The sequence below is a fragment of the Zalophus californianus genome, chromosome 4, assembly GCF_009762305.2.
Source record: "Zalophus californianus isolate mZalCal1 chromosome 4, mZalCal1.pri.v2, whole genome shotgun sequence".
Classification (NCBI taxonomy): domain Eukaryota; kingdom Metazoa; phylum Chordata; class Mammalia; order Carnivora; family Otariidae; genus Zalophus; species Zalophus californianus.
In genome coordinates, this window is record NC_045598.1 from 49,147,684 (window position 1) to 49,219,772 (window position 72,089).

At 38.2% G+C, this 72,089-nt stretch overlaps 1 pseudogene; it reads left to right on the top strand.

Moving 5' to 3' along the window:
* Nucleotides 1-13,589: 13,589 nt before the first annotated feature.
* On the top strand, nt 13,590-16,570 carry LOC113926701 (annotated as a pseudogene).
* The last annotated feature ends 55,519 nt before the right edge of the window (nt 16,571-72,089 follow it).

The window sequence follows — 72,089 nt, forward strand, 5'->3', positions numbered from 1 at the left end:
TTTGCCTCTTTGGTTAGATTTATTCCTAGGTATCTAATGGTTTTGGGTGCAATTGTAAATGGGATGGACTCCTTGATTTGTCTCTCTTCTGTCTTGTTGTTGGTGTATAGGAATGCCACTGATTTCTGTGCATTGATTTTATATCCTGCTACTTTACTGAATTCCTGTATGAGTTCTAGCAGTTTTGGGGTGGAGTCTTTTGGGTTTTCCACATACAGTATCATATCATCTGCAAAGAGTGAGAGTTTGACTTCCTCTTTGCCGATTTGGATGCCTTTGATTTCTTTTTGTTGTCTGATTGCTGTGGCTAGGACTTCTAATACTATGTTGAATAGCAGTGGTGAGAGTGGACATCCCTGCCGCGTTCCTGACCTTAGGGGAAAAGCTCTCAGCCTTGCCCCATTGAGAATGATATTGGCTGTAGGTTTTTCATAGATGGCTTTTATGATATTGAGGTGTGTCCCCTCTATCCCTATACTCTGAAGAGTTTTGATCCAGAAAGGATGTTGTACTTTGTCAAATGCTTTTTCTGCATCTATTGAGAGGATCATATGGTTCTTTTTCTTTCTTTTGTTAATGTATTGTATCACGTTGATTGATTTGCGGATGTTGAACCAGCCTTGCAGCCCAGGAATAAATCCCACTTGGTCATGGTGAATAATCCTTTTAATGTACTGTTGGATCCTATTGGCTAGTATTTTGGTGAGAATTTTTGCATCCATGTTCATCAAGGATATTGGTCTGTAATTCTCTTTTTTGATGGGGTCTTTGTCTGGTTTTGGGATTAAGGTAATGCTGGCCTCATAAAATGAATTTGGAAGTTTCCCTTCCATTTCTATTTTTTGGAACAGTTTCAGGAGAATAGGTATTAATTCTTCTTGAAATGTCTGATAGAATTCCCCTGGGAAGCCATCTGGCCCTGGGCTTTTGTTTCTTGGGAGATTTTTGATGACTGTTTCAATTTCCTTAGTGGTTATAGGTCTGTTCAGGTTTTCTATTTCTTCCTGGTTCAATTTTGGTAGTTGATACATCTCTAAGGAATGCACACATTTCTTCCAGGTTATCTAATTTGCTGGCATAGAGTTGCTCCTAATATGTTCTTATAATTGTTTGTATTTCTTTGGTGTAGGTTGTGATCTCTCCTCTTTCATTCATGATTTTGTTGATTTGGGTCATTTCTCTTCTCTTTTTGATCAGTCTGGCCAGGGGTTTATCAATCTTGTTAATTCTTTCAAAGAACCAGCTCCTAGTTTTTTTGATCTGTTCTACTGTTCTTTTGGTTTCTAGTTCATTGATTTCTGCTCTGATCTTTAGGATTTCTCTTCTCCTGCTGGGTTTAGGCTTTATTTGCTCTTCTTTCTCCAGCTCCTTTAGGTGTAGGGTTAGGTTGTGTATTTGAGACCTTTCTTGTTTCTTGAGAAAGGCTTGTATTGCTATATACTTTCCTCTCAGGACTGCCTTTGCTGTATCCCAAAGATTTTGAACAGTTGTGTTTTCATTTTCATTGGTTTCCATGAATTTTTTTAATTCTTCTTTAATTTCTTGGTTGACCCATTCATTCTTTAGTAGGATGCTCTTTAGCCTCCATGTATTTGAGTTCTTTCCGACTTTCCTCTTGTGGTTGAGTTCTAGTTTCAAAGCATTGTGGTCTGAAAATATGCAGGGAATGATCCCAATCTTTTGGTACCGCTTGAGACCTGATTTGTGACCTAGGATGTGATCAATTCTGGAGAATGTTCCATGGGCACTAGAGAAGAATGTGTATTCCTTTGCTTTGGGATGGAATGTTCTGAATATGTCTGTGAAGTCCATTTGGTCCAGTGTGTCATTTAAAGCCTTTATTTCCTTGTTGATCTTTTGCTTAGATGATCTGTCCATTTCAGTCAGGGGGGTCTTAAAGCCCCCACTATTATTGTATTGTTGTCAATGTGTTTCTTTGCTTTTGTTATTAATTGCCTTATATAATTGCCTGCTCCCATGTTCAGGGCATAGATATTTACAATTGTTAGATCTTCTTGTTGGATAGACCCTTTAAGTAGGATATAGTGTCCTTCCTCATCTCTTATTACAGTCTTTGTTTTAAAATCTAGTTTGTGTGATATAAGGATTGCCACCCCAGCTTTCTTTTGGTGTCCATTAGCATGGTAAATGGTTTTCCACCCCCTCACTTTCAATCTGGGGGTGTCTTTGGGTCTAAAATGAGTCTCTTGCAGACAGCATATTGATGGGTCTTGTTTTTTAATCCAATCTGATAGCCTGTGTCTTTTGATTGGGGCATTCAGCCCATTTACATTCAGGGTAACTATTGAAAGGTATGAATTTAGTGCCATTGTATTACCTGTAAGGTGACTGTTAACTGTCTGTTGTCTGTGTTCGTTTCTGCTCTTTGCTGCTTTTAGGTTCTCTCTTTGCTTAGAGGACCCCTCTCAATATTTCTTGGAGGGCTGGTTTCGTGTTTGCAAATTCCTTTAGTTTTTGTTTGTTCTGGAAGCTTTTGATCTCTCCTTCTATTTTCAATGATAGCCTAGCTGGATATAGTATTCTTGGCTGCATATTTTTCTCGTTTAGTGCTCTGAAGATATCTTGCCAGTCCTTTCTGGCCTGCCAGGTCTCTGTGGATAGGTCTGTTGCCAATCTAATATTTCTACCATTGTAGGTTACATATCTCTTCTCCCGAGCTGCTTTCAGGATTTTCTCTTTGTCTCTGAGACTCGTAAGTTTTACTATTAGATGTCGGGGTGTTGACCTATTTTTATTGATTTTGAGAGGGGTTCTCTGTGCCTCCTGGATTTTAATGCCTGTTTCCTTCCTCACATTAGGGAAGTTCTCTGCTATAATTTGCTCCAATATACCTTCTGCCCCTCTCTCTCTCTCTTCTTCTTCTGGGATCCCAATTATTCTAATGTTGTTTCGTCTTATCATATCACTTATCTCTCGAATTCTGCCCTCGTGATCCTGTAGTTGTTTCTCTCTCTTTTTCTCAGCCTCTTTATTTTCCATCATTTGGTCTTCTATATCGCTGATTCTCTCTTCTGCCTCATTTATCCTAGCATTTAGTGCCCCAATTTTTGATTGCACCTCATCAATAGCCTTTTTGATTTCGATTTGGTTAGATTTTAGGTCTTTTATTTCTCCAGAAAGGGTTTCTCTAATAACTTCCACGCTTTTTTCAAGCCCAGCTAGTATCTTTAAAGTCATGATTCTGAACTCTAGGTCCGACATTGTACTAATGTCCGTATTGAGTAGGTCCCTGGCTGACGGTACTACCTCTTGTTCTTTTTGCTGAGGTGATTTCTTTCGTCTTGTCATTTTGTCCAGAGGAGAATAGATGAATGAGAGAACAAAATGCTAACAGGTTTACAACGTCCCCAGCAAATATACTGTATACAAATCAGAAAAGACCTGAAACCAGGGGAAAAGAAAGGGAAAGAAAGAAAAAAGAAAGAGAAAAAGAAAAAAAAAAGAAAAAAAAGATAAAAACAAAAACAAAAGAATACAAAAAAGGCAGAATATGATCAAATATGCTCAGGCTAGTGCATAGATCAGTGCCACACACTAGATTTTGGGCGTATTTTGGTCTGTTAGAAAAAAGTGCCTCCTAAAATTTTAAAGGAAGAAAGACATATATGTACAAAATAAGGGTTGATACAATGAAGGGATGGAAGATGACTGTAAAGATGAAAATTATAAAAGATTTTATAAAAGGACTTGGTGAGATAAGTTGTTTGAAAAAAGAAAGAAGATTTAAGAAAAAAAAAAAAGGAAAAAGGGAGAGAATGTGATCAGGCAGGAGACTAGAACAAAGCCATACACTAGTGATTTAGGGTATATTTTGATCTGTTAGAAGAAACTGTACCTCAAAATTTTAAAGAGAGTACAACTTATATATATATGCCAAAAATAAGGGTAACTACTATGAAGGGATAAAATACGACTCTAAAAATGAAAAATAAAAAATGTTTTTTTTTTTTTAAAAAGGGATTTATAAGATATTGGTTGAAAAAGGGAAAAAGAAAAATAAAATAAAATAAAAAACAGTCAACAAAAATTAACTTTGATGAAATAATGAATCATGGTAAAAAAAAAAAAAAAAAAGCCATGAATCTATGTGCAGTATTCCCCTAGCGGTGGAGTTTTCCTATTCTCCTTGATCGATCAACTTGGTCTTGGCTTGCTGGCTGTTTGTGCTGATCTTCTGGGGGAGGGGCCTGTTGCTGTGGTTTCCAAATGTCTTTGCCGGAGGCGGAATTGCCCCGCCCTTTTCGGTCCGGGCTAAGGAAGCTGCTCGGTTTGCTCTCAGGAGCTTTTGTTCCCTGCAAGCTCTCGGTACAGCTTTGGAGGACAAGGGCAGAAATGGTGGCCTCCCAATCTCCACTCGGAGGAGCTGAGAACTCGGGGCCCCGCTCCTCAGTGTGCCCCCAGAGAAAAGCAGTCACTTCCGTGTCCCCGGTCTCCGGCCGCACTCTGTGCTCACCCGGCCTGTGATCGAGCGTTGCTATCTCTGGCACCCGACCCCGCGCGGAGTCTCCAAACCCAGCAGATCCCTGCAGTGCGTTCCCGCACCGCTCCTCCCCGGGAATGAAGGGGTGTCTCCCCGGCTCTGCTGCTTGTTGGGTCCCTGCTGGGGGAGCCGTGCCCCAACTGGGCCGCAGATCACCGTTTATGGCAACCCCGAGCTGAGAGCCCGCGACTCTGCTCCGTATCTGCAGCCGGCTTCCCCGCTCTGATACCTGGGAGTTCTGGTGCACTCAGGCACCCCCGGTCTCTCTGTGACCCCAAGGGTCCTGAGACCACACTGTCCCGGGAGGATTCCATCCCCCGCTTGGCCACTGCAGCGACGTCCCTCCGCAGAGCCAACTTCTAAAAGGTCCGATTTTGTGCTCCGCGGCTCTAGCACTTGCCAGAAGCGGCCGGCGGAGGCCCCTCCCCCACCGTCTATCCTTCCGAATATCGCCTTGGATTCACTTCTCCGCACGCCCTACCTTCCAGTAAGTGGTCGCTTCTCTGTTCATAGAGTTGTTGCTACTCTCCTGTTCGATCTCCTGTTGAGTTCGTAGGTGTTCAGAATGGTTTGATCCCTATTCAGCTGAATTCCTGAGACCAGACGAAATCTAGGTCTCCTACTCCTCCGCCATCTTGCTCCGCCAACCTCTCTCTGTGGCTTTTAAAAGCATCAGTACAAAGGTAGCTAAGTAGGATGGTCATCAACATCCTTGATTTGCAAGTTAGGAAACCAAGACTCTGAGATGTTAACTAACTTAGCTAGAGTCACTTACCTTCTAAAGGTGGAGATAGAGGCTGTCCTAGATCTTCTAACTCCTGAGTTAAAGCTCCAAGCACTATATTATGGACCAGGATACAGAGCTGCTCTGGTTTCCAACATAACTGAAGGGTGATTTGTAAAAGAGCCCAATATGGGTTTTAAGAAGGAACATGACCAGCACTGTAGCATCAAATCACCCCCAAAGTTCTGAAAAATTCGTGCTACTTTCCTGACAGTCACACATACCAAAAAGAGAATCCATTCTCTGAATGCCTCTGTGAAATACGTGTGTTTTTAACATATATTTTAAATACGTTTTAAAAAAGAGAACTCATTTTCTGATTGCCTCTCTGATATTCATGATTTAGAAAGTCATCCTGAGAAACAGATATTTCTATCTCCCTCATTTCTAGGACTTTCCCACAAGCAGGACCAGCAGGAAGGGAACCTGGTACCATTTGCTTCTAGGCAAGTCATAACATTGACCTACTTCTGCTTCCCTTTTCTCTTTAAGAAGCCAAGCTCAGAATTACCATCATAGATGCCTCTAATTTCAATAATAGATACCTCTTAGTTAAGAGGTTATTTGGTCTCTAGGTAGCAGGGAGCATGCTGTTTTCTTTTTCACTCTTGGCATTTGTTCAGGTTCCCAGGGGCTAGTGACCAAAAAATCCAATAAAAACAGAAATTGTTACCTAATAAAACACCAAGAAACTTTCCAGGCCTCAAGGGCAAGTAACACCCCTGCCCTTTCTAATTCTCAGACCACATTCCAAGTGCAAAATGGAATCATTTTTGTTTTCAAAGTGATGCTAATTTATTAGCCATGGTGCAAATGTTGACTGTGGTAATAGGACTTCAAAAAGAATGTATGCAGTCCAGAAAGCTTGAGGGGGAAAGGGAAATCAATTGAAAGGTGAACAGAATCCAGTAAAGTTCTTCAATCCAAACTGACTATACTCAGCAATTCCTTTACTCATCCACTCACATTCCTCATTACTTTTTTCATTACTGATCGAGATTAAAGCCACTCCCTAGGTACAAAGGGTATACATATGTGTATATATATATCTTTTCTCATGGAAACCTCAGTTGAGTCAGGAACACAGATGAGTCAACAAAGCATTGAAGATAAGTTTGTTACTTAACCAAGAAGAGTGTGGGAGATGTCAGAAAAGCATTACAGTAGTGGGAAATGTCAAGGAAAGCATGAGAGTATGACAATTTTGAAAGGTGATGAATCTTGAGGGATGATTTACACAGACCTTATTTCAATAAAACCTCAGATCTTCCAAGGAATAATTAAAAGTGTGTATTTAGAGGAAATCTCTATGTGGGATGAGATAACGTCACAAGGTCCCTACATCTCATTTTGGATGCTTTTCCCCTCTTAGGATCTCTCCTTGAAGACTTGTTTAAATAGAAATCTTTATTACTCAGGGGTTTTGGTTACATGCAAGAGAAATAGACTGGCTATTTTAAGCAGAGAAATAATTTACTGGAAAGTTATTAGGGACCCATCCCACTGACAGAAGTTTAAAAGAGCAGACATGGAAAAACCAAAGAGACACCAGAAAAACTGCACAGGGTCAGGTAGCAGAAACAGAACAATGGTTGGCCAAGAGCAATCTGATCCTACTCTGTGTCTCAGAGAGGGAAAGTGATTCTTCTAAGACCCCACAGCAGCAAAGCCTCCAGAGTTGAAAGTGATTTCTTAGCTCTTCTCTTAGGCCCTGTTATGGACACTTACCATTTTTTTGATTGTCAATATCCTCTTTCATAGTTGCAGGTTTTTAATTATCTTAAAAAAATTTTAAATATGCATAACATAAAATTTATCCTCAAGCATTTTTAAATGTACAGTTCAGTGGCATTACACACTGTTGTGCAACTATCACCACCAGTATCTCCAGAATTCTTTTCATCTTGCAAAGCTCAAACTCTCTACCCATTAAACAATAACTTCCTATATTCCTTTCTCTTAGCCACTGGCAACCACATCTATTTGGATTTTTATCTCCCTTTTGCAGAATCCCCTAAGATGTGTTGTCCTGGAGGAAATGGCTGTCTCTTACTACAGATCTTCCTCTCCTTGCTCAATTAGCTAGAAGTCGCCAGAGGATTTAAATTCAGTCCATTCAATGGTCTCTCCCACAAAGCTATTAGAGAGCTACATTATAGCCATTGTTGAACAGAAAATTTGATGAGTTCCTTTAGATATTAGGTTACAGGAATACAAAAATGTATAAACAGGGTTCCTGCCCTAAAGCAGTACTATTAAGTGAGGACATATATACTAGCAATTACAGTGCAGTTTGATGGTCATTTCTACAAGATGTAATTGGAATACATAGAAAGAAAAGCCCAAATTGGCCCAGAATGTGGGAAAAGATTTCAAAGTACTTAGTGCTTGAGCCAGGTCTGAAAAGTTGGTTGTAAGTATTCATTGTGGGCAAACCCTGGAGAGCTCGGAACATGCATGAGAAGCCACAAGGTTCCATGAACAATCAAAAGGCTCAGAAACTGCTGGGACATTAAGAGAAGGATGAGACGTGGCCAGAAAGGACTCAGGACACATGGTTAGGGCATAGACTGGGAAGGGGAATGGACCTCTTACATCATGCAAGGGAATCTTTCTTATTCCTTCAAGACTATGATTATAAATAACAAGTCCTTGCATCCCCGGTAGTTCATGAAACATCTCACTGAAATCATGTAAAATATTGTCGGAGGATATTTTTCTTAAGGAGAAATCCAGAGTTTATGTTAGCTTTTCATTATGGTGGATAAAACCTGGGACATTTGGTAAAGACAATGGAGAACCCTAGAGGTATTCCTGTTTTCAAGGTTTTTGTATCCTACCAAAAATGTATCCTTCCCTTTGGTAATTTATAATGTAGTTCCCACCTTACCAGGGCTATCATCTCTAGTACCTACGCTGTGATAAAGGAAGAGCTTGCATGAGGACAGGATGGGGAACAGGGTAGTGTGAAATGGAAGGAGACTGTGATTTTTTTCCCCCTAGAGTAAGCATGCTGATTGCCAAAACAATGAGCTCATCCTGAGTGTTAATGCAGTAAATGCCAGGTGAATAAGGTGTCTATTATTAGACTTTACCATGCAGTGTTTTTGTCCCCTCCTTTCTTGGGTAACGCCTGCTGTAGCAATGCATATCAACTTTGGGAACACTGGTCCCCATTAACATAGAAGGAATAGAAAATATGTGGGAAATGCTTGCACAGAGAGTGATTAATTGGAAAAGGAGGTTTGCTTTTTTTTTAACTCCATCTATACTGGTGGGGTGGTAGTAACATCTGTCTCCCTTTTCAGTTTCATTATAAACTTTAAGTCAGGAAACACTGGGGTGTAATTTTTCTTCTCTCTCCTCCTTGGCAACTCAAACAGTGTAAGGCATATAGAAAGTTCTTTTAAATGGCATACCTCCCTAACCTGGATTAAAGTGTATCAAATTTGGCAAATTGCTTGGCAAAGTAGTAGTGAACACCTTGCTAAGTGCAGAGACTATGGGAGCTCTCTTTCAAGGAACTTCAAGTCTAGTGGGAGATAGATATTTAATGACTATTAAGGGTACAGAGGAGATTAAAATTGGGCTCCATAGGAAAGATAACAGAATTTGGTACTTAACATTTAACTTAACATTTGAGTCAGATAAGTCTGAAATAAAATTCTTGCTCTGCAGCATGACAACTCCATGATTTTGGGCAAGTTACATAATCCCCATGGGTCTTAGTTCTATCTATGAAATGGAAATAGTAACACTACCTCTAGGTTTTTTGTTTTACTGTTTTCTGTCTTGTGGATTAAGAGACACACTGTGTGCAAAGTATGCAACACAGCATATCCATAATATGCTCTCAGGTTGGTGAAAATAGCTAAAAATGACACTAGAGTCAAGGGAAGTGGGCCGTTAGCTCCAAGTAGTGGTATAGAAAAACCCTTAATGAAGATAATAGTATTTCACCTGAGTTCCAAAGGATGTTTACAAATAAAACCCAGGGAAATGCATAGAGGAGTGAAAGTTCATGCCAAAGATGTGGAGAACAGAAGACTGTTCAGTGTGGACAGAACCAAAAAATCACTGTGGAGGAAGAGGAGGTTCATGGAGGGAGATGAGATGACTGGAAAATTAGATTCAACTAAGATCATGAACAACCTTCATGCTTTGATAAGAAGCATAACTGAATGAGTGAATGAATGTTTTTATTAATTCTATAGTCAATGATAGAACATTGAATTCTTTGTTCAAAACAATTTTTAGGAAGATCACTCTGGTGGAAGATGATTAAGCCAGCAAAACTGAAGGTATAAAGACTTTCACTGTATTCTATATGTTACCTCACAGACTGACTGAACTAAAGCAATAGTAATAAGAATGAGAGGTGAGAGGAGAAAAGACAACTGGGAGGGGGCGTAAAATCAACTAATAGTACCAAGTAACTCCCCCAAATTTGTGCCTGGGTTTTAATTGCATATAGTAAGCATTGCCAATTCTTTTCTTTTCATCTGCCATGTATTAATATGTATATAAGCATGTATTTTATTCATTTTCAAAAGGAGGCCTGCCCTGTGTCCAACTAACTGCCCAAAGATAAGACTGTTAAAAAAAAATGTGAGGAGCTACCGTGTTTCTATTATTCACTACTGTGTAACAACCCCACCCCCAATACTTAACTGCATAAAACAACCACCATTATATTATATATGATGGCTCTGTGGGTTGACTGAACTCAGCTCAGCCTGGCAGTTCTATAGCATGTGAGGTCAGCTGGGGCTACAGTCGCCTGGGCCTTGACTGGTCTGGAACATCTGAAATGGGTCATTTACATGGCTGACGTTGGTGCTGGCTGTCAGCTGGGTACTCAGCTATTTATAATGACAGTCGTGCCTCAGTTCTCTTCCACATGTCCTCTCCATGCTGTTTAGACTTTTGAGAAAAAGGAATAAGACACTCATCCTTTTTGTAAAGTTTTATGTATTTAGGTAACCTCTACAGCCAACATGGGTCTTGAACCCATGGCTCCAAGGTCAAGAGTCGCTCGCTCTTCCTACTGAGTCAGCTAGGTATCTCATGATGCTCTTTCTCTTAAAGCCTGGGTTTAGAAGTCCTTGGATGTAACTTTTTATACCTTCTTGTTGGTAAAGCCAGTCTCAAGGGAAGTACAGTTTCAAGGAGAAGGTAAATAAGGCCCATCTCTTGATGTGAATAGTAGCATAAATATAAGGAGGGAGGATTGTTTGAGGCCACCTTTGCAGATGAGCTACCAAATGATTCAAACTGAAGAAATGGACTTGCAAATGCCCTATCTTTCCAATGATTAAGAATCTGATATCAGTATCATAAGGTAATTGGTTGCAGGCTGCCTACATTCTTAGGCAATATACTCTAATCTCATAATTTTCATTATTTCCTATGTTCTGATGGTTGCTGAAATGATCCATCATGAGCTCTCGGGTACTATATATAATGGGTTTTTCAGTCTGATTTCCATAGACAGATCAAACTCTTCAATGTGTCTAAACTGAAATCATCCCCTCCGTCCAACTCCGAACAACTTAGCTGCGAAAAGAACCTTCGGTGTTTTCTTCTGGAGCTTTGTGCTTCTGTGTAGGGCATTCCAGTCCAATCTTTTGTTTGAGAGAGTGCTTCTCAAACTTTAATATATAAAAGCACCACCCGGGGATCCAGTTAAAATGCAGATTCTGACTCAGTAGGTCTAGAGTGAGAGTTTGCATTTTTAACAAACTCCCTGATGAAGCCAATACTTTGTGCCCTGCCATTCCTGCAGCTCTCCACTTTCAGCTTCCTCCTTCTGTCATCCCCAACACACATGCACACAGTCTATGCTCCAGAACAGATTTTTCTCAATATTTTGACCTTTGTACATGCTATCTCCCTGCCTACAAAGCAACTTATTCTTTAAATATCAATTAAAATATTACCTACTCATAATACCTTGTTTATCCCTCAAGACTGATTTAGGGACTCCTTTTATTAAGTACTCACTGCACTTTGTAGGTGCCCTCATTGAGTCAATCTTTCTTTGTGTGGTAATTATTCGTTGCCATGTTTCTTTGCCCACTAAACTATAATATCATAGAGATCAAAGACTGTAGCTTTCCAACACTATAGCCCAGTGCCTATTCCCTGCTCAGAAATGGTTATGACTATGCATATTGAGATAAATAAGTGAATAAGTGAATTATCAATATTAGAAAGTATTAGTAAAATCAGATTTTAGGACAAGACAAAAAGAATTTTATTGCAACAAAACCTCTTGTGTAGGTGTTTTGTACATTAGTGAGCTCGCTGTCACCGGAGAGAAAAATAGGCAGGGATAATATAAAAGGAAGTTCTATTTTAGGTGTATTTTAGTCATGTAATATTTCAAGTCCCTTCCAGTTATGAGATTCTATGATGTAAGATGACTTTGAGAAGGTTATTAGTTTTTGAAAGATTTCCAGAACATATAATACTTTCCTCCCAAACTATATAGGAAAGGACTAAAGGAAATTCCTAATTTGTGGCACGTAGAGAGATAGCAGCTCTATCTTCCACATGTTCAACTATGTTACTTAAGCCCTGAAATGAATTGTGATCATCAGCATCTCCTTGACATATCTTCCACTATCACCAAAAGTCTTCCAGCTCAGCAGAAAGACCCACATTCCTATAGCTTCAAGAGGCAGAGTAATAATGTAGACACCTGATTTTGACTCTTTTTTAATGCTATTTGTAACTTCTGTAAAATCCTTGTACTTCAAAACAGTAAAAGAATTTGTTGTCAGAAGAAAAATTAGAATTTACTAAATCATAGTCTCAAAGAACAAAAGCTACTCCCAAGAAGCACTTTTCATTTGGAAATATTGCATTAAATCAATAATGGCTCTATTTGGTCCATCTTACAAAAAAACTGCTAATTTCCTTCCAACGTGATATTTGAATGATATTCTTTTATCAGTCATAAGGTTCAAGAATATCATACCTAACTGAGCTGTATAAATTCATTTATTCAATAATCACACAAAAATTATTATTTAGAAGTGCTATATATTGTTTAATGTCATGTGAATATATAAACAAGACACAATTCCTGCCCCCCCAAAAAGATCAAAGTCAATTTGTTAAATGCCAATACAGGAGCAACAAAAAAAAGTCTCCTATCAATTCGATGAAAGGCTATTTCACCAAATGAAAACAAAAATTTTTATTTTACCTTTGCACTTACTTCTTGCACCTGTCATTATTTAGGTAATTGGATGCCCTTTCCTTTTAATAAGTGTGTGTGTGTGTGTGTGTGTGTGTTATTTAAACTCTCTCTAGTGGTGGATATATGCCTTAGCCACAGAGACTGACAAGTACAGAATCTAGGTGAGTTTGCCATGGCCATATTTTTTTCAGGGCCAACGCTAAGACAGAAACATGGGCAGAACAGAAATAGGGCAAGAACAAACCAAATATACCAAGAACAAATCTGCAATGAGTTGGAGAGCTAATCTTTGGTGAAATAACTTTCAGAAAATTGTATTTTGGGAAGTCAACACTAGTGTCACCATTCAAGATCTCACCATGTAGTCAAAGGAGTAAAGTGACAGAGTAGAAGCAAAGTCCGCAAAGTGTGGCCCCTGGACTAACAGCATCAACCTCACATAGAAGCATGCTAGAATGAAAATTCTCATGGTCTGCCCCAGATCTGCTGAATCAGAATCCCTGAGAGTGGGGCCCAGCAATCTCTGATTTAACAAGCCCTCCAAATTTTTCTGGTGATGGCCCATGTTTGAGAACCTTGGTGACATAGCAACATTTCTGAGCACTGTTGGGGCTCAGAAGGGAACACAGACAGGCCTAATTAACCCAGTACAGAACTCAAGGCAGACTTTCCAAGCAAGTTAGCACCTGACATTTTTTTAATCACTTAATTCAGCTTCTCCTATTTCCTTAAATTCTGTTAAGGCTACTAAGAATATTGTATGATTTGAATTTCTCTACATCTTCCTTCTCTCAATTACTGTCCAATCACTGTTAAAAATAATGAGAAACACAGGAAATCAGAATTTATGAGAAAAAATGATGTTGACAGTATAGAAATAACCCGTTCTCCTTTAATGGGCCAATGGACAGAGCATGACCTTTAGGACAAATTAACCTTGAGTTGGGGTTATCAGATTTAGGAAACAAAATTATAACATGTCTATTTACATTGGAATATCAAAAAAAAAAAAAAAGAAAAATCAATGATTTTGAACCCAGTCCATGACACAAACAGGACGGCAGCCTTGGTGCCAGCCCACGGGGTCACAAGTCACCATGCTGGGGACAGCATGGAGGGCACTGAAGTTGCTTCAGACCCAAGCAGTGGTTCAGGTCCCAGTCCTTGGGCTGCTGGGCAGAGCATACACCAGGGCTCCCTCCCATTCAGTGGAGCCTTCCGTGTCCTCTTGGCAGTGTTATCCTCCTTGCCCTTTGAGGATGTGCCACCCAGAAACCAGTCCAGCCCAGTCAAGAAGATGACCTGGCCCCTTCCATGTTGCTCAAAGACTACCAGAACATTCCTGCAATTGAGAAGGTTGACGATGTTGTGAGAAGACTCATTCTTGTCTCTGGAAACGGCCAAACCAGAAGGAGAAGTTAAAAATCAAGCAAGAGCAGTTGATGAACAAAATTGTGGCAAACGCTGGGGATACCAGCTACCTGGAGGCTGGACTTGTTGCCTTGACTGTCAAGATTCACAATTAAGAACACATGCAAAAACATCGAAAGGAAAAAGCCCACAAGTGCTATCTGCTGATGAGCATCAACTAGAGGAAAAAGATGCCCAAAGCCCTCCATAAGACCAACTATAGTGTCTTCCAGAAGACCTGCGAGGAGCTGGGGATTAAGTACACCTTTACCCCCCTGTGCTACTGGAAAGCCCACAGCGCTAGAAAGCCTGCAGTGGAAGGCTCCGTGCATTCAGGTTTTCCAGGAGGTACAAAAGCTGAAGAAAACAAAACAAAACAAAACAAAAACAACACGTATATGCACGTGCAACTGCTTACACACACAACCAAAAAACAAAAACAAAAAAACAAAAAAACAAAACCCCACTAATGGAGCCTGGGTGGCTCAGTTGGTTAAACGACTGCCTTCGGCTCAGGTCATGATCCTCGAGTCCCGGGATCCAGTTCCACTTTGGGCTCCCTGCTCAGCAGGGAGTCTGCTCCTCCCTCTGACTCCCCCCTCTCGTGCTCTCTCCATCTCATTCTCTCTCTCAAATAAATAAATAAATAAATAAATAAAAACCACCAAGCCCCGCCCCCCCAAACTCCCAAAACAAGCAAACAAAAAACAGCCTTAAAAAGTGCAGCAAGCATCTGGGAAACAAGACCGGAAGAACCCTGAGAGCCTTTCCAAAGGTGAACCAGAGTCAATCAAAGAAAGCCAACACATTTTATTAGAGTTCTATCTTTTAAAAAATGATTTTTAGCATAAGGATATCCCATACAATATTTGGAATTTATTTAAGGTAAAAAATGAATAATTTCTTTAAGTTCAGTCTAACTGCATGTTCTGTATTTTATCTGGTAATCCTGATAGTCATGGATTCACTCACTTTTTACTTTAAATTGGGATTAATAACAGTGGCCATTTATTGGGCAATAACTATTAGACATTATTCAAAGCATCTGGAAGCATACTTATTGAATCCTCCTATTTTTATAAAGTAGGTATTATTATTCTCCTTATACATGTAAGAAACAGGCTTAGCAATTGAATCATCAAAGCTAGAAGGTAGAGCCAGAATTTAAATCCATATCCAGCCTGATTCCAGAACCAAAGCTTTTAATGACCACATTCTACTGCTTAACCTATACTGCAGATTGCTTAATCCCCATGGAACAGTTTTGTTTCTTTGGGTTACTGTGAAAACTGATTACATATCTTACCTAACATAGTTTGTGGTAATTGGTAGACACATAGAAAAACTTCTTGATTTCAAGTGTAAATGTTAGTACTATGAAAACCGACCTCAAAATGTATTTGGATTCAGAAAAATACTTTTACTCTACTGTAACTACAAGGAATGAGTCTTGGGGAAAGAACTGTGGTTTTTCAGGGGTGGTATAGATTTATGTTTTGGCCTGAGCTCATTAAGGACAGAGCTAAAGTTAAATAGTGTATATCCTCACAGAGAGTAGACTCTCTCATCTCTGTGTATGCTGACAAGGAGTATCCCTCAACAGAATGCCAGTCAGTAAAGAAAAAAAAATAGTGCCTTGAAGTTTTATCTTGAATCCTGGATTGCTCTGAGATCCCAAGGGCCACAGTTCTACAATGACCATGTGGATAAGGTGTGGAATGACCAAAAGGCCTAGAGCAAGATGAAAAGAAACACTAGCGATGGTTGTTTAAAGCAGGAGACTTTGTGTCCTACGTCACTGATTTTTCTGAGGATTAAAAGTGATGTCTGTAAAATGCTTTGCATGGTACTAGGGAAGTAATTAAAATACTTACCTACTGAGCATGAATTATCAAAATTACTGAAATAGGCAATCCCTCTACCAAAGGAACTTTTTAAAGCAAGCATCATGAACTCTTCCAAGTCACAGTTGTTTCAGTGAGACTCAAATAGACCTGTATATAGTTTAGTATTTGCCATCCTGAACCAAGAGAACAAAAACTCTTGTTCCTACATCTTTATTAGCTACTATTATGAACTTCAAAGGGTCTAAAATTAAACCTTATTTGCAAACTACCACATTAGCCTGTCATAATTTCATGGATACTGTCAGAAGACATGAGACAAAGGACATTTTATTACTCACAGTGACATCAGCAACCAGAGCATCCACAATTTTTGCATTGCTCCTCAAGCCCCAATTCCGACGGAATGACAGGAAGAGGGACAAACGTTACCAACACATTTGGATTCACATAGTGGACTGTGTTACAGGAAAGGAAGCCTGAGCCTAGGGATCCCAAATCTTTTTTTTTGTTGTTGTTTTTTTTTTTTAAGATTTATTTATTTGACAGAGAGAGAGAGAGAGCAGCAGAGGGAGAAGGAGAAGCAGACTCCCAGCTGAGCAGAGATTCCCAGGACCTTGGGTTCATGACCTGAGCCAAAAGCAGACGCTTAACCGACTGAGCCACCCAGGCACCCCGAGCCCAAAGCTTTTTAAATGAGCATTAAATGTGCCTCCCCTTTCTCCAAAGAGTGGAAGAACATTATGTTTATTATACTGGACATAAATATCCCTGTTTTTACTTCAGGGCGAGATACTGTATCTTCCAAGGCTATGAACAAATAAGCCCTTTGCTCTGGAAGGAAACACTTTCTATCATTCAAGACTTTTCACTATTCCAACACATTTGAAAATATAGTCCAGAATAAAAGGCACCAAAATAAAGCAGGGAACCATGTGGATGCTCCATGTTTTGCCATGGAGAGGTCAAGCATGATTTTAGGTGGCTTTTATTAGGACATAATTTACTGCTTGCATGCATTGTTTCAAGATATAAACGATGCTATAAAGGGTGCTTTATAAATCGTAGCCCTGTGTTCTCATTCTTTCTAAAACAAATATGTGAGAGAAATATGCTCCCTCAGAATATCTAAAAGAATTTTTAATAAAAGCCAGAAAACCATATACCTGGCCTAGATAGCCAAAATCTATTATAAGCACTCAATTACAGGCTGTGTTTCTCCCATAGCTTTTTATCACAATTATAATTAGGCATTTGTTTACTTTTCATTTGTCTATACCCCTAGATTATAAGTGGCCTTTCACTGAGGAGTCTTTGTGTCTCTTTTGTATACTTTTATTTGAGTCATCTAGCATATCATCTGACATATAGTACCTAATAAATATATGCAACACATATTTTTTGAATGTTACCTAAGTTGAATTGTACTTCACTTATAAATGATGGAATCAAATCTTGTGTCACCAAATATTCATATATCATATACCTTATCTTTACCGAGACTTTCCAGAATGGAGTGTCCTAGAAGCCTGCATGGGGAAATGACCAAAGAGATAATCTAGGATTTCCATTTTATTGCATAAATTTGGAAACTAAGTGCCAGTGGTAGCAAATAAGTTATCCAAAGTCACACAGCAAGTATCATCCAGACCTAGACTAGAAGTCCTTCCCAGACTCTTGGCTTCATGCTCTTTGACCTATAATATTCCTTCACCTATCCCTTCAACCTGTTCTGGCAATATTTTAAAGCACTTCTGTGTTAATCCTGCAGCAATGTGCTGTCAGGGCAAGAGTGGAGAGATGGGAATGTCTGCAGGTCCATGCTAATACCCCCTAACTGTCATCATATGGGTCAGAGAGACTGTGTTCCCAAACAAAAATATTCTGCAACGTGTTTTCAAAGTTTTGAACTTTGCCTGTTGGGTTTTTGGAGTGTGCTGGGAAAAGGAGGTATGACAAGGTTTGGAAAGAGATATATCTACAAATCAAAGTGTCTGCAAATCTGCCAAAACCCAATTCCGAAGACCCAGAGATGTTTCTACTTTTTTCTGTTCCTATCTTGTTTAAATTGGCAAATAAGAAACTTTTCCTACTTTGTTATAGAACTGTTACAAGTTAGTAACAAAGGCATTACTGTTTAGGGCTGCAAGTATTATATAATAAGGAACTCAAAAGATTTCACTTCTTTCCAAGATTTTAGAAATTTCCTACAGTAATCATGCTTTTAAAAAGTGAAACAAGTGTCTTAACGTTAAAGATCCTGGGAACTCATTTCTGTTTCCAATAACAAAGGAGTGTTTGATATTCTGCTTAACCTGCCAACTCCACAACATCCCTGTGATCAATTGTTCCACCAAGAGGCAGGTCTGACAAAGACTTTGCTTTGGAGGAAAGGTGCTCTCTAAATGCAAAAAATAAATGGATGGACTGGGCAGAACCCTACAGGCTCTGGATTAAATAGAGGCAAGAATTTGGTTTTCAAATTTGAAAGAAACATGGGACTGGTCTTAGTCTTCCGCCTTGGGAAAAACTACCAGATTTATTTTTGTGAACATAACACAATTCTCATTCTTATGCAGTTGTAGCTATTGGAGTACCTGAGGTGAGATTGCTTTATGGCCTAACAAGAGCAAATACAGGTCTCTCTTGCCTTATAGACTAAGTGGTTTTATACTCATTTCTGAGCAATGAATCTAAGTTTTTAGTGAATTCCATGAAAAGACCTTTAGAATTGTAATGCCACAGAGCAAAAGTTTCTACCACAGACTGAATGGAAAACTTTTAGAAAGGCCAGCCATCAATTTTCTGAGGCATGCTGGACAAGCAATACTCCTGCAATAAGTTTCAGAATCTGGTATCCTATTCTGTAATTTCTCACACAGATATTGCTTTCATGCATTGAAGAGGACTTCTGTCTCTATCTTTACAGATTCACAGCTTAACTCATCTCCTTTTATGGAAGTAAGATTTTTACTATATATAGGGTTACACTGTATTAGAACATTTTGCTGGCCAGTTTCACCATTAAGCTTGTCAGGGGTGAAATGGACTTTTTTTTTTTTAAGGTATGGAAGTATGAGGGTTTGATTCATAGAATCACAATATTCTTTTGTTTTGTTTTGTTTTTTGTTTCCCTTTGTCCATAGAGAAGAGAACTAATTGCCTTATTTTGTGTGTCTGAACTTTGGGAGTGTTTAGAAGCCAATATAAAAAAAAAAAATCAAGCTTGGTTTGTGGACCACACCAAAATCAATTTCCCGGTTTGACAGTGAGCAAAAAGTGCATGGGACCCCTTTGTTCTATCTTTGAAACTCCTTGTAAGCCTATAATTATTTTAAAATAAAAAGTGAAAGAAAAAAAAACCTACAAAAAGATATAGAAGTAAGAAACAGATAGTAGAGCGATAGACCTGATCTCACCCACTGGACAAACTCTACACGTATGTTTTAAACTACAAAATGGAGATAACATCTAGCAGTAATAATAACTAAATGAGTTTAAGTTTAATGGCTTGTTTATGCACAGACAATATCGCAAAATTAAGATCATGTCCTTTAAAGCCAACCACCTGCATTCAAATACCAGGTCATATGATTTCTGTGTGGGACCTTGGCCCAGAAATTTAATCTTGCCTCATTAACTCGATGTGGAAATTTGAATGATGATAAGATCACTTACTCTATAAGATAGTTGTGATGATTAAGTGAATTAATATATGTAAGGTACTTACAACAATGCCCGGTCCTTAGCAATACTACATGACTGGCAGCCACATTGTGAAGAAATCACTTGGCATATAGTTCTACAAATATTAGTTTTCTTTCCTTGTCTGATTATGACTTAAATCTTATAAAGCAGCCCATTTAAATTTAGCCTAAAAGAATTATGATATATTTATATAATTCTATAAAGTAATGAGTGAACAGTCTTCCACTACACACAAAATATGGATGAACCTCAAAGGCAATACTAAGCGAAAGAAGCAACCCACCAAGAAGTGTTTATTGTATGATTGTGGGTATGTAAAATGAGTAGAACTAATAAATAGCAAAAAAAAATTATAAGCTTAACTTTGATAAAATATAATCTCAAATTCCCTCATATCATAGTATATCAATAAGTAAAATGTAAATATGTTAATTTTATAATACATATTAAGTCTCAACTTTCCAATCCTGGGTAAGACATCAAGTTTCAAAATACAAATGCTGATAATTTAACTCCAAGTAGTATTTTTTCGAAGTATAATTGACATTCAATATCCTATTAATTTCAGGTATACATCATGATTTAATATTTTTATATGTTATGAAATGACCCCCATGTTAAGTTTAGTTACCTTCTGTCACCATATAAAATTACAGTATTATTGTTTATATTCCTTATGCTGTACATTACACTCACATAACATACTTTATAACCGGAAGTCTATAGCTCTTGATCACCCTTACCCATTTAACCCATCTCCCAAACCCTCCCTCAATCTGACAACCAACAGTTTTATTCCTGTATGTATCAATCTCTTTTATTTGTTGTTTTTTTAGATTCCACCTGTAAGCAAAATCATACAGTATTTGTCTTTCTCTTTCTGACTTATTTCACTTTGTATATTACCCTCTAGTTTCATCCATGTTGGAACAAATGGCAGAATTTCATTCTTCATTATGGTGGAATAGTAGTTCATTTAGGTTCATACCTAAAATAAAAAATATCACTGGATGGCCTTGACAGAAATCAGACATTGGAAAATGAAATATCAGTAAATTTTAATTCAGGGCAATAGAAACTATTTAAAATGAATGTGCACACATACAGCTAAAAGAAATGAACAAAACTGCTGTGAAATGTGGAATAATATAAATGGTCTAATATATATATATAACTGGTGTTTAGAATAGAAGAGGCAGAAAAATTATTAAAGAGGTAATGGTCAAAATATTTCCAAGTTTGATATTATTTACATCTCATATCCAAAAGGTTAAATAAACCTTAGGGGTGAATACAAAGCAAAATATAAAAATGCATCTAATAAAATTGTTCACTATCAGTAAGAGAATCTTAAAATAAACTTGAGAGAAAAAAATACAAAGAAACAAGGAATCAATATTGACTCCACATCAGAAATAATGGAAGCCACAAGACAATGGAACAATATTTTTAAAGTGCTAAAACACAATTAAAGAGAAACTATTAACTTAGAATTCTATGCCCAGCAAAAATTATCCTCCAAAAATAAAGGCAAAATAAATACAATTTCAGACTATCGAAAACAGAATTCATCAGCAGTGTACCTGCAACACAAAATATACTAAAAGAGATTCTTCAAGCTGCAGGAAAAAGAATAGAAAATGGAAATCTGAATCTCTACAAAGAAATGAAGATACCTAGAAAGGTTAAGTAGGAGATAAATCCCAGAGATGTTTTCTCGTTAAATTTCTATAAAATATTGTCTACAAAATATAATAATGATGTATTTGAGACCTTAAAACCTATTTATAGATAAGAATTCTAAAAACAGCATCATGAAGGACAGAAGGAAAAAAATCCAAGTATATAGCAGTAAGGTTTTAATATTATAATGAAATGGTATGTAATTTAAACATAGACTAAGATAAAGATAAAGATGCATATTGCAAACTTCAGAGCAAGCATTAAGAAATTTATCAAAGATTTTGGGGACTACTGTGAAGATGGCAGAGTAGGAAGATCCTAAGCCCACCTTGTTCCATGGACATACTGAGAAAACAGCTACATCTTATGCAACTAAATCAGAAAACTATCTGAAGACTGGCAGAACAGACTTCCACAGTTAATCATTAGAGAAGGGGCCACATTGAAAAGGGAAGGAGGGGAATACACACGGTTGGGAACCAAACCTGGGGCAAGACTAACAACAAAGAGGAGGGACACCACAAATGAGAAGAGGATCAGACTCCATATCAGCCACCCCTGGCAATGGGGACCCACACAGGGAAGACAAGTCCCCATAACAACTGGTTCTGAAAAACAGCAGGGCTTAACTTCAGGAGAGCCAGGGTATAATAGGAAATGGAGTCCCCATCCTTAAAGAACAAGCATAATAAATAACTTGGCTCAAGACACAGCACAGAAGCAGCAATTTGAAAAGTGCCTGAGGTATACATGAAGGAGATTTGTTGGCTAATCTTAGGACATGTGCTGAAGGAGCAGGGATTTTCAGGAGATTTCTTCAGGAACAAAAATGCTGGTGGATACCATTTCTCTTCCACTTCCCCAGCCTAGATATCTATCCAAACACTTGTGGGAGTCAGGTCTAACACTTTCTATCTACATTGCTAGTACCACTACTCCCCGCAACCTTGTTACCCTTAGACGCACCCATTCAACCTAACTGCCTTTGTAGGCATCCCTCCAAATCAGCTCCTGCAGGAATATGTGGCAGGAACTGGTACCACTCCAAAGGATTCTTGAGCTGGGGAGAAGGGGAGATAACCTTATATACCAGTATGCCTACAGTTTCAGCAGCCCAGCCTTTTAGTTAGCTGTGCAGGGAGCAAGTCCTGCCCACCAAAAAGCCTATGGCAGCCTGAAACAGGTCTCTCAACAGCACAGGGCCAAACCCTGCCCATTGCACCCACAGCAGGTAAAGCAGGTCACCACAGCCAGTTGCGCTGAAGGCAATCATGGCTTACACAAACCATTAGGGCACAAGTAGCCCACACTACTTGTGTGGGACACTAGGGCACACTTCTGGAGCACATATTCTTGTGACCAGGGGGGGAATTGGAGTACATGGCACCACAGGACCTCTTCTATCCAAGGTCACTGCTTTCAAGACCAGGAGATATAGCTGACCTACCTAATGCATAGAAACAAACACAGTCAGTTTGACAAAATGAGGAGACAAAAGTTAAGCAAGTTCATCATTAGTAAACCAGACTTACAAGAAATGTTAAAGGGAATTCTTTAACGGGAAACAAAAGGCCATAACTAGAAGAAAATTATGAAATGAGGGTGCCTGGGTGGCTGAGATGGTTAAGCGTCTGCCTTTGGCTCAGGTCATGATCCCAGGGTCCTGGGATCGAGTCCCGCATCGGGCTCCCTGCTCCTTGGGAGCCTGCTTCTTCCTCTGCTTCTCTCTCTCTCTCTCTCTCTCTCTCTCTCCCTCTGTCTCTCATGAATAAATAAATAAAATCTTAAAAAAAAAAGAAAATTATGAAATGAGAAATTTCCAGGTAAAAGCTAATCTAATACAGGTAGTAATCACTTCTAAAGCCAGTGTGCAGGCCAAAATGCAAAAATAAAATCAGCTACATCTACAAAAATATTTTTAAAAGGGATATACAAAGTAAGAATTAAAATATGACATGGGGGGGTGGAGCAAGATGGCGGAGGAGTAGGAAACCTGGATAAGGTCTGGTCTCAGGAATTCAGCTGGATACCATTCTGAACACCTACAAACTCAACAGGAGATCAAAGAAAAGAATAGCAACAACTCTCTGAAGAGAAAAGCGACCACTTTCTGGAAGGTAGGATGTGCGGAGAAGTGAATACGAGGTGCTATTCGAGAGGATATATGGCAGGGGAGGGGGCCTCCATTGGCCGCTTCTGGCAAGTGATAGAGCTGCAGAGCAGAAAATCGGAACTTTTAGAAGTCGGCTCCGCTGAGGGACGTCGCTCCAGTGGCTAAGCGGGGGGTGGAACCCTCACAGGACAGTGTGGTCTCAGGACCCTCAGGGTCACAGAAAGACTGGGGGTGCCTGAGTGCGGCAGAGCTCCCAGGTATCGGAGCGGGGAAGCCGGCTGCAGAGACGGCGCCAAGGCGCGGGCTCTCAGCTCGGGGTTGCCATAAACTGTGATCCGCGGCCCAGTCAGGCCCCTGCTCCTCCAGCAGGGACCCAACAAGCGGCAGAGCGGGGGAGACTCCCCTTCCTCCCCTGGGAGGAGCGGTGCGGGAGCGCACCACAGGGATCTGCTGGGTTTGGAGACTCCACACGGGGTCGGGTGCCAGACATAGAAATGCTCGGTCACAGGCCTCGTGAGCACCGAGTGTGGCCGGAGACCGGGGAGAGGGGAGCGACTGACTGCTTTTCTCTGGGGGCGCACTGGGGAGTGAGGCCCTGAGTTCGGTTCCTCTGGCACGGAGATTGGGAGGCCACCATTTCACTCTCGTCTTCCAAATACGTACGGACAGTTTACAGGGAACAAAAGCTCCCGAGAGGAAACCCGAGTAGATTCCTTAGCCCAGACCTGCAAGGGCGGGGCAATTCTGCCTCCACAAAGACATTTGGGGACCATGCCACAGGCCCCTTTCCCAGAAGATCAGCACGAACAGCCAGCCAAGACCAAGTTTACCCATCAATGAGAACAGCAGAACTCCAGAGCTAGGGGAATACTGCACATAGAATTCATGGTTTTACCATGATTCTTTAGTCTTTCAAAGTTAATTTTTTTAACTGTCTTTTTTTTTTTGAATTTTTCTTTTTACCTTTTTCAACCAACATCTTATCAATTCCTTTTTTAAAGAACTTTTTTTTTTCATTTTTAGAGTCATATTCTATCCCTTCATAGTAGTTACCCTTATTTTTGGCATATATATATATATATATATATATATATATATATATATATATATAAGTTGTTCTCTCTTTAAAATTGTGAGATACAGTTTCCTCTAACAGATCAAAATATACCCTAAATCTCTAGAGTATGGCTTTGTTCTAGTCTCCTGCCTGATCACATTCTCTTTTTCTTTTTTAAACCTCCTCTTTCTTTTTTCAAACTTCTTATCTTACAAATTCCTTTTATAAAATCTTTTATAATTTTCATCTTTACAGTCATATTCCATCCCTTCATTGTATCAACCCTTATTTTTGTACATATATAAGTCTTTTCTTTCTTTAAAATTTTGAGAAGCACTTTCTTCTAACAGACCAAAATACACCGAAAATCTAGTGTGTGGCACTGATCTATGCACCACTCTGATCATATTTGATCATATTCTGGGTTTTTTTGTTTTGTTCTGTTTTTGTTTGTTTTTATCTTTTTCTTTTTCTTTTTTCTTTCTTTCCCTTTCTTTTACCCCAGCTTCAGGTCTTTTCTGATTTGTTTAGAGTTTATTTTTGGGGACGTTGTTACCCTGTAAGCATTTTGTTCTCTCATTCATCTATTCTCCTCTGGACAAAATGACAAGACGGAAAAAATCACCTCAACAAAAAGAACAAGAGGTAGTACCAACAGCCAGGGACCTACTCAATACGGACATTAGTACGATGTCAGACCTAGAGTTCAGAATCATGATTTTAAAGATCCTAGCTGGGCTTGAAAAAGGCATGGAAGTTATTAGAGAAACCCTTTCTGGAGAAATGAAAGAACTGAAAACTAACCAAGTTGAAATTCAAAAGGCTATTAATGAGGTGCAATTAAAAATGGGGGCACTAACTGCTAGGATAAATGAGGCAAAAGAGAGAATCAGTGATATAGATGACCAAATGATGGAAAACAAAGAAGCTGAGAAAAGGAGAGATAAACAACTACTGGATCACGAGGGCAGAATTCAAGAGATAAGCAATACCATAAGAAGAAACAACATTAGAATAATTGGGATCCCAGAAGAAGAAGAAAGAGAGAGGGGCAGAAAGTATATTGGAGAAAATTATAGCAGAGAACTTCCCTAATTTGGGGAAGGAAACAGGCAAAAATCCAGGAGGCACAGAGAAACCCTCCCAAAGGCAATAAAAATAGGTCAACATCCCAACATCTAATAGTAAAGCTTACAAGTCTCAGAGACAAAAAGAAAATCCTGAAAGCAGCTCAGGAGAAGAGATATGTAACCTATAATGGTAGAAATATTAGATTGGCAACAGACCTATTACAGAGACCTAGCAGGCCAGAAAGGACTGGCATAATATACTCAGAGCACTAAATGAGAAAAATATGCAGCCAAGGATACTATATCCAGCTAGGCTCTCATTGAAAATAGGAGGAGAGATAAAGAGCTTGCAGGACAAACAAAAACTTAAGGAATTTGAAAACACGAAACCAGCCCTACAAGAAATATTGAGGGGGTCCTCTAAGCAAAGAGAGAGCCTAAAAGCAACATAGGCCAGAAAGGAACACAGACAATATACAGTAAGAGTCACCTTACAGGCATTACAGTGTCACTAAATTCATATCTTTCAATAGTTACCCTGAATGTAAATGGGCTAAATGCTCCAATCAAAAGACACAGGCTATCAGATTGGATTAAAAAACAAAACCCATTGATATGCTGTCTGCAAGAGACTCATTTTAGACCCAAAGACACCCTCACTTTGAAAGTGAGGGGGTGGAAAACCATTTACCATGCTAATGGACACCAAAAGAAAGCTGGGGTGGCAATTCTTATATCAGACAAATTAGATTTTAAAACAAAGAGTGTAATAAGAGATGAAGAAGGACACCATATCTTACTTAAAGGGTCTATCCAACAAGAAGATCTAACAATTGTAAATATTACTCTAACATGGGAGCAGCCAATATTAAAGGCAATAAATAACAAAAGCAAAGAAACACACTGAAAACAATACAATATAGTGGGGGACTTTAACACCCCCCTCACTGAAATGGACAGATCATCTAAGGAAAAGATCAACAAGGAAATAAAGACTTTAAATGACACACTGGACCAAATGGACTTCACAGACATATTCAGAACATTCCATCCCAAAGCAACGGAATACACATTCTTCTCTAGTGCCCATGGAACATTCTCCAGAATTGATCACATCCTAGCTCACAAATCAGGTCTCAAGCGGTACCAAAAGATTGGGATCATTCCCTGCATATTTTCAGACCACAATGCTTTGAAACTAGAACTCAATCACAAGAGGAAAGGTGGAAAGAACTCAAATACATGGAGGCTAAAGAGCATCCTACTAAAGAATGAATGGGTCAACCAGGAAATTAAAGAAGAATTAAAAAAATTCATGGAAACCAATGAAAATGAAAACACAACTGTTCAAAATCTTTGGGATACAGCAAAGGCAGTCCTAAGAGAAAAGTATATAGCAATACAGGCCTTTCTCAAGAAACAAGAAAGGTCTCAAATATACAACCTAACCCTACACCTAAAGGAGCTAGAGAAAAAACAGCAAATAAAGCCTAAACCCAGCAGAAGAAGAGACATAATAAAGATCAGAGCAGAAATCAATGAAATAGAAACCAAAAGAACAGTAGAACAGATCAACAAAACTAGGAGCTGGTTCTTTGAAAGAATTAACAAGATTGATAAACCCCTGGCCAGACTTATCAAAAAGAAAAATGACCCCAATCAACAAAATCATGACTGAAAGAGGAGAGATCACAACCAACACCAAAGAAATACAAACAATTATAAGAACATATTAGGAGCAACTCTATGCCAGCAAATTAGATAACCTGGAAGAAATGGAAGCATTCCTACAGATGTATCAACTACCAAAACTGAACCAGGAAGAAATAGAAAACCTGAACAGACCTATAACCACTAAGGAAATTGAAGCAGTCATCAAAATTCTCCCAACAAAAAAAAGGGCCAGATGGCTTCCCAGGGGAATTCTATCAGACATTTAAGGAAGAATTAATACCCATTCTTCTGAAACCGTCCCAAAAAATAGAAATGGAAGGAAAACTTCCAAACTCATTTCATGAGGCCACCATTACCTTGATCCCAAAACCAGACAAAGACCCCATCAAAAAGGAGAATTACAAACCAATATCCTTGATGAACATGGATGCAAAAATTCTCACCAAAATACAAGCCAATAGGATCCAACAGTACATTAAAAGGATTATTCACCATGACCAAGTGGGATTTATCCCTGGGCTGCAAGTTTGGTTCAACAACCACAAATCAACATGATACAATACATTAACAAAAGAAACAACAAGAATCATATGATCCTCTCAATAGATGCAGAAAAAGCATTTGACAAAGTACAGCATCCTTTCCTGATCAAATCTCTTCAGAGTATAAGGATAGAGGGTACATAGGTCAATATCATAAAAGCCATCTATGAAAAACGTACAGCGAATATCATTCTCAATGGGGAAAACTGAGGGCTTTGCCCCTAAGGTCAGGAACACAGCAGGGATGTCCACTATCACCACTGCTATTCAACAGTGTATTAGAAGTCCTAGCCACAGCAATCAGACCACAAAAAGAAATCAAAGGCATCCAAATCGGCAAAGAAGTCAAATTCTCACTGTTGGCAGATGATATGATACTTTATGTGGAAAACCCAAAGGACTCCACCCCAAAACTGCTAGAACTCATACAGGAATTCAGTACAGTGGCTGGATAGAAAATTAATGTACAGAAATCAGGGGCATTCTTATACACCAACAACAAGACAGAAGAAAGAGAAATTAAGGAGTTGATCCCATTTACAATTGCACCCAAAACCATAAGATACCTAGGAATAAATTTAACCAAAGAGGCAAAGGATCTGTACTCAGAAAACTATAAAATACTCAGGAAAGAAATTGAGGAAGACACAAAGAAATGGAAAAACGTTCCATGCTCATAGATTGGAAGAACAAATACTGTGAAGATGTCAATGCTACCTAGAGCAATCTACACATTCAATGCAATCCCCATCAAAATACCATCTGCTTTGTTCAAAGAAATGGAACAAATTATCCTAAAATTTGTATGGAACCAGAAAAGAACTCGAATAGCCAGAGGGATGTTGAAAAGGAAAAGCAAACCTGGCAGCATCACAATTCCGGACATCCAGCTCTATTACAAAGCTGTCATCAAGACAGTATGGTACTGGCACAAAAACAGACACATTGATCAATGGAACAGAATAGAGAGCCCAGAAATGGACCCTCAACTGTAGGGTCAACTCATCTTTGACAAAGCAGGAAAGAATGTCCAATGAAAAAAAGACAGTCTCTTCAGCAAATGATGTTGGGAAACTTGGACAGCCACATGCAGAACAATGACACTGGACCATTTCCTTACACCACACACAAAAATAGACTCCAAATGGTTGAAAGACCTCAATGTGAGACAGGAGTCCATCAAAATCCTAAAGGAGAACACAGGCAGCAACCTCTTCGACCTCAGCCGCAGCAACTTCTTCCTAGAAACATCACCAAAGGCAAGGGAAGCAAGGGCAAAAATGAATTATTGGGACTTCATCAAGATAAAAAGCTTCTGCATAGCAAAAGAAACAGTCAGTAAAACCAAAAGACAACCGACAGAATGGAAGAAGACATTTGCCAATGACATATCAGATATAGGGCTAGTATCCAAAATCTATAAAGAAATTCTTAAACTCAACACTGAAAGAACAAATGATCCAATCAAGAAATGGGCAGAAGTCATGAACAGACATTTCTCCAAAGAAGACATCCAAATGTCCAACAGACACATGAAAAAGTGCTCAACATCACTCGGCATCAGGGAAATCCAAATCAAAACCTCAATGACATACCACCTCACACCAGTCAGAACGGCTAAAATTAACAAGTCAGGAAATGACAGATGTTGGCAGAGATGTGGAGAAAGGGGAACCCTCCTACACTGTTGGTGGAAATGCAAGCTGGTGCAACCACTCTGGAAAACAGTATGGAGGTTCCTCAAAAAGTTGAAAACAGAGCTTCCGTACTACCCAGCAATTGCACTACTGGGTATTTACCACAAAGATACAAATGTAGGGATCTGAAGGGGTACGTGCACCCTGATGTTTATAGCAGCAATGTCCACAATAGCCAAACTGTGGAAAGAGCTAAGACGTCCATCGACAGATGAATGGATAAAGAAGATGTGGTGTATATATATATACAATGGAATATTATGCAGCCATCAAAAGGAATGAGATCTTGCATTTGCAATGACGTAGATGGAACTGGAGGGTGTCATACTGAGCGAAATAAGTCAATCAGAGAAAGACGTATCATATGACCTCACTGATATGAGGAATTCTTAATCTCAGGAAACAAAGTGAGGGTTCCTGGAGTGGTGGTGGGTGGGAGGGATGGGGTGGCTGAGTGATAGATATTGGGGAGGGTATGTGCTATGGTGAGCGCTGTGAATTGTGCAAGACTGTTGAATCACAGATCTGTACTTCTGAAACAAATAATGCAATATATGTTAAGAAAAAGAAAAACAAAGAAGATAGCAGGAGGGAAAGAATGAAGCAGGGGAAGTCGGAGAGGAGATGAACCATGAGAGATGATGGACTCTGAAAAATAAACTGAGGGTTCTAGATGGGAGGGGGGTGGGAGGATGTGTTAGCCTGGTGATGGGTATTAAAGAGGGCACGTTCTGCATGGAGCACTGGGTGTTATGCACAAACAATGAATCATGGAACACTGCATCAAAAACTAATGATGTAATGTATGGTGATTAACATAAAAATAAAAAGTTTAAAAATATGACATCATATAAGTAAAACAGAGGGTTAGTAAAAATTTTGTGCTTTTAGAATGTGTTCAAACTGAAATGACCATCATTTTAATAAGTACTGTCATACACATAGGATATTATATATGAACCTGATGGTAACCACAGATCAAAAATATATTACAGGAGAGGGGGGCGGAGCAAGATGGCGGAGGAGTAGGAGACCTAGATTTTGTCTGGTCTCAGGAATTCAGCTGAATAGGGATCAAACCATTCTGAACACCTACGAACTCAACAGGAGATCGAACAGGAGAGTAGCAACAACTCTCTGAACAGAGAAGCGACCACTTACTGGAAGGTAGGACGTGCGGAGAAGTGAATCCGAGGCGATATTCGGGAGGATAGACGGCGGGGGAGGGGCCTCCGCCGGCCGCTTCTGGCAAGTGCTAGAGCCGCGGAGCACAAAATCGGACCTTTTAAAAGTTGGCTCGGCGGAGGGACGTCGCTGCAGTGGCTAAGCGGGGGGTGGAATCCTCCCGGGACAGTGTGGTCTCAGGACCCTTGGGGTCACAGAGAGACCGGGGGTGCCTGAGTGCGGCAGAGCTCCCAGGTGTCGGGGCGGGGAAGCCGGCTGCAGATACGGAGCAGAGTCGCGGGCTCTCAGCTCGGGGTTGCCATAAACTGTGATCTGCGGCCCAGTCGGGGCACGGCTCCCCCAGCAAGGACCCAACAAGCAGCAGATCCGGGGAGACTCCCCTTCCTTCCCGGGGAGGAGCGGTGCGGGAACACACTGCAGGGATCTGCTGGGTTTGGAGACTCCGAGCGGGGTCGGGTGCCAGAGATAGCAACGCTCGATCACAGGCCGGGTGAGCACGGAGTTCGGCCAGAGACCGGGGACACGGGAGTGACTGCTTTTCTCTGGGGGCGCACTGAGGAGTGGGGCCCGAGTTCTCGGCTCCTCCGGGCGGAGACTAGGAGGCCGCCATTTTCGCCCTGGTCCTCCAAAGCTGTACCGAGAGCTTGCAGGGAACAAAAGCTCCTGAGAGCAAACTGGAGCAGCTTCCTTAGCCCGGACCGACAAGGGCGGGGCAATTCCGCCTCCGGCAAAGACATTTGGAAACCACAGCAACAGGCCCCTCCCCCAGAAGATCAACACAAACAGCCAGCAAGCCAAGACCAAGTTGATCGATCAAGGAGAATAGGAGAACTCCAGCGCTAGGGGAATACTGCACATAGATTCATGGCTTTTTTTTTTTTTTTTTTTTTTTACCATGATTCATTATTTCATCAAAGTTAATTTTTGTTGACTTTTTCTTATTTTTCTTTTTCCCTTTTTCAGCCAACATCTTATAAATCCCTTTTTTAAAAAAAAAAAAAACATTTTTTTTTTCATTTTTAGAGTCATATTTTATCCCTTCATAGTAGTTATCCTTGTTTTTGGCATATATATATAAGTTGTTCTCTCTTTAAAATTTTGAGGTAAAGTTTCTTCTAACAGATCAAAATATACCCTAAACCACTAGTGTATGGCTTTGTTCTAGTCTCCTGCCTGATCACATTCTCTCCCTTTTTCCTTTTTTTTTTTTTCCTTAAATCTTCTTTCTTTTTTCAAACATCTTACCAAGTCCTTTTATAAAATCTTTTATAATTTTCATCTTTACAGTCATCTTCCATCCCTTCATTGTATCAACCCTTATTTTGTACATATATGTCTTTCTTCCTTTAAAATTTTAGGAGGCACTTTTTTCTAACAGACCAAAATACGCCCAAAATCTAGTGTGTGGCACTGATCTATGCTCTAGCCTGATCATATTTGATCATATTCTGCCTTTTTTGAATTGTTTTGTTTTTGTTTTTATCTTTTTTTTCTTTTTTTTTTTTCTTTTTCTTTCTTTTTTCTTTCTTTCCCTTTCTTTTCCCCTGGTTTCAGGTCTTTTCTGATTTGTATACAGTATATTTGCTGGGGACGTTGTAAACCTGTTAGCCTTTTGTTCTCTCATTCATCTATTCTCCTCTGGACAAAATGACAAGACGAAAGAAATCACCTCAGCAAAAAGAACAAGAGGTAGTACCGTCAGCCAGGGACCTACTCAATACGGACATTAGTACGGTGTCGGACCTAGAGTTCAGAATCATGACTTTAAAGATACTAGCTGGGCTTGAAAAAAGCGTGGAAGTTATTAGAGAAACCCTTTCTGGAGAAATAAAAGAACTAAAATCTAACCAAATCGAAATCAAAAAGGCTATTGATGAGGTGCAATCAAAAATGGGGGCAGTAAATGCTAGGATAAATGAGGCAGAAGAGAGAATCAGCGATATAGAAGACCAAATGATGGAAAATAAAGAGGCTGAGAAAAAGAGAGAGAAACAACTACAGGATCACGAGGGCAGAATTCGAGAGATAAGTGATATGATAAGACAAAACAACATTAGAATAATTGGGATCCCAGAAGAAGAAGAGAGAGAGAGAGGGGCAGAAGGTATATTGGAGCAAATTATAGCAGAGAACTTCCCTAATGTGAGGAAGGAAACAGGCATTAAAATCCAGGAGGCACAGAGAACCCCTCTCAAAATCAATAATACTAGGTCAACACTCCGACATCTAATAGTAGAACTTACGAGTCTCAGAGACAAAGAGAAAATCCTGAAAGCAGCTCGGGAGAAGAGATATGTAACCTACAATTGTAGAAACATTAGATTGGCAACAGACCTATCCACAGAGACCTGGCAGGCCAGAAAGGACTGGCAAGATATCTTCAGAGCACTAAACGAGAAAAATATGCAGCCAAGAATACTATATCCAGCTAGGCTATCATTGAAAATAGAAGGAGAGATCAAAAGCTTCCAGAACAAACAAAAACTAAAGGAATTTGCAAACACGAAACCAGCCCTCCAAGAAATATTGAGAGGGGTCCTCTAAGCAAAGAGAGAACCTAAAAGCAGCAAAGAGCAGAAACGAACACAGACAACAGACAGTTAACAGTCACCTTACAGGTAATACAATGGCACTAAATTCATACCTTTCAATAGTTACCCTGAATGTAAATGGGCTGAATGCCCCAATCAAAAGACACAGGCTATCAGATTGGATTAAAAAACAAGACCCATCAATATGCTGTCTGCAAGAGACTCATTTTAGACCCAAAGACACCCCCAGATTGAAAGTGAGGGGGTGGAAAACCATTTACCATGCTAATGGACACCAAAAGAAAGCTGGGGTGGCAATCCTTATATCACACAAACTAGATTTTAAAACAAAGACTGTAATAAGAGATGAGGAAGGACACTATATCCTACTTAAAGGGTCTATCCAACAAGAAGATCTAACAATTGTAAATATCTATGCCCCGAACATGGGAGCAGCCAATTATATAAGGCAATTAATAACAAAAGCAAAGAAACACATTGACAACAATACAATAATAGTGGGGGACTTTAACACCCCCCTGACTGAAATGGACAGATCATCTAAGCAAAAGATCAACAAGGAAATAAAGACGTTAAATGACACACTGGACCAAATGGACTTCACAGACATATTCAGAACATTCCATCCCAAAGCAACGGAATACACATTCTTCTCTAGTGCCCATGGAACATTCTCCAGAATTGATCACATCCTAGGTCACAAATCAGGTCTCAATCGGTACCAAAAGATTGGGATCATTCCCTGCATATTTTCAGACCACAATGCTTGGAAACTAGAATTCAACCACAAGAGGAAAGTCGGAAAGAACTCAAATACATGGAGGCTAAAGAGCATCCTACTAAAGAATGAATGGGTCAACCAAGAAATTAAAGAAGAATTAAAAAAATTCATGGAAACCAATGAAAATGAAAACACAACTGTTCAAAATCTTTGGGATACAGCAAAGGCAGTCCTGAGAGGAAAGTATATAGCAATACAAGCCTTTCTCAAGAAACAAGAAAGGTCTCAAATACACAACCTAACCCTACACCTAAAGGAGCTGGAGAAAGAACAGCAAATAAAGCCTAAACCCAGCAGGAGAAGAGAAATCCTAAAGATCAGAGCAGAAATCAATGAACTAGAAACCAAAAGAACAGTAGAACAGATCAACGAAACTAGGAGCTGGTTCTTTGAAAGAATTAACAAGATTGATAAACCCCTGGCCAGACTGATCAAAAAGAAAAGAGAAATGACCCAAATCAACAAAATCATGAATGAAAGAGGAGAGATCACAACCAACACCAAAGAAATACAAACAATTATAAGAACATATTAGGAGCAACTCTATGCCAGCAAATTAGATAACCTGGAAGAAATGGGTGCATTCCTAGAGATGTATCAACTACCAAAATTGAACCAGGAAGAAATAGAAAACCTGAACAGACCTATAACCACTAAGGAAATCGAAACAGTCATCAAAAATCTCCCAAGAAACAAAAGCCCAGGGCCAGATGGCTTCCCATGGGAATTCTATCAGACATTTCAAGAAGAATTAATACCTATTCTCCTGAAACTGTTCCAAAAAATAGAAATGGAAGGGAAACTTCCAAACTCATTTTATGAGGCCAGCATTACCTTGATCCCAAAACCAGACAAAGACCCCATCAAAAAAGAGAATTACAGACCAATATCCTTGATGAACATGGATGCAAAAATTCTCACCAAAATACTAGCCAATAGGATCCAACAGTACATTAAAAGGATTATTCACCACGACCAAGTGGGATTTATTCCTGGGCTGCAAGGCTGGTTCAACATCCGCAAATCAATCAACGTGATACAATACATTAACAAAAGAAAGAACAAGAATCATATGATCCTCTCAATAGATGCAGAAAAAGCATTTGACAAAGTACAACATCCTTTCTTGATCAAAACTCTTCAGAGTATAGGGATAGAGGGTACATACCTCAATATCATAAAAGCCATCTACGAAAAACCTACAGCGAATATCATTCTCAATGGGGAAAGGCTGAGAGCTTTTCCCCTAAGGTCAGGAATGCGGCAGGGATGTCCACTCTCACCACTGCTATTCAACATAGTATTAGAAGTCCTAGCCACAGCAATCAGACAACAAAAAGAAATCAAAGGCATCCAAATCGGCAAAGAGGAAGTCAAACTCTCACTCTTTGCAGATGATATGATACTGTATGTGGAAAACCCAAAAGACTCCACCCCAAAACTGCCAGAACTCATACAGGAATTCAGTAAAGTAGCAGGATATAAAATCAATGCACAGAAATCAGTGGCATTCCTATACACCAACAACAAGACAGAAGAGAGACAAATCAAGGAGTCTATCCCATTTACAATTGCACCCAAAACCATTAGATACCTAGGAATAAATCTAACCAAAGAGGCAAAGGATCTGTACTCAGAAAACTATAAAATACTCAGGAAAGAAATTGAAGAAGACACAAAGAAATGGAAAAACGTTCCATGCTCATGGATTGGGAGAATCAACATTGTGAAGATGTCAATGCTACCTAGAGCAATCTACACATTCAATGCAATCCCCATCAAAATACCATCCACTTTTTTCAAAGAAATGGAACAAATAATCCTAAAATTTGTATGGAACCAGAAGAGACCCAGAATAGCCAGAGGAGTACTGAAAAAGAAAAGCAAAGCTGGCGGCATCACAATTCCGGACTTCCAGCTCTATTATAAAGCTGTCATCATCAAGACAGTATGGTACTGGCACAAAAACAGACACATAGATCAATGGAACAGAATTGAGAGCCCAGAAATGGACCCTCAACTCTATGGTCAACTTATTTTTGACAAAGCAGGAAAGAATGTCCAATGGCAAAAAGACAGTCTCTTCAACAAATGGTGTTGGGAAAATTGGACAGCCACATGCAGAGGAATGAAACTGGACCATTTCCTTACACCACACACAAAAATAGACTCCAAATGTTTGAAAGACTTAAACGTGAGACAGGAGTCCATCCAAATCCTAAAGGAGAACACAGGTAGCAACCTTTTCGACCTTAGCCGCAGCAACTTCTTCCTAGAAACATCGCCAAAGGCACGGGAAGCCAGGGCAAAAATGAACTATTGGGATTTCATCAAGATAAAAAGCTTCTGCACAGCAAAAGAAACAGTCCACAAAACCAAAAGACAACCGACAGAATGGGAGAAAATATTTGCAAATGACATATCAGATAAAGGGCTAGTATCCAAAATCTATAAAGAACTTATCAAACTCAACACTCAAAGAACAAATAATCCAATCAAGAAATGGGCAGAAGACATGAACAGACATTTCTCCAAAGAAGACATCCAAATGGCCAACAGGCACATGAAAAAGTGCTCAACATCGCTTGGCATCAGGGAAATCCAAATCAAAACCTCAATGAGATACCACCTCACACCCGTCAGAATGGCTAAAATTAACAAGTCAGGGAACGACAGATGTTGGCGGGGATGTGGAGAAAGGGGAACCCTCCTACACTGTTGGTTAGAATGCAAGCTGGTGCAACCCCTCTGGAAAACAGTATGGAGGTTCCTCAAACAGTTGAAATTAGAGCTACCGTTCGATCCAGCAATTGCACTACTGGGTATTTACCACAAAGATACAAATGTAGGGACCCGAAGGGCTACGTGTACCCCAATGTTTATAGCAGCAATGTCCACCATAGCCAAACTGTGGAAAGAGCCAAGATGCCCATCGACAGATGAATGGATAAAGAAGGGTGGTATATATACACAATGGAATATTATGCAGCCATCAAAAGGAATGAGATCTTGCCATTTGCAACGACGTGGATGGAACTGGAGGGTGTTATGCTGAGTGAAATAAGTCAATCAGAGAAAGACATGTATCACATGACCTCACTGATATGAGGAATTCTTAATCTCAGGAAAGAAACTGAGTGTTACTGGAGTGGTTGGGGGTGGGAGGGATGGGGTGGCTGGGTGATAGATATTGGGGAGGGTATGTGCTACGGTGAGCACTGTGAATTGTGCAAGACTGTTGAATCACAGATCTGTACTTCTGAAACAAATAATGCAACATATTTTAAGAAAAAAGAAAAAGAAGAAGATAACAGGAGAGGAAGAAAAGGGGAGTATGTCAGAGGGGGAGACGAACCATGAGAGATGATGGACTCTGAAAAACAAACTGAGGGTTCTAGAGGGGAGAGGGTAGGGGGATGGGTTAGCCTGGTGATGGGTATTGAGGAGGGCACGTTCTGCATGGAGCACTGGGTGTTATGAACAAACAATGAATCATGGAACACTGCACCAAAAACTAATGATGTAATATATGGTGATTAACATAACAATAAAAAAAACTACGAAGTCATTCTCTGCAAAAAAAAAAAAATATATATTACAGAAGGAACCAAGATGCCCTTCAACAGATGAATGGATAAAGAAGATGTGGTTCATATATACAACGGAATATTACTCTGCCATCAGAAGGATGAACACCCACCATTTACATCGACATGGGTGGAACTAGAAGGGATTTTGCTAAGTGAAATAAGTCAAGCAGAGAATGTCAATCATTATATGGTTTCATTCATATGTGGAACATAAGAAATAGCAGAGAAGACAGTAGGGGAAGGGAGGGAAAACTGAAGGGGAAGAAATCAGCGAGGGAGACAAACCATGAGAGTCTCTTGACTCTGGGAAAAAGACTTAGGGTTGCAGAAGGAGAGGTGGGTGGGGGGATGGGTAACTGGGTGATCGGTATTAAGGAGGGCATGTGTTGTGATGAGCACTGGATGTTATTTGCAACTAATGAATCATTGAACACTACATCAAAAACTAATGATGTACTATATGTTGGCTAACTAAACCTAATTAAAAATCATATGTATATGTACATATAAATATATATATATATTTTGTGTAATATGTACACAAAAAATAAAGAGAAAGAAAGCCAAGCATAACACCAAGGAAAGCCATCAAACCACAAGGGAAGAGAGCAAGAGAAAAAGGAACACAGAAGAACTACAAAAACAACCAGAAAACATGAACAAAATGGCAGTAAGTACAAACCTATTAATAATTACTTTAAATGTAAATGGACTAAGTGTTCCAATCAAAAGAAATAGGGTGATGGAATGGAAAAAAAAAAAAACACAAGACCCATCTATATGCTACCTACAAGAAATTCACTTCAGACCTATAGACACAAGTGGACTACAAGTGAAGGGATGGAAAAATATATTCAATGCAAATAGAAGCAACAACAACAACAAAAATCTTGGATAGCAACTTACATCAGACAAAACAGACTTTAAAACAAAGACTGTAGCAAGAGACAAAGGCATTACATAATGATAAAGGCATCAATATAATGAGGATATAACAATTGTTAATATTATTGCACCCAACATAGGAGTACCTAAATATATAAAGTAAATATCAATAGACATAAAGCAAGAAATTGACAGTAATACAGTAATAGGGATTTTAACACTCTACTTACATCAATGGATAAATCATCCAGATTTTCAACAAGGAAACAGTGGCTTTGAATGACAGACCAGATGGCCCTAACAGATATGTACAGAACATTCCATCCCAAAATGGCAGAGTACACATTCTTTTCAAGTGTACATAGAACAGTCTCCAGGATAGATCATATGTTACACCACAAGTCTCAGTAAGTTTAAGAAAACTGAAAATCCCATCAAGCATCTTCTCTGACCACAACAGTATGAAACTAGAAATCAACTACAAGAAAGAAACTGGAAAAAACCAGACACATGGAAGCTAAACAACATGATTCTAATAACCAATGGGTCAACCAAGAAATCAAAGAGGAAATAAAAAAATACATGAAGACAAATGAAAGCTAAATTGAAACGGTACAAAATCTTTGGGACACAGCAAAAGCAGTTCTAAGAGGGAAATTTTTAGCAATACAGGCATATTTCAAGAAGCAAGAAAATCTCCAACAATGTAACATTATGACTAAAGGAGCTAGAATAAACAAAGCTGAAAGCTAGTAAGAGGAAGGAAATAGTAAAGATTAGAGCAGAAAAATGAAAGAGACAAAATAAATAGAAAAGAGCAATAAAACCAAGAGCTGGTTCTTTGAAAAGATAGACAAAATTGATACACCTTTAGCCAAACTCATCAAGAAAAATAGAACTCAATCACATAAAATAAGAAATAAAGGATGAGACATAAAAATGACATCACAGAATATGAAAGATTATAAGAAAATATTATGAACAATTACATGCCAACACATTGGACAACATAGAAGAAATGGATATATTCCTAGAAACAGTCTTCCAAAGCTGAATCAAGAAGAAATGGAAAATTTAAACAGATCAATTACTAGTAATAATATTGACTCAGTAATCAAAAAGTTCCCAAAAGTTCAGGACCAGATGGCTTTACAGTTGAATTCAACCAAACATTTAAAGAAGAGTTAATACCTATTCTTCTCAAAGTATTCAAAAAAAAAAAGTAACGATTTCAAATTCATTCTATGAGGCCAGCATTACCTTGATAACAAAACCAAACAGACACTATAAAAAAGAAAATTACAGGCCAATACCTCTGATGAATATAGACACAAAAACCCTCAACAAAATATTAGCAAACCAAATTCAACAATACATTTTAAAAGATCATTCACTACAATCAAGTGGGATTTATTCCAGGGATGCAAGTGTAGTTCAATATTTGCAAATCTGTGGATATATCACATTAACAAGAAAAATAAAAACAATGTGATCATCTCAATAAATGCAGAAAAAGCATTTAGCAAAATACAACATCCATTCATGATAAAAACTCAAAGTGGTTTTACCTCAACATAATTAAGGCCATGTATGAAAAACTCATAGCTAACATCATATTTACTAGAGAAAAAAATGAAAGCTTTTCCTCTAAGATTAGGAACAAGGCAAGTATGTCTACTTTCACCACTTTTATTCAACATAGTACTGGAAGTCCTAACTGCAGCAATTAGATAAGAAAAAGAAAAGTCATCCTAATAGGTAAGGAAGAAGTAAAACTTTCACTATTTGCAGATGGCATGATATGTACAGAAAATTCTAAAGATTCCACCAAAAACCTACTATAAAGTAAGTCACAGATGAGAAGTACAGGATAGGGCGTATCACCAATAATATTGCAATAATGTTGTATGGTGACAAATAATGACTACACCTATCATGGTGAGCATATTAAGTGATGTGTAGAATTGTTGAATCAATATGTTGTACACTTGTAACTAATATAAAATTACATGTTACTTAAACTTAAAAAATACATCAAAAATGTAGAGCTAGTTAAAACTCTCATATACACACACAGGGAAAGCTAATTAATGCTGTTCAAAATCAGGATAGTTAGCTTTGTAGGAGCAACAAACAGAAAAGGTATAAGGAGAACTTTATGGTAATATTTCACTATAGTTCTGTTTCTTGTCTGCAAGTTTATTACATTGGTATGTTCACTTTGTGATAACTAAGTTGTACACTTAAGATATGTATAGTTTCCCATATTTATATATGTATGTAAATACAGAAAATATAGAAAAAATATATATGTATCTATATATATGCATATGCACATATATATGTAGATGTAGATGTGTATGTATATACATATGCAAAAGACAAAAAGGAGCCAAATAAGAGATTATCTTAGAAGCTATCATAACTGTTGCACTGCCCAAATCATATAAAAAAAATTCATATTATGATCATTCTTTCTGAATAGTGCCCCTTGGATTTGGACCTAAACAGACTGTATGGTCTTATATGAATGCTGTGGAGACTACGCTTTTATTAGAATTGCATTTCAAAAACACTTAGTAGCCCTTTATACTTCAAAGAGCATCAAGCACAAAGAATGTTAATCCCAATTGCACTGAATTTGCAAGAAAACTCAGCCAATCTAGCTTTTATTTTAAAAAAATGCTTCAAAAGAACATTTATGAAATAATTCTATATTGAGTATAAGGATTTCAGGGATAGAATTTTTTAATTGAAGTATAGTTGACACACAATGTTACATTAGTTTCAGTTGTACAACATAGTGATTTGACAAATCTGTATGTTATACTCAGAAGTATAGCTACCATCTGTTACTGTACAATGCTATTTCAGTATCATTGACTATATTCCCTTTGCTATACCTTTCATCCCCATGACATACATGGCATAACTGGAAACCTGTACCTCCCACTCTCCTTTTCCCATTTTGCCTGTCCCTGCCCCCCCACTCCCTTTTCTCTAGCAACCACCAGCTTTTCCTGTGTTTATGGGTTTGTTTCTCTTTGGTTTATCAGATTCCACATATAAGTGAAATCATATGGTATTTGTCTTTCTGTGTCTGATTTATTACAGTTTGCATATTACCCTCTAGGTCCATCCATGTTGTTGCAAATAGCAAGATCTCATTCTTTTTTATAGCCTAGTAATATTCCACTGTATGTGTATACACCACATTTTTATTCATCTATGTATAGGATACTTCAGTCGCTTCCATATCTTTGTTATTATAAAGAATGCTGCAATAAACAGAGGAACGTGTATTTTTTTGAATTAACATTTTCATTTTCTTTGGTTATTTGTGATCCATACATTATTCTTACGAAGACTCCCCTCATAATTACATAGATTGCTACAATTGTCCAGATTCTAATTAGGTCATTAGACTTTATATAAGAAATAATGCATATCTATCACAACCTTGCTCAAATACCACCTCCTCTCATAAACTTTGCTGGATTCCCCTAAGGCAGATATAATTGTTTCTTAAGGCATCCCTAGCATATTATACATCCTTCTATTAAAGCATATGTCCTAGTGAATAGAGTAGATTTGTCTTCTTTGTTAGACTGTTTTTAGCCATCTTTGTATGCTCAGTACCTAGTACACAGTCTAACACATGGCAAGGGCTCAAAAAATACTTGAAGGGAAGAGGAGAGGACAAGGGAGCGGGGAGAGACAAGGGAAAGTAGGGAAAAAAAGGTTTTCTTAATACTAGCAAATTAGGAGGAAGATATTCTTGGGTAAAGATGGGACAGTTGTTTGTCCAGCAAGCTTCCATTTCTATCCATTGTCGCAAAGTAAATTAGAATCCTTCAAGGTCATTTTACAGCACTGACTGCAAATCCTTCAAAAGTATTAATCCAGTGTTAGGCTGGTGCTTTGTGTCCTGCTATGCCATATGAATCATTTCCCTTACGATCTGAGGACAGTAAAATATTTTACAAATATTATCCTACCAAATGAGCATGTGTAAAAATTGTCCTCGGGGCTTCCAGTGACAAAAGAGTATGCACAACAACAAAATAAACATGCTTTCCCAACCCCCAGGCAACATTTTTCACTCCCTTCTCTGCTTCCAGAGCACATTATTCACTCTAATATAGTAATCAGCACATGTTGGAGTCTGTTTTACCTCCCCTGCCCAATTGTATTGTAAGCTTCTTGAGGACAAAGACTGTGTCTTTTATCCCAGTTTTATCCCCAATTTCCAACACTGGGACTGGCACATGGTAGATATTCCATATTTATCTCTTGAATGGTTAAATGAATGAGAGAGCATCTTATAATACTTATATTTGAATAGATTTTAGATGTCCAGTCATCCTAGCTGTCTGACATCCAACCTTAGAGACACTTCCAAAATAACAGAAGAATTGAGTTAGCTCCTGACCATGTGGTGGCAACAGCATAACCAGAAAGGGGGCTTAAGTCTTTCTCAGTATCCTAGGAAGACTCAAATCACCCTGTGGGAGGAAGGTGACTGCATGATCTCTAATAATATCTAGCAATAGTTTTATTTTCATGTGAAGCCCAGTAAGTTCAAGATGTTTTGAGACCTTTAGGCTGAGAAGCAAAAAACCAAAAAGAGAAGAAAAACAGAAGGATAGATGAAGAGGAGAATGCTTTCTAATTAAGCACAAACATATGCTAGGTACCATGTTAGGTGCTCAGGATTCAGTGTTGAAATAAACTGTGCTCCATGGCTTGGCTCACATATTATTTGGATCTGGGAATCCTTAAGTATCTCCTGCTACAATCTCAAAATGTTCTCAGAGCAAGAAAAAAATAAACTTTAAAATTAACCATTGAGACTATAGCAATTTAATGTTCAATGTTGGTGTTTGTTTAGCTTTTAAATCCCATAAAACATACTCTTGATTTATCAATAGTTAAATAAAGGTCATAATTACAGTTTCACTCCCAAACTGCTCTTCAGAAGAAGAGTAAGAACTCAGCAGCTTCAGAGACAAAGCTGTTTCACCCTACACATGCAATCACAAAACACAGAACAGAGCCTTGGCAGTCAGCAACGCAAGTCTTGCATTGGGGTTTTGACAAGTGGATCAGATGGTGATCATAGCAGTCATGTGGACAATTGAAGGGCAAAGGAGAAGGAGACGTGGAATAGTCTCATGAACTCATACAATAAGGTTACCAAGAAAGGAGAGTAATACATGTGCTGCTGGGGGAACAATTTAGGGAGCTCTGAAACAATCCTGAATAAAATTTAAATATGCCAATAGAGAAGGACATTTCTACAACATAATAACAATCTGAAGATGAGTTTTGAAATTCTACATATTAGATCTTATTTGAATATTCCGATTGTGAGTTTATCAAAGGAATTTTTCCAGTAGCCCAAATTCTCCAAAATGATTTTAAATTTGCTAGAATTTTTATTGGAAATAAGTATAGAGTGAGACCCAAAGTTCTTCCTCTTTAGAAAAACAAACCTATTAAAACCTCAGTTAATTACCATTTGGTATATTTGCTCATGTAGCAAATATGAATGCACTGCAATGTTTAATCTTTACTGTAGAAGGCATAGTCTTGGATACAAATGAGTCCTATAAGGTCGGTCCCTCAAAAATTTCCAGTTAGTAAGAGGCATTATGTCTACATTAATGGGTAAAATAAGAGGTGAAATATTTCTGTATGTTCTAAGAGAGGTCCAGAGAAAATGCCATGGGGTTTCAGAGGAGAGAAACTCTGCAACCAAGTAAAAGCAAAAATGTATCTGAATTATTGGGGGAAAATATATGTCCTGTCTAATGATTCTCTATAGAACAGGAACAATAATGCCTGCTCTGTAGATGTATTATATAGATTAAGAGTGCACATATGCAAAAGGTCTCAAATATCAAACATATAATCAATACCCAATAAATGAACTAAAACATTAACTTTTGAGGATTCACTGCCAGTTTTTATTCAGGCCCTTACTAAAACTCTTTAGTAATATTAGTCTATCTTCTATCCTTAGGAATAAGTACTTGCTGATAACTGTTTATCAATAATAAGCTTAGAGTGCCCCAGTCTGTATCCTTCTTACTCCATTTCTTATTCTGCCATTCCTAAGTGGAGATCAGGAGTCATATGCTTCAGGGACCAGGAGGGTCCCGTGGTACGTGAAACAATCTGGAATAAAACAAAAAGTGGTGGGGAATTTGGCAAATTGGAGAGCAACTGTCTCTTCTAAAAGCACTCAATTTTAAAAGTTCCAAAGATTTAAAATGCTATGCTTCAAAGATTCAGAGAAATTCCTCTCGATTTCCAGCTGGTATTTTGTAGACATTAACAAGCTAATCCTAAAATTCATATGGAAATCAAAAGGATCTAGACAGCCAAAAACAGTCTTGAAAGAGAACAAAGCTGGAGAATTTATACTTCTTGATATCAAAACTTACTACAAAGCAACAACAATCAAAACAATATGGTAGTGGCATAAGGATATCCTATAGATCAGTGAACTAGAGTTGAGAGTAAACTCTCCTATTTATGGTCAACTGATTTTCTGGTCAATTGATTTTTGACAAAGGTGTCAAGACAATTCAATGTGGAAAGGTATTGGAGCAATTAAATATCCATATGCTAAAGAATGGATTTGTCCCCTTACCTCACACCATATACAATAGTAACTCAAAATGGATCCTAGATCTAAATTCAAGAGCTAGAAGTATAGACAAAAATCTTAGAATAAAACAAGTAAATTTTTGTGACCCTATATAAGTATTTTTTAGATATGGCATCAAAAGCTCAAGGGATAAAACATAAAAATGACTGTGAATATTAAAAACTTTTGTGCTTCAAAAGACACCACCATGAAAGTGAAAAAGACAAGTTATATTTGCCAATGCTATATCTGAAAAGGGACTTAAATCCAGGAAAACAACAACAACAACAACAACAACAACAGCAACTCTTTCACCTCCATATGAAAACAAATAAATTTTAAAATGCACAAAAAGGGCCACCGGGGTGGCTCAGTCATTAAGCGTCTGCCTTCAGCTCAGGTCATGATCGCAGGGTCCTGGGATCGGGCTCCCTGCTCAGTGGGAAGCCTGTTTCTCCCTCTCCTACTCCCCTGCTTGTGTTCCCTCTCTATGTCTCTGTCAAATAAATAAATAAATAAAATCTTTAAAAATAAATAAAAATGCACAAAAAATTCAGCAGTCATTTCACTGAATATATGAATGCCCAATAAACCCATGAAAAGTTGCCCAATATCATTAGGAATCATGGAAATATATATTAAAATCATGAGTTATTATTTCATAACCACTAAAATGGCTATAATCAGAAATAGACAAAAACAAGTGTTAATTGAATGTGGGTAAACTAGCAATTTGAATGTTAAATAATACAACCACTTTGGAAGATAGTTTGGCATTTTCATTGGTTTAACATAGATTTACCACATGACCCAGTAATTCTACTCCTTGACATCTATGCAAGGGAAATGAAACATAAGTCCTTCCAAACTTGTATGTAAGTAGCAGTTCATAGCAATTTTATTCATAATAGAAAGAACGGGGAAACAACCCAATGTCCATCACCTGAGCAATGGATAAACAAAATGTAGTATATCCATTCAACGGAATAGTATTTGGTAATAAAAAGGAACCAAGTACTGGTATCTTCTACAACATGAATAAACCTCAAAAACGATATGCTGACAAAAAAGACAAGACGACCACATATTGTATGATTACATGTATAGGAAATGTCCAGAAAAAGTGAATCTATAGAGACAGAAAGATTTATGGTTGCCTGGGGTAGAGGGTGGGAACAAGGAGTGACTGCAAACAGACATTAGTATTTTTTGTGATGGGTGATGCAAATGTTCTAGAGTCCAATAATGGTTGCAAGACTCTGTAAATTAAGTAAAGGTTAATAAATAGCATAGCTAAAATGGGTTAATTTTAGGATATATAAATTATAACTCAGTTAAGTTGTTTAAAATAAAAAAATACCATACTGGCCAAAGGTTTTAGTCTGCATTCTCTCCTCATGCACCCACCTTGGAACTCCTGGATTATAAAAGGTTGAATGTAAGTATGCTGAATCCCAGATTCTCCCTAGGAATAAATAATATTACATACTGTTGTTATTTCTATTGGTCAGAAAGGGAGTCCAAAGCAAAGTGCACCAGTGACCAAAGCTGAATAACCAGGTACCAGGTTTGGTCCATAAGTGGAAAGAAAGCATGATAGACGAGTGTTAAAAAGCCAGTTAATGATGAAGATCACAATGAGGTTTATTTTAGGAGGAACTGGAAATCAGATTTCCAGGAAACCAAGAACCAGATTTGGAGTCTTAATTTCAACAATTTCTGACATACTATATTGAAGGTTTTCCTTGTCGCTGCACTGGTGCTTTCTCTGTTTTCTGCAGAAGTGCAGCTCTTGTCATGAATACCATAGATATTTCTTATACTCTGCATAGTTGACTATCTCTGTACCTCATGCTCCAAACTGCCCCCACTACACAGGAACAGACTTGATTAAAGACTCCAAGAGTTGGGACCATATCTTGTTAATTTCAGTGCATGATGCTGGTTCAAAGGCCTTTGCCCTTAAAGCTAAGAACAGGAAGCCAAGAGAACTTTAACAGAATCCAGTATTTCAGACAGAAACTGGTTTCTTTTGAAGCTTGAACACATACTAGATATGGGACCTTCAGGGATCATGCTTCTCCTTGGACCCTCACTTTCCTCCTCCCTGTCATGTGGATAATGACATTATCTTCCAGGGTTTGGGAGAAATCTAAATGGCAAATCTTAGGTCAATCATTTGGCACTTGGTGCTTAATAACTGATGGCTATTTTTTCCCTGAAACAGAACCAAGCAAGGGCCTCTCTGAATCAGTTACCCAGGAGCCTTATTATTTCAACGTGCCCTATGCTCCATGGTGTTTCTGCTGACCCAGTAGGCTGGGCTGGGTCTTAAAAGGAATTCCTCTAGAATATCCCAGGTGTATTAATCATCTTGGGCTGCCTAATAACAAAATACCATAGCCTGGCTAGCTTAAACAACAAACTTATTTTCTCACAGTTCTGGAAGTGAGAAATCAGAGAGAATGCCAACATGGTTTGGTTTTGGTGAAGCTCTGCTGGCTTACAAATGACAGACATCTGTGTCATTATGGGGTAGAGATCTGCCTCCCATTCTCTTCTTGTAAAGCCACAGTCCTAGCAGATTAGGGTCCCACCCTCATGTAACTTTACCTTTCAATGACCCTGTCTCCATGTACCATCACACTGAGGGGTTAAGGTTTCAACATATGAATTTGGAAAGGACACAATTCAGTCTACAGCACCAGGGAAGGCTTATTTAAACACAGAATATGGGCACAGAGCTGGTATACCTGGTGTCAAATTAAAGGCCCTGATTATCTTCCTTTTACCTATCACCTTTCCATTACCAGGTTGTTTGGGTTTATTTCCTCCACTGATAAAGTTTTTCAAAAAACAAAGTTTGATTATGAAAAAATCATATTGGCACCCAATGAGACCTGAGAATTCCCAGAGTCCATCCTGAATACTGTTTTTCCTGCATAAGGCAGGTGGTCTCCTAGGCTTCATGATTCCTTGCTTTCTCCCTCTGTGCTAGACACTTGTCAGGCTCCTTTCAATGGACCCAATGATGGCTTCATGTTAAACCAAAAAACCCTGACTACTTTAACCTGGATTTCTTCCTCCTGCTACTTCCCCATGTATCCTCTTAGGCAACAGGAAGGGCTACCTTACACAGACAGTACCCTGAAGATCTTACAAGGAAAGAATGCCAGGGACCTAATGTTTGTGTCCCTCAAAATACAGAGGCTAAAACCCTAATTTCCATGTGATGATGTTGAGGGGTAGGGCCTTTGGAAGGTGATTAGGTCATTAAGTGGAGCCCTCATGAATGGGATTAATGCCCTTATAGGAAGAGGCCTGAGAGCTGGCTGTTGATAAGCTACCAAGTTTATGGTATTTTGTTATAGCAGCCCAAGCTGATGAGGTAAGGAGCCTTCAACAAAGAACTAAGACTGACTTTAGAGTTAATACCCCCCACAGTATTAGTCAAAATCTTATAGGCATAGGGTGGAGGGAAGATGAAGGCAGGACCCAGAGTCAGTCATTGTACACTATCTATAGGCACTTTATGTACATTACAGAGCTTACCTTCTTAACTAACTACCATCTCTTCTCTTATTTATCAATACAAAACCCTTCTCAGTCTTTCAAATCCTAGCTGTTTTTCAACTTACCTCTCATAGCAGTGATTTCACTGAAGTATTTATTTTTTCTGAAAACTATTTTATAATTGAGTTTTCATGATAGATTTGTTAAGAGCTGGGGTTTGGAGCCTGACAGACCTGGACTTATATCCAAGATACTCACCAGGTACTTCTTGGAAAAATTATTTAACCTCCCATAAAATATTTAATCATCTCTCTCTCATAGGGAAGTGTAAGAATTAAACAAGCAATTATGTTAGGTGCTTATTGCATGTCCTGACCCAATACAATGTAGCTTTTAATATTAGGATAAGTGACTTGTCCAGGGTCACTGATACCAGAGAGGAGTAGAACCCTCTGTGTCCCATTGTAGTCTTCCATGCTAGCCCTCTTTTCTATGTCTGACATATCTCTTGCATTCTAGGCTAAGAGATGAAATTGTTTAGCAAAGAGCATAAACATAAGCATAAGTGAAGACAGGGCTCTAATCTTGCCACCAGTATTTGCTAGCTCTGTTCCTCCTGTCCAACTCTGTGTTCAGTTCTTTTCATCTGTCAAATGACTGAGAGATTATGTGTTCGTGTTCCTTAAACATTGCAGGTGCTTCCAAAATGTTGGTTGCTTGTATTTTTCATCTGTATTTGATAATGCCATAAGAGATACTACAGCTCAAATCACCCTACTTCATGACTATGTTTCCTCTACCTGCCACTCTCCAATCTAAACCTACTTTGATAGAATATTCAATGGTTACGAGCAAATTTAGAGTACAAACAACATTTAGTTGGTTCATGGCCCATTGATCTCATTCTCACCCTTGCCTAGTGAGCTAGAATAGGGCTTTGAAGTGATCTCCACCCAATTTCCAGCTTCCGTTACCAAGAGGTCGGAGCCAAGATACAAGCTGAATCCTATTTGGCTACCTCCAAGTTGGTGTTTCATCCATTCCAAGTGTATACACTTTTAAGACGTTTCACAAGTCATGTGTGAAGGTAGCAGGGGATTACAGCAATGGTAGAGAGATGAGGGAAAGTGACCAAGAAGATTGCTGGTACAGTGAACTTACTCTGGCAGGCAACTACAAACAGTTCACTAATGGATAGACAGAAGGAATTTGGATTTTCAGAAAACAATCAAAACTCTAACAAAAGCAAATCCCACAATATCTCAGAACATCTACATGAAATAGATCAGTGGAAGAGATATTGCCATATCCAAAGGAGAAGGATTATTCCACTCAAAGTTCAGAACACTCAATCCTACTCTCCCAGGGTCACCATTGTCAAAACTGTGTTAAAACTGAAGCTGCTATTACTTCACTTGCCTCACCTACTGGAGCTAAAAGGACTTTAGATAAGTTGTCACTTAACTACAATAAAGAGGGTATAAATATGTCAGTTAGTTTCTCAGATTTGAAATGGATCTTAGAAACCACCAAGTTGAAACCTAACAATCTTCCCAACCTTGCACCTACTGCATACATCATTTCTCGGCTATACCGAGAAAATATTCAATTTCTCCTGCAGACTTTAATAGGGAACTCAGTTCTCTAATAAGAATAAAGTATGGATAAAGAAGATGTGGTCCATATATACAATGGAATATTACTCAGGCTTCAGAAAGGATGAATACCCAACTTTTACATCAACATGGATGGGACTGGAGGAGATTATGCTAAGTGAAATAAGTCAAGCAGAGAAAGTCAATTATCACATGGTTTCACTTATTTGTGGAACATAAGAAATAGCATGGAGAACATTAGGAGAAAGAAGGGAAAAATGAAGGGGGGGAAATCGGAGGGGGAGACGAACCATGAGAGAGTATGGACTCTGAGAAACAAACTGAGGGTTTTAGATGGGGGGGGAATGGGTCAGCCCAGTGGTGGGTATTAAGGAGGGCACGTACTGCACGGAGCACTGGGTGTTATATGCAAACAATGAATTGTGGATCACTACATCAAAAACTAATGATGTATTGTGTGGTGACTAATAGAAAATAAATTTTAAAAAAAAAGAATGAAACCAAACTCAAGTGTAAAATATAGCTATTATTTGGGTCATCCAAAATCTGCAGGAAGACAAAAAGCACTGAATTAAAAGGTTGACTTTGAGCAAGTTGCTAGACCTTCCCAAGCCTTAGTTTTCATTTTAAATTTAAGATGTTTGAGTACTCCTCTCCTGGGCTTGCGAAGTTTAGATAAGATAGGTATGTAATGATAGAATGTTTGACATTATAATTTCTCAATAGTGCTTAGCAACTGTCTTCATTATTACCAAAGTTTATTTTTCATATATATATATATATGATGGAGACTTGAATAAAATGAAGGTTTATAATGTACTTTGCAAATTTCTCAAATAAAAGCAATAGTAATTTATTATAAATATTTTTACAATGTTTTTCCCCACTGACAGGTTATAAAACTTAGATCTTAGGTCAGCCCCTCTGTTCTTGAGTATGTGTATGTATATATTTTAATTACTATTAAAAAAATGCTGTCACTTATTGAGCCCCTACTTTGTGCTGGGGCTTTTCACACATTACCTAATCCAATGCTCACAATAACTGCATGAGGTGCTACAATTCAGATGAGGAGTCTGAGGTTGAGGAAGTTAGGAAACTTACATAAGGTCACCCAGCCAGGTCTCTGGCTCTCATGCTCCCTGTACCTGCGCTAATGTCTTTTGTGTTTATTCCTAAAAAGTGCCCTTGGTTTAAGAAACAAAAGCCAGGCTCTAGGAAGCTGGAAATGAAATTGTACCAGTGTTTCAATGCCTGAGCCTGTGGTGATTCTGAGTAAGATTGCAAACTTCATGGAGAACTGGTAGCCTCAGGAAGAAGCTGTCAATCTCAATTAAGATATCACAACGTCAGATGAGAAAGGTACTTTCATGAAGCCTATTGTCGAATGAGTGTCAGGTGAAGGCAGTACTAATTACTGCATGATCCAAATACGTCTATTTCCTACCCTTCTCAAACTAAGGTCACCAAGTTATTATGGCATGGTGGTTTGCACTATTTTGGATTCCGCCAAGTGGCAGGTGGCCTGACAAACATGCAACTCAGCGTGTTTTGTTGGGTCCCCACAGCTGTGCTGCCAATCAGTTTGGGAGGGCTGTAAGTTAATGCTAATTAGCTTCTGTTGATCTGCATATTCCAACAGCCTCCCAGGATTCCCATTTTGATATGCAAGATTGCCAGTTGGGTATGTGATTGAATTAAGAAGCAAAAAAGATTTTATCTTCCATGCAGGGATTTGTGGGTCTGAATTCCCAGCAGGGGCTGTTACCCTTCTGGTTCATAGTTGGCAGCTCTGGCCCCCAGCATGGGAGCATGGGCTCCAGGCTAGTGGGTGCTGCCGCCCTGCTTATGAAAACAAAAATGCTGCCCTAACCTCCTAACACTATTAGGAGTAAACATTCTTTCCATCTGGTCTGTGAACTGGCACTGGCAATTTAGATGGGCAAGGAATCTATAGTTTTCTTTTCCATTTGGCTCAAATCTGTTTAGTTCAAGTCACCTAAACACAAATACGTCAGTAATGAAGAATTATTTCTGGTGGCATGCAAAGAGCACAAATTCCAAATGGTCACTTCCAAATGCATTGGCTGTCATTGGATAAATGGCTTTACCTTTCTGGACCTCAGTTTCTTCAAATACAATGTTAGAAGCCTGTGCTAGAGTCCATTAAAGGAAAGAAGGTATATGACAAAGATAGCAAAATGTTTGACACATATTAACCCTTGGATATTGTAATGTATTTTTAAAATCAATTTTTTAAAATTAGACAGCTATCCAGTGGGCACTCTGTGTCAACTCAATGCATAAGGCTGGAGGTTCAAATGTAAATAAGATTATTCATTTCCCTCCTGGAGTACATAGTAAACAGACAACTACAATGGGATAAATAAAGTCCCTTCCAACAACAGTATTCTACAATTCTATTCTTCCTTTCTTTCTGCTATGATTACAAGGGAACACCCCAATTTTCTGGGTCTATCTCTTAATAGCTTTGTTTTCCTGGATATGTTGCTTAACTTCTCTGGGCCCACATTTCTCCTTCTGTAAAAATAATGCACATCATATAATATCATTGAGTCACTTACATGAAATATTCCTTGTTAAAGCTACTGACACATAGTAGGTATTCAGTAAATGGTATTTTCCTTCTGCTTTACCTTTCAATGGATATTATTAGAATCACATGAGTTCAATAAACTCTGGGGTAAAGGACAAAGGTAGAAGGAAAGGAGGCGGAAGGATTTTAGCATGCTAGGAAAGGAACTCAGCAGGAAACCGCACTATAGGGGCTGATGTATTTAGATTTTGCACCTGTATTTCATCAGGGCAATGAAAATATGATCTCACTGGGTAAACATTACAAAAACAATTTTCAAAAGTTTAACTTGGCTGCAGCCTTAGAAAGTTCTGCTTCCCTCAAGTGATTAAACAATATTTCTTGGAAAATATTTGCTAAATATAATTGTGAGGGAATTTTTCTTTTTCTTATTGTTGGATTTAGGAGGCCTAGTTGGATTTTTGTAGGAAAAGTTACCAATGTGATTGCTATATTTCTATTTTACATTAATCACATTTCATATATTTTTGTGTATATGTATAAATATGTATGTCTCCATTTCTCTATGTATATGCATAGAATGCATGTGGAAATGTGTCTATATGTAGTGTATGCATATAAATGCTCATATATATACAAATTTGAGAATTGAGTGCATGCATACATATATACATGTGTTTTATAATATGGTATGTATATCACTCACTCAGGTATTGTAGTAGTTAGGAGCATAGATTCTGAAATCAGACTTTCAGAATTTGAATCCTAGCTTTATTATTGCTATATGACGGTAGGCAAGTAACTTAATCTGTACATCTCAGACATTATCTTAAATAATGTCTTAAGATATCTGTGAAATGGAGATAATTTTATCTACTGCAAAGAGTAATTGTGAGGATTAAATAGATTTACATGAAAGTACAAAATAAACTTGGCAAATAGCTCTATCTGATATTATTGCTATTGTTATTATGACTATTACTGTTATTGTGTTATTTTTCATTCGTTCATTTGGATTAGACTAACATTTTTTTTGTTTTAAACCTCAAGTGGAAATACATTTAAGTAATATCAGAGCTTTTCTATTTTCTAAGTGGTAGGTATTTTAATCAAATTTTAAAGCACATCATTCCTTTGTTGTGGGAAGAATCATCTGGATATATGTATTTAGCTATATATGCCACCTCACCACCATCCCCCCTCTTGGAGAAAATAGTGAAATAACCTTGAATGCATGTGTTTTACACTAAAAGGATCAATGTGCTATTTGGCAATGCAAACTGAATATATGTTTTAGCAAAGCTATTTCTTTGCATACTTTGTTGCTTCTCTGAAAGATTTCTTCATTAAGTAGAAGTTTAGGCTGCAAATTAGTGCTTGTTTTGACCAAGATACATATGCTTGTAGTTGATCAAAAGAGATTAGTAATAGAGACCCGATGATTGTAAGAAAAAAAATGCAGGCTCAGTATTTAACTCAAGCTGGAAGAGAAACTGGATCAAGAGCTGTGTGGGCTTGGCACAACTCAGACTGGACTGGATTTGAATCTCAGCTCCATCTCTTCCTAGTGTTGTGACCTTAGGCAAGTGTGAAGTCAGAAGTAAATAACTGAGCCTTTCAAATAGTACTGGTGTTGGACCATTGCCCCCGTGTCATTGTCTTGTGGCCATAGAGCCAAACATACCCTTTCCAGGGAAAGGTGGAGGTTTTCAACAATTTGGGCATTTCCACAATCATCTGGGAAGAACTTAATCCTTGGACTGAAAGAAGAGAGGAGAAAACATGACCTATTTTATGGCTCTCATTTCATTTCTTTAAGCAATCCATTTAACTATTGAACTAATATTCACTAGTCTCCTATTCTAGATCAGGTTGGGATGCCAGGAAAGGATGTATAGGACATGGCCTCTGCTCTTAAAATACTCATCATTGAGAGATTTAGACTTGTGAATAAATAAAAGCCGTCAGTTTGATGGATGCTACGTAGAGGGCAAAAATTTGTATACACAGAGGAGGAGGAGGAAATGGTTAGTTCTCTCCAGGGATAAAGGGAAACATCTAAAGTGAGGTGAAGCTTGAACTATCTCTTAAAGGGTAGGCATAGGAAAAATAGAAGGGAAAGAGGTTTCAAGCAAAAGGAACATTCAAAGCCACTGTGGTAAAGTAGTATAGTAAATTCAGGGAATGCCCATAGTTCAGTGTGCTTAGATCTTAAAAAGCGAAGAGAGGAGTAATCTGAAACCCTAGACCTGAAGAGATTATTAGCCCCACTTTGATGGCCTATGTATTACATGTTCAACTATGATTTATTTTTCCTAAGGGCAATATGTAACCATCAAAAGGTTGTAAGCAGTTGAGAGACATATATATTTTTTCATTTTGGTGCATTCCTGCAGGTATATGAAGAATAAACATGAAAAGGGAAAGAATAGAAATTATTTAAGGGGGCATTATAGGAATGAGGACATAGAATACTCAAGGTTAGAACTAAGGGACTACAAAAGGACGGTAAAAAAGATCATTAGAGATAACCATCTCTAAAAGTTGGAAATTGGTCCATGGAAGGAAGGGGTCAAGTGTGATCCCAGGTTTCTTGTTTGGAGATGATTAATGTTGGAATGCATGTTGAAGAGCATTTGGGGATGACAGAAAATAGGATTTTTGTTCTGAAAAATCCTAAAACTGAGATGGTTAGGGGATGGGACACTCAAACTGATACACAAATTTGGATATATGGATTTAAAGCTAAGGGGAGAGGTTGGGGCCAGATAGAAATTTAGAAATAATTAGCTTAGAAATGGCAATTATGAGAGGAGACGTGATAACTTAGAAAATGCCCTTCAAGTGAAAGGAGAGTACAAATAAGGAAGAAACCACCAAAGGATGATTACATTTATGACAAATTTAAATACATCAACACGTCAAATGAAGCCCTAGACTTGCTAAAAGACTGAATTGGACTCTTCCAGAAGCTGTTTACTTTCTCCATCAAGGTGAAATGAACTGAATCTAAAAGATACAGCAATTGAACCAATAGAGAAAGAAAAAAAATAAAAGAATTAAAAATTTACTGACCACTGTTTTGAAGGGCACACCTCACCTTTTCTCTAACACAGTAAGGGATGATGGGGCACTTCACTCTTCTTTTAAAATAATTAAGCATGGAAAATACAGGATTAATCATACAAGAAAATAGTAGTCCATGTCCAGCATTACTACAATAAAAGGACACATTAAAAGACCCCATTCAGAATGGGAGTAAGTCGGAGGGGGAGACGAACCATTAGAGACGATGGACTCTGAGAAACAAACTGAGGGTTCTAGAGGGGAGGGGGGTGGGGAGATGGGCTAGCCTGGTGATGGGTATTAAAGAGGGCACATTTTGCGTGGATCACTGGGTGTTATGCACAAACAATGAATCATGGAACACTACATCCAAAACTAATGATGTAATGTATGGTGATTAACATAACAATAAAAAATTATTTAAAATAAAAAATAAAATAAAAGACCCCATTCATACAGTAGTAACAAGAAATACAATCATCTTTTTTTTCTTTTTAATTTTTTTATTGTTATGTTAATCACCATATATTACATCATTTGTTTTGGTGTAGTGTTCCATGATTCATTGTTTGTTCATAACACCCAGTGCTCCATGCAGAACGTGCCCTCCTTAATACCCATCACCAGGCCAACCCATCCCCCACCCTCCTCCCCTCCAGAAACCTCAGTTTGTTTTTCAGACATCTTTTGGTGGCTGTTGGTTGGTTGGATTTTTTTCTTTTTAAATTTATTTATTTATTTATTTAAATTTTTTATTATGTTAATCACCATACATTACATCATTAGTTTTGGATGTAATGTTCCATGATTCATTGTTTGTGCATAACACCCAGTGCTCCACGCAGAACGTGCCCTCTTTAATACCCATCACCAGGCTAACCCATTCCCCCACCCCCTCCCCTCTAGAACCCTCAGTTTGTTTCTCAGAGTCCATCGTCTCTCATGGTTCGTCTCCCCCTCCGACTTACTCCCCTTCATTCTTCCCCTCCTGCTATCTTCTTTTTTTTTCTTAACATATGTTGCATTATTTGTTTCAGAAGTACAGATCCGTGATTCAACAGTCTTGCACAATTCACAGTGCTCACCATAGCACTGTTGGATTTTTTTTAAGCTCATGAATGAAAAGTCTCCAAATGATGTGGGTCCTGTGGTTTTTCTCAGACAGTTTAATAAATGTAAAAGAACTGAGACTAATTTAAAGAATAGCTTAGTAGGAAATTTGGAGGGAAAAAGAACCTTAGGAGATTTCTTGAGAATCAAAGACAAGTTTTAATGAATTGGGTGGAGTTGATAGAGCCCTGAAGTTTATTCTCCTCTGTATGAAGGAAATGATCTCACAGTGATAATACAAATGGTATTTATATTATTCATGAAATAGTTTTTTTTAAAAAAGCTAATTATAAATGGATTTCATATCTCAGATTCAGAAAGCACAGTACATTTCAGTAATTTACTTATTCTCTGTGAAGGGACTTTTTGAATATTTGAAAAAAAGATTTGGTTTAGGATAAATTAAATGCAAGGAGTTTTTTTTTTAAGTCATGACAGGTATAAATTTTTTTATTTCTGGAATTTGAGCTCTGGTCACTGCTGTCACCAGCTGAGTTTCATTTTGATTATAGCTTTCTGCCTTTAACTCCAAAAACCCAACATTTCCCAAACCCATCCAGGTAACATGCTAGTCAAGCTACCTAGAATGTCTGCTTCTCTTCTCTATTGGTAAACTACTAATCATTCAAGACCCACCACAATTTTATCTCCTGTGATCTTCTATAATTTGTTCTATTGTTCCTTCTTCTGTTCCTCAACAATACCTTGATCATATTCCTGTATGAACATATACTAGTTTTATTAGTAATCAGCTACACATACATCTTTATAGCTGGACTAGGCCTTGCTCCATGCCTGGCACACAGGACACGTTCAGTAAATATTTCTTATTATGATGACATGATTACTACTTCATCAACCATATCCATATGTATACCTGTGTATATCTACAATTTAGACAATGAACTCACAGATATGGTCTCTTTTGAATATCAAGATACACACAAGACTAAGGACAACTACTTTTCATCCCATTTTTCAGTTGAGAAAGCTTAAGACAGACTCCAAAGTCTTATCCAGTATTCCATAGGAAATAAGTGGGAGGGAAAAATCAATTATCTTCTGATATTAGATTCTAATGCACTATATTCAATTAAGTGGAATTTTCAGAGCCATGTGTTTATAAGTTTATTCCTTGGATCTTTTATTTACATAGAATTCAGGTGAACAAAATTGAATTAACATATCCCTAGGTTTATCACAGTCATCATCAATTCATGCAGTGAACTAATCATACTAATTTGTGTGTATGTATGTGTTAATATGACTAATACCCATGAATCCACTTCTTCCTGCAACTAAGTCACTTACTATATCAACATGCTCCTCCTCCTCCATCTCACCAACCTGATTTATTGTCCAGCCATAAATTAGCTTTAATTTGAATTTTGTGCTTATCATTCCTTTGAATCTGTGTTCACAATTAGTTTAGTTTTGTTTTCATGTTTGAACTTCACGTTAAAATTATGTTGTATTTAGTTTTCTGGAAATTGATTTTAGTTTAACATTACTAATATTTATCCAACCTATTTTGTTTAGTTGCAGCTCTTAATTTTCACTGCTGGATATTTTATGAATATACTACAATTTAACTATTGTTTTATTCACATAAATTTGGGGGTTTTTTTAGGTTTTTTTTTTTTTGGTTTTATATATGGTATTGCCACGAGTAGGTCAACATTCTTTTGAATATACACCTGGAAGTAGAATTGTTGGGTTGTAAGTTATGTAAATATTTTTCTTTACAGGAATATGCCAAGTTGTTTTTACAAAGGGATTATAACAATTTATAAAACCACCAACAAGTTGCAAGAAATATCAATGATCCACACTCTCTGCAGTAATTATTGTTAGGCTTCTTACATTTTGTTAATCAAGGAAATGTGAAAAGATATCTCATTATGGTGTTGACTTACATTTCCCCAATTGCTAATCATGTTAAGAGTATCTTCATACATTGGCAATATTTCTTTTTATCTATAGAACTTCCTCATGCATTTGTGATACAAATATGTTGTTATATGCATCATAAGTATCTTCATGTGTTTTGTATCTTGTCTTTTGACTTTCCTGGTAGACGCTGTTTTCAATGAATGTTAACTGGTTAGTAGTTTACAACTGTATCCTTCAAAAAAAAGTGATTGGCCAATGGACCTGCTTCACCCAAACCCTGGGGAGTCAGCCTGCAGCCAAATAACTAATAGCAGGTACAAGAGGCTCACCCCCTTATCTCAAGGTTTGCTCTGTGGTAAATTCATGTTCCAGAGCTTCCCATGGGATTAGGGTAAGGCTAGACACGAGCTGAAACCACATCTTCACTCAGCCACATCCCCTCCTTGTACTGCTTTCCTCATTTCCCTACAGGTTCCTCCTCAGAGCATGTCCTCAATAAGTTACTTGCACAAAGTTCCCTATCTTGGGTTATGCTTCTAGGACATTCAATTTAAGATACTTTGAGACATCTTCTGATGAACACCTCTTGATTTTAAAATAGTCAAATGTATCAGTCTCATGAATTTCTCTTTTAAAAAAGTCTATTAATAAATCCCAACTTTCAGAAGTACAGGTGATTATGTTTAAAAAAAAAGGAAGAAGAAGAAGATAGTAAGAAGGGAAAAATGAGGTGGGGGAATCGAGGGGGAGATGAACCATGAGAGACTATGGACTCTGAGAAACAAACTGAGGGTTCTAGAGGGGAGAAGGGTGGGGGATGGTTTAGCCTGGTGATGGGTGTTAAAGAGGGCACGTATTGAATGGAGCACTGGGTGTTATATGCAAACAATAGATGGTGGATCACTACATCAAAAACTAATGTATTGTATGGTGATTAAAATAATAAAAAAAGAAAAAACTAATGATGTAATGTATGGTGATTAACATAATAAAATAAAAAACTAATGATGTAATGTATGGTGATTAACATAATAAAATTAAAAATAAATAAATAAATCCCATCTTTCTCCAGGATCAGTTTTTTTAAGATTTTATTTATTTGAGAGAGAGAGAATGAGAGATAGAGAGCATGAGAGGGCAGAGGGTCAGAGGGAGAAGCAGACTCCCTACCGAGCAGGGAGCCCGATGCGGGCCTCGATCCCGGGACTCCAGGATCATGACCTGAGCCAAAGGCCGTCGCTTAACCATCTGAGCCACCCAGGTACCCTCCAGGATCAGTTATTATTTAGGTTTCCTGTAAATATTTTAAGATTTTGCTTTTCACATTTAAATTTTCAATGGTCCCAGAGTTGATTTTTGTATATAGCATGAAGTAGGGATCAAATGATTTATTTTATATGTGAGTAACCATTTTGTCCAGGCTTATTTATTGGATTCCTTTTTTTTTTATGTTATGTTAATCACCATACATTACATCAGTTTTTGATGTAGTGTTCCATGAGTCACTGTTTGCGTATAACACCCAATGCTCCATTCAGTACATGCCCTCTTTAATACCCATCACCAGGCTAACTCATCCCCCCACCCCCTCCCCTCTAGAACAGTCTGTTCCTCAGAGTCCATAGTCTCTCATGGTTCGTCTCCCCCTCCAATTCCGCCCCCCTTCATTTTTCCCTTCCTGCTATTTTTTTTAACATATATTATTTGTTTCAGAGGTATAGGTCTGTGATTCAACAGTCTTACAGTTCACAGCGCTCACCATAACACATACCCTCCCCAATGTCTATCACCCAGCCATCCATCCCTCCCACCCCCAACACTCCAGCAACCCTCAGTTTCCTGAGATTAAGAATTCCTCATATCAGTAAGATCATATGATACATGTCTTTCTCTGACTTATTTCACTCAGCATAATACCCTCCAGTTATTCAATACATTTTAAGATTCTTTTTATATATTAAGGGTCTTACATAGTTTTCAGGCTATACACATAAAATGATACAGTGCCCCACCCCACCCCTCCTGCCAAAAACATACAATATGGTGGAAAAAGTGGGATATCATTAGTGTAAGCAGATTAAAACCTACCAGTAGGAGTCAGGAAAAAGATTTCTTACAGGCACAGAAACTAAAAAATATTTTGTAGGTGAGAAAGGTGGATAATTCATTGTGTTTCCAGACTGAGAAAATACTTTTTATAAAAATAGAGATTGCAAACCAGCATAGAATATTTTGGAATGCCTGTAGTTCTATTTGGCACAAAAAGTGTGACTGCAGATAAAACTTAAGAAGTGGACCAGGGTGTATTTACAAAGGCCTTTTTTAACAGTGTATCTTGTTACCTTGTATCTCCCAGCACAACCCCCTTTCTCTTTGCAGGTGGCTTCTACTCTTGCCACTGGTTGAAGAGAATAATGTGATTCAGCCTTGGCCATAGTAGTCTAGTCCTTTAGACACAGAAATTGGCCTAGGAGTGGGCACGTGATACAAACCACTCTAATTGTAATCCTCCAGTGGGATTAGTATATAACTGTTGATAGAAACCCTTTCTGTTAAAGTTGCTAATCTGGGACTGAGAGTAGCCCTGTTCCCTACCACATGGAGAACATCTAAATGCAGTAGAAAATAAAGCTTATGTTCAATAAAAAGAAAACAATAGTGACTGAGGTGGAAAACTCACACAGAGAAACTTTGGGTAGCATTACGGTCCCAGTTCTATTACTTGAGGAATTGTCTCCTATGGATCTTTCTTCAGTTCTATTAGCTAACCAAATTTCTTAAGATTATAAAATCAATCTGTTACCCTTTATTAAAATGGATATTGACATCAGGTCTGATGTTTTTAAGTGAGAGAGAACTAAAACAGGCAATAACTTTATCCTAATGACAACAGAGAGCCATCAAAGGGCTATTTTCAGGGAAGTATCATGGTTATATTTGCCTAGTAGAAAGTTTCCTGTGGGCACAAGGTAAAAGGTAGATTACAGAGGGTCAAGAAAATCAAACAGAAACAAAAGTAAAAATGGAAAAGGAAATGAATACAGAACAGTGTCTATATCTGCTTGATTATACCTAGCACTAGTCCTTCACGTCTACTCTTTAAGTTGGCAAACTCAAAGATCTGTGTCAAATGGTTTAATACCACCTTTTAAGGATTCTTGTAAAAATGTTGATCTATACTTTTAGTCTTGAGAAAAAAACTTTTAAAAACTTATATTTTTGTTATAAATTATTAGAGATTAAAGATTCAGAAAAGATCAAAAGCCTTATGAAAATTAAAATCACCCTAGCCCCAACAATTAAAAGTTAGTTATGGTCTTACCCTTCAGACTCATAAACATGTAGAAGCACTGGTTTACAAAATACAATTTAATTCATTCCATTTTTAACCAAATATTAGGCCATGAATTTCTTATATAAAATATATTTTGAATATTCAATTGCTACATTTCATAGTATGGATGGATGTATTATATTGCTTAACCATCAGTATTTTTTGAGACTTTGGTTGCTTCCAATTTTTGTAATTTTAAAGGCGGCTGCCATAAGCATCCAACATGTAGATCTTTTTCTGCATTTTAGATTTTGGGTTGGATAAATTCCTAATGGAATTACTGAGACAGAGGTTATATACATTTTTCAGACTCTTTCCACAAGAGAACTTTGCAAATTAGACTATATGTTTTTTTCAGCAGAATATGACAAGTCTGAAGTGACAGATGATCCCAATTCCCAGAATTTCACTGCACTTAGAGGTGCAGGGCAATCAGATTCAGCTGCTCTTCTACATTTGGGGCATAATGTGATGGACTGATTGCTGTTCTCCCTCTACAGTGTCTTTGCCTGATACAAATTCTTCAAAGTTTCTTTTCCATAGGAACAAAATATTCAAAACAGCACAGACTTTGGGATTTGGAAGCTCAGCTGAATTTTTCCATGTTTCTTTGAGGGCAAAGAAGAGTGTGGTATATTTCCCTTCCTGAACAAAGGAAATGGATTTTACAGATTAAAATCCTTTTTTTTGAGAATTAGCTATGCCAAGAATCTCCCACTTATGATCTCATTTTAACCCTCCCAACAATATTTGAGAAGTATATCAGAAAACATGAGTAGTATAGAAAACATTCAGGTATTATAGTCAGCCTAACTTGTAACTTGAAGGTGAATCCAGGTTTCATCAATTGCTTGTTGAATTGTTTGAATTATCTTCTGCCAATTACTAATTTCTCTGAGTCAAAGACACTTTATAAAATCATGGGGATATGAATAAATATACTTTACTGGGCGGGTATTCTAATTAAATGAGAAAATGCAGGTAAAGCGATCTGCATAGTGTGTATCTCTTACCTAGTCTGAAACCCTCTGAAATCAGAAACTGAGGCATGCATAGGATTTATTCTGGAAATAATCTCCAGGAGGAGTGAAGGTCCAGGAAGGAAAACAGGGAAGATGGGAAAACTAGTAGAAGGATGTTATTCAGCTGGTCACCAGCACATTTAACTGGTACTTGAGCTTTCTTCCCTGGAGTGTTATGAAATGCATCTTAGAACACTTTACGGAAGGAAAAAGTGAGAAGTATTTATTCATCAGAAACCATCCCCCACTAGTCAAGGACAGTTCTAGGTCATGCATTTTCAGGTTGTGTATGCTTGTCAGCAAGTTCCTGCAGCCACTGGAGAAACCTTCAGCAATACAAATGAGGTGCAAGGTGCATCTCGTTGCTACTGCACAAAACCTGTCAGAACCAGTCACACCAGCAGCAGCAGCTGGGCAGAAGAGCCCACAAGGTTTTTTAGTGACACACAAGAGGTGTATTTGTTTCCTATTGCTATTATAAAACATAACCACAAACAGTGGCTAAAAACAACACAAATTTATTACTTTACAGTGCTGGAGAAGAGAAGCTCAAAAATAGCTCTTACCTGGCTAAAAGGAAAGTGTCCGCAGAACTGCATTCTTATGAGTGCCTCTAGGAAGAAGTGCACTTCATGCTTTTGCCAGCTTCTAGAGGCCCTCTTATAAGGAGGCTTGGGATTACATTGGCCCCACGTGATAATCCATGGTACTGTTCCCATGTCAAAATCATTAATCACATCTGCCAAGTCCTTTTGCTATTTAAGGTAATATCTTGACAGGTTTCATGGGTCAAGACGTGAACATTTTGGGGTGTCATTATTCTGTCTACCCCAGTGTCCAGTATAGGAATATAATAAATGTGTATTAGGGTTTTTTTTTCTCTTGCTGATCACTGAGTTTCCATCCCCTCTCCACCTGACACAAATTTTGATGAGTGTAAGTGGATAGGCAAAGTGGATAGTAAGTGGATAGGCAAAGCCACAAATTCATATCATCTGGTTGCAAATTCATTGATTTGGGAGTCTTTGCAGTCGACTCATTGGTGGGTGTGATAAAGGATGGTATTGGGGGTGCTGCTACCGACATAAGAGCTGATGTGATTCAGGGCTGAGTGAGAACAAGCCAATGAGAAAGAGGAGAAAGTTCACCAAAGAGGCCACAATGGAATCATCAACAATTTAGACTCTATTTCCAGGGTGGTTAAGCTAAATTGCTTTCAGTTTGCAGGAAATGGAGATTTACAATATTTAAGTTGCCAAAGCCAGATAACTTGGACTAAAAAGTAAAGTTCTTGAATCTAAAACAGATCATCATTCCTCTGAAATCTTGAATAAATACTAAAAGAGAAACATTATTTAGCATGACTTCTTAACAGCAAAAAATTTTGCTCAGATATTCAGTAAAAACACATGAATAGAAGATACAGGTGAAAAAAAGAAGTTATAGGTGAAATTACAATTGCTCCAATCTGAACATTTATAACAAATGTGTGAATTAGAAAGTAAATAGAACAAATATCCACATAACCACCATCCAACTTGAGAAAAAAAAAACACAGTACCCCAATGTGATACACAATTACACAATGTCTTGAGAATTCCTGTGCTTCTTCCTGATCCCATTCTGTTCTCTACTCTCTAATAGAGATCACTATCCTGAATTCCGTATTTATTATTCCTTTTTTCTTCCTTGTTAGTTTTTTCAAATTATCCATATATTCCTAAACAATATATTGTTACTATTTCACATAGTTGTGAGTTCTTTTGTTATTCAATCATGCTGAGTTACATAGCTTTAGTTGATTTTACTGCTGTGTACTAATTCATTGCATAGCTAAACTACAATTTATTTACCCACCCTCTTGTCAATGGAGTTGTTTCCTCTTTGGTGATATTTGCTGTTACTGTTTTGTTTTTGTTTCTCTCTTGCCTACTACAAATTAATGAATATGTTTTGTACTTCATTTTTTATACACATGTGTAAGAAATTCTCTAAAGTATAAATCCAGGAGAGGAATTTCTTGTTTGTGAGATAGATGTATCTTCAAATTAGGAGAGAATTCTCAATTGTTTTCCAAATAGGTTGTAAAGTGTAAAGAGTCACCAATAGTCATGTGAGTTGTTTTGTTCTACATTCTTACCAAAACTTGAAATTAGCAGACTTAAAAAATTTTTGCCATTCTAGCAAACACAAAATAGTATATACAAAATAGTCACATGTATAAAATTTATTTTCATGGTAGTGCTCTTGTAGCGTGTTTAGAAAATCTTCCCCTACCCCAAGGTCACATATTCTCCTATATTATCTTCTAAAAATTTGATGGTCCTTTTTCAAATTTGAGACTTTATTATTTTTTTATACAGAGAGATGGAAATCCAACTTAATTTTTTTCCAGTATAAACATTATTTTATCCAGTATCATTAATTAGTCTCTTCTTTACCCAGTGATTTGCACTACATGTTTTGTTATATATCCAATTTCTATATATCTGTGAGTTTGTTCCCATTTCTATTCTAATTTTATTGGTCTATTTGTCCCCAAACTAATACTACAATTTTAATTATTAGAGTTTTATATAAAGATCTTAATTGTTACATAACCATAGACAATTATAAGATCAGAAAATTAACATTGATCTAATTCTATTATCTAAACTTCAGGTTGCATTCATACTTCTCCACTTGCCCCTATACTGTCCTTCATATCTAAAGAAAATCCAAATTACCTGTTGCATTCAGTCTTTGTGATGACATTGACAATTTTTAAAAGAACAAGGCAGATATATTTTAGAATGTCCCTCATTTTTCAGTTTTCTCATGATTAGTTTCAGCTTATATATATATTTTTTAATTTTTTTATTGTTATGTTAATCACCATATATTACATCATTAGTTTTTGGTGCAGTGTTCCATGATTCATTGTTTGTTCATAACACCCAGTGCTCCACGCAGAATGGGCCCTCCTCAATACCCATCACCAGGCTAACCCATCCCCCCACCCCCCTCCCCTCTAGAACCCTCAGTTTGTTTTTCAGAGTCCATCATCTCTCATGGTTCGTCTCCCCCTCTGACATACTCCCCTTTTCTTCCTCTCCTGTTATCTTCTTTTTCTTTTTTCTTAAAATATGTTGCGTTATTTGTTTCAGAAGTACAGATCTGTGATTCAACAGTCTTGCACAATTCACAGCGCTCACTGTAGCACATACCCTCCCCAATGTCTATCACCCAGCCACCCCATCCCTCCCCCGCCCCACCACTCCAGCAACACTCAGTTTGTTTCCTGAGATTAAGAATTCCTCATATCAGTGAGGTCATATGATACATGTCTTTCTCTCATTGACTTATTTCACTCAGCATAACACCCTCCAGTTCCAACCACATCGTTGCAAAAGGCAAGATCTCATTCCGTTTGATGGCTGCATAATATTCCATTGTGTATATATACCACTTCTTCTTTATCCATTCATCTGTCGATGGACATCTTGGCTCTTTCCACAGTTTGGCTATTGTGGACATTGCTGCTATAAACATTGGGGTGCACGTAGCCCTTCGGATCCCTACATTTGTATTTTTGGGGTAAACACCCAGTAGTGCAATTGCTGGATCGTAGGGTACCTCTATTTTCAACTGTTTGAGGAACCTCCATACTGTTTTCCAGAGTGGTTGCACAAGCTTGCCTTCCCACCAACACTGTAGGATGGTTCCCCTTTCTCCGCATCCCCGCCAACATCTGTCATTTCCTGACTTGTTAATTTTGGCCATTCTGATGGGTGTGAGGTGGTATCTCACTGAGGGTTTTTTTTTATTTTTTTATTGTTATGTTAATCACCATATATTACATCATTAGTTTTTGATGTAGTGTTCCATGATTCATTGTTTGTGCATTAACACCCAGTGCTCCATGCAGAATGTGCCCTCTTTAATACCCATCACCACCCTAACCCATCCCCCTACCCTCCTCCCCTCTAGAACCCTCAGTTTGTTTTTCAGAGTCCATCGTCTCTCATGGTTCATCTCCCCCTCTGACTTACTCCCCTTCATTCTTCCCCTCCTGCTATCTTCTTCTTTTTCTTTTTTCTTAACATGTTGCATTATTTGTTTCAGAAGTACAGATCTGTGATTCAACAGTCTTGCACAATTCACAGCGCTCACCATAGCACATACCCTCCCCAATGCCTATCACCCAGCCACCCCATCCCTCCCCCGCCCCACCACTCCAGCAACCCTCAGTTTGTTTCCTGAGATTAAGAATTCCTCATATCAGTGAGGTCAAATGATACATGTCTTTCTCTGATTGACTTATTTCACTCAGCATAACACCCTCCAGTTCCATCCACGTCGTTGCAAAAGGCAAGATCTCATTCCGTTTGATGGCTGCATAATATTCCATTGTGTATATACACCACTTCTTCTTTATCCATTCATCTGTTGATGGACATCTTGGCTCTTTCCACAGTTTGGCTATTGTGGACATTGCTGCTATAAACATTGGGGTGCACGTAGCCCTTCGGATCCCTGCATTTGTATCTTCGAGATAAATACCCAGTAGTGCAATTGCTTGATCATATGGTAGCTCTATTTTCAACTGTTTGAGGAACCTCCATACTGTTTTCCAGAGTGGTTGCACCAGCTTGCATTCCCACCAACAGTGTAGGAGGGTTCCCCTTTCTGCACATCCCCGCCAACATCTGTCGTTTCCTGACTTGTTCATTTTAGCCATTCTGACTGGTGTGAGGTGGTATCTCATGGAGGTTTTGATTTGGATTTCCCTGATGCCAAGCGATGTTGAGCCCTTTTTCATGTGTCTGTGGGCCATTTGGATGTTTTCTTTGCAGAAATGTCTGTTCATGTCTTCTGCCCATTTCTTGATTGGATTATTTGTTCTTTGGGTTGAGTTTGATAAGTTCTTTATAGATTTTGGATACTAGCCCTTTATCTGATACGACATTTACAAATATTTTCTCCCATTCTGTCGGTTGTCTTTTGGTTTTGTGGACTGTTTCTTTTGCTGTGCAAAAGCTTTTTGTCTTGATGAAATCCCAACAGTTCATTTTTGCCCTTGCTTCCCTTGCCTTTGGCGATGTTTCTAGGAAGAAGTTGCTGTGGCTGAGGTCGAAAAGGTTGCTGCCTGTGTTCTCCTTTAGGATTTTGATGGACTCCTGTCTCACGTTTAGGTCTTTCAACCATTTGGAGTCTATTTTTGTGTGTGGTGTAAGGAAATGGTCCAGTTTCATTCTTCTGCATGTGGCTGTCCAATTTTCCCAACACCATTTGTTGAAGAGACTGTCTTTATTCCGTTGGACATTCTTTCCTGCTTTGTCAAAGATGAGTTGACCCTAGAGTTGAGGGTCCATTTCTGAGCTCTCTATTCTGTTCCATTGATCGATGTGTCTGTTTTTGTGCCAGTACCATACTGTCTTGATGATGACAGCTTTGTAATATAGCTTGAAGTCCGGAATTGTGATGCCACCAGCTTTGCTTTTCTTTTTCAACATTCCTCTGGCTATTCGGGGTCTCTTCTGGTTCCATACAAATTTTAGGATTATTTGTTCCATGTCTTTGAAAAAAGTGGATGGTATTTGGATGGGGATTGCATTGAATGTGTAGATTGCTCTAGGTAGCATTGACATCTTCACAATGTTTGTTCTTCCAATCCATGAGCATGGAACGTTTTTCCATTTCTTTGTGTCTTCCTCAATTTCTTTCATGAGTATTTTATAGTTTTCTGAGTACAGATCCTTTGCCTCTTTGGTTAAATTTATTCCTAGGTATCTTATGGTTTTGGGTGCAATTGTAAATGGGATCGACTCCTTGATTTGTCTCTCTTCTGTCTTGTTAGTGTTTGGAATGCCACTGATTTCTGTGCATTGATTTTATATCCTGCTACTTGACTGAATTCCTGTATGAGTTCTAGCAGTTTTGGGGTGGAGTCTTTTGGGTTTTCCACATCCAGTATCATATCATCTGCAAAGAGTGAGAGTTTGACTTGCTCCTTGCCGATTTGGATGCCTTTGATTTCTTTTTGTTGTCTGATTGCTGTGGCAAGGTCTTCTAATACTATGTTGAATAGCAGTGGTGAGAGTGGACATCCCTGCCGCGTTCCTGACCTTAGGGGAAAAGCTCTCAGCTTTTCCCCATTGAGAATGATATTCCCTGTAGATTTTTCATAGATGGCTTTTATGATATTGAGGTATGTACCCTCTGTCCCTATACTCTGAAGAGTTTTGCTCAAGAAAGGATGCTGTACTTTGTCAAATGCTTTTTCTGCATCTATTGAGAGGATCATATGATTCTTGTTCTTTCTTTTGTTAATGTATTGTATCACGTTGATTGATTTGCGGATGTTGAACCAGCCTTGCAGCCCAGGGATAAATCCCACTTGGTCATGGTGAATAAGCCTTTTAATGTACTGTTGGATCCTATTGGCTAGTATTTTGGTGAGAATTTTTGCATCCATGTTCATCAAGGATATTGGTCTGTAATTCTCCTTTTTGATGGGGTCTTTGGTTTTGGCATCAAGGTAACGGTGGCCTCATAAAATGAGTTTCGAAGTTTTCCTTCTATTTCTATTTTTTGGAACAGTTTCAGGACAATAGGTATTACTTCTTCTTTAAGTGTTTGATAGAATTCCCCTGGGAAGCCATCTGGCCCTGGGCTTTTGTTTCTTGGGAGATTTTTGATGAATGCTTCAATTTCCTTAGTGGTTATAGGTCTGTTCAGGTTTTCTATTTCTTCCTGGTTCAATTTTGGTAGTTGATACATCTCTAGGAATGCACCCATTTCTTCCAGGTTATCTAATTTGCTGGCATAGAGTTGCTCGTAATATATTCTTATAATTGTTTGTATTTCTTTGGTGTTGGTTGTGATCTCTCCTCTTTCATTCATGATTTTGTTGATTTGGGTCCTTTCTCTTTGCTTTTTGATAAGTCTTGCCAGGGGTTTATCAATCTTGTTAATTCTCTCAAAAACCAGCTCCTAGTTTCGTTGATCTGTTCTACTGTTCTTTTGGTTTCTAGTTCATTGATTTCTGCTCTGATCTGTATTATTTCTCTTCTTCTGCTGGGTTTAGGCTTTATTGCTGTTCTTTCTCCAGCTCCTTTAGGTGTAGGGTTAGGTTGTATATTTGAGACCTTTCTTGTTTCTTGAGAAAGGCTTGTATTGCTATATACTTTCCTCTTAGGACTGCCTTTGCTGTATCCCAAAGATTTTGAACAGTTGTGTTTTCATTCTCATTGGTTTCCATGAATTTTTTTAAATCCCCCTTAATTTCTTGGTTGACCCATTCTTTCGTTAGTAGGATGCTCTTTAGCCTCCATGTATTTGAGTTCTTTCCAACTTTCTTCTTGTGATTGAGTTCTAGTTTCAAAGCATTGTGGTCTGAAAATATGCAGGGAATAATCCCAGTCTTTTGGTACCATTTGAGACCTGATTTGTGACCTAGGATGTGATCAATTCTGGAGAATGTTCCATGGGCACTAGAAAAGAATGTGTATTCTGTTGGTCTGGGAAGGAATGTTCTGAATATGTCTGTGAAGTCCATTTGGTCCAGTGTGTCATTTAAAGTCTTTATTTCCTTGTTGATCTTTTCCTTAGATGATCTGTCCATTTCAGTCAGGGGGGTGTTAAAGTCCCCCACTATTTTTGTGTTGTTGTCAATGTGTTTCTTTGCTTTTGTTATTAATTGCCTTATATAATTGGCTGCTCCCATGTTAGGGGCATAGATATTTACAATTGTTAGATCTTCTTGTTGGATAGACCCTTTAAGTAAGATATGGTGTCCTTCTTCATCTCTTATTACACTCTTTGTTTTAAAATCTAATTTGTCTGATATAAGAATTGCCACCCCAGCTTTCTTTTGGTGTCCATTAGCATGGTAAATGGTTTTCCACCCCCTCACTTTCAATCTGGGGGTGTCTTTGGGTCTAAAATGAGTCTCTTGCAGACAGCATATTGATAGGTCTTGTTTTTTAATCCAATCTGATAGCCTATGTCTTTTGATTGGGGCATTGAGCCCATTTACATTCAGGGTAACTATTGAAAGGTATGAATTTAGTGCCATTGTATTGCCTGTAAGGTGACTGTGACTGTATATTGTCTGTGTTCCTTTCTGATCTATGCTGCTTTTAGGCTCTCTCTTTGCTTAGAGGACCCCTTTCGAGATTTCCTCGAGGGCTGGTTTCATGTTTGCAAATTCCTTTAGGTTTTGTTTGTCCTGGAAGCTTTTTATCTCTCCTTCAATTTTCAATGAGAGCCTAGCAGGATATAGTATTCTTGGCTGCATATTTTTCTCATTTAGTGCTCTGAAGATATCATGCCAGTCCTTTCTGGCCTGCCAGGTCTCTGTGGATAGGTCTGTTGCCAATCTAATGTTTCTACCATTGTAGGTTACATATCTCTTCTCCCGAACTGCTTTCAGGATTTTCTCTTGTCTCTGAGACTCATAAATTGTACTATTAGATGTCGGAGTGTTGATCTATTTTTATTGATTTGGAGAAGGGTTCGCTGTGCCTCCTGGTTTTTGATGCCTGTTTCCTTCCTCACATTAGGGAAGTTCTCTGCTATTATTTGCTCCAATATACCCTCTCTCTCTTTCTTCTTCTTCTGGGATCCCAATTATTCTAATATTGTTTCATCTTATCGTATCGCTTATCTCTCGAATTCTGCCCTCGTGATCCTGTAGTTGTTTCTCTCTCTTTTTCTCAGCCTCTTTATTTTCCATCACTTGGTCTTCTATATCGCTGTTTCTCTTTTCTCCCTCATTTATCCTAGCAGTTAGTGCCCCTATTTTTGATTGTACCTTATTAATAGCCTTTTTGATTACACACATATTTTGATCTGTTAGAAGAAATTGTATCCCAAAATTTTAAAGAGAGAACAACTTATATATATATGCCAAAAATAAGTGTAACTACTATGAAGGGATAAAATATGACTTTAAAAATGAAAAATAAAAAATGTTTTTTTAAAAAAGGATTGATAAGATGTTGGTTGAAAAAGGGAAAAAGAAAAATTTGAAAAAAAAACAGTTAAAGAAATTAAC